Raw genomic sequence first — 72,089 nt, 5'->3', positions numbered from 1 at the left:
CACTCACCCAACCTATCCAGATCATTCTGAAGGATCTCCACACCAAGTTGGTTCACCCTCCCAGCCAACTTAGTATCACCTGCAAACTTTAAGATGTTACATTTTGCTTCCTTAGCCAAACCATTGATATATATTGTGAATAGCTGGAGTCCCAGCTATTAACCATTTTGTGATGGTGTCTGGCAGGCTGGAGCTGACGCCATTCTGAGCATAAGCTTCCCAAGAGCTGTGGTGCAGGGCTGCAGGTGGCAATCAGCGCAATACTTGGCCTGTGCTGTGCCATCAAACTTCAGCCTGTGCAAGTTCTGTAGCTCAGCCTATTAGCCTCCTGATCCCAAATTCTGGGGTGAGGCTGATGGAGACTGTGGCCTGGTTTGCAGCTTTTTTTTTGGAACCGACAGCAGTTCCAGGTGAAGTGGCACAGCACCAAGTATCAGCCTAAAATTATATGGACTCACAGTTTTCAAAAGTGGCATCGAGGTGATTTTGCACATGACACTTAAACAAGCGAAAACTTGCAATCCCGTGACCTGGAGATGTGGCACAAAAACTGACCCATATGAGCAGGTTTGTGTGGAAGTAGAAGGTGTGAACATGAAGGCTGGATCTGGAAGTGGAGATCATCTAAAAATAAGGTTGGTGCCAATGTTTTTGCTACTTCAAAAAATTGAATGACCAGAATTGGCTATAGAGTGCACAAAGTTGATTACTGACATTTGGGATAAAGGTAATCTGTTGGATGCATGCAAACAAGAGTGATGCAAGCAGAACTGTGAGGTTGTGGAGATCTGTGCCACTTTGTTGTAGTTGGTTCCTGTAGATTTTGGGTTGAGTAGGAGCTGATATCAGCTGAGGATAAGTGAAGAAGAAATGGAACTAGAATTCTACCTGAGCATGATCAGTCTTGAGGGATTTTGAAGCTGAAATTGATATCATATATGTTGAGTGGACTGCCTGATAAATCTGTGAGATCCACCATTGTTGTTTCTGCTATTTAACATGTAATCTATAATTTGTATTGACCTTGATTTGCCTGTTAATTCATGTTTCATTTATATTGATTCTGATTTGATTGCTATAGTAAAGTTTCAAAGGTGAAATCTTGTTTACTGGTCTTTTATAGGAACCATTCAGTAGATTTGCTTCTTTAGGTTTGTTGATCTTCACAGGGATCAGAACAACAGCAGACTCTGCAAGTTATTTTCAGTCCTTTTATCATCTGCAATTGATATCTGTATTCTTCTATCTGAAAATGAGGAGTTTTTTCTTGTTTCTACAATGGTGCAAGTATTTTCTCTTACGAATATTCAAATAAGGTTCAAAGATAAACAGGTAAAATAGAATTGATAGGTAACTGCAAAAAAAACTTTTAAAAAAGTCACGAAAATAAAGGATCTCAGTGAAACAAATTCGACCTTTCAATTGAAAGTGTGAATCATATGGTAATGAAAGATACAAAAGTGAGAACCTATTTGCCAGCCAGTCAGCTAGTTCAGCCAGCAAGAGTCATTTTTCAAAAATGTATGTGTCAGTTCAATTCCTGCGACAAGCTTACATTATGTTTTCAATTGTAAAATAAAGAGCTCACTGTTGAAAAATGCAAACTTTATCTATCAAAATCAGAAATTTGAACATGAAAGCAAAAAAACAAATGAATTTTAGATGGCCCAACCTTTTGTCTACGTGGGTGCATGGGCCTATTTGTATTCAAAGCCATGAATAAATAGGCTTGACTTTCATCACAGTTTTGAGGTCAGACTTTGAAGGCTGTCAAGTGAGATATGTACACTTTCAAAATCTGAGTGCCTAGTTAGAGTAGAACAAATGGAAGGAATGAATGCATGATTGTCTGAATTGATGATTGGCTATTTCCACCCAATAATTTGTATTTGTTTTTTTATTTTTTTCTGTTATCCAACAGCTTTGTTCCTGCTCCAATGCTGGATTTATGTCTGAGCATGGACAGCAATCTACAACCATCATTAAACCTTGTTTGTAGTGGTAACTAATTAAATATGTGCAACTATAGTCCAGAACCTGCAATCAGGATTGGAAACCCTGTCAGACAATAAATTGCATACTTAACTTCCTCCGATATTTCAGGGCAGTTTTCCAGTGGAAGATCCATCACATCTGACCCACACAGCTAACCTCATAGAGGACAGCACAGAGAATCTGTGCATAGACCATGTCCCCTTTTTACAGCACCAGCTGCTGTATCCCGATAAGCAAAGCGTTTAAATGTCCCAAAGCAGAGAGAAAGTAAGTGTATAAAGTAAAAGGATAAGAGGGTAGGGTAGGTAAATAAGTGGATAAGAAAGTAGGATAGGTAAGGGGGTAGGTTAGGTAAGGTAAGTAGATAAAGAGGTAGGATAGAGTAGGTAAGGAAGTAGGATGGGTAAGGACTGGTTAAGAGGGTCAAGTGGCAGGTGCATAGTGCGACAAATGGGTGAATAAGTGGGTTAGGGGGAGTCAATTCGGATTCGGGGGTAGTCGGGGAGTCAGCTGGGTTGATCATGGGAGGGTCAGTGGGAGTGATGGGGGGTTGGTGTCAGTTGTACAGTTACCCAGGTGTTAATCTAGAAGACTAGATTTTTCCTATCTAACATTTCCTGGATAACTATTCAAAGAAGTCAGATAGAGCTATCCAAGATCTCTGACTCAAACCCAGAGTTGGAGACTTTTTCAAAGGTCCCAGGGAGCAGGGAATTTGCCCACAAGAAGTTCAAACCATCTGGGCAATTCCCATGGAACTCATGCACTGAGACTTCCAAGGGGTCCTTTAGGATATCTTAGGGATACATCCAGTGTCTAACTAACTATCCAGAGATAAGAGATCGGGGCCAATACTTTTGTCCAAATTTCCATTTCTGCACACGCAATTAACCCACAACAAAGCGGAAAAAGAAGGTCAATGTGTTCAGCCTGCAGCTGCATTTGTATGAGACCATGTAGCGTGAAAACATATTTTTATATTTTTGAATTGTTAATGCATCTAATTTCATTAATAATTACTGATGATTTCTAATGGGACTCTGTTTATTCTTCCTTTAATTCCTCTGAACAGTACCTTGGTCTCTGTTCACCCAGCTTCAGACACCTTAAACGTTCTTTCTGTCCCAATTCCCTCTTCATCTGGGCAGTAACTGGTATCCTAGAAGCCTGCCTCTGTGCAGCTCCATCTTGTCAGTCTTTCTCCTGGCAGATATGAGAGATGTTTACTGTCAGTGACCTGTCTCTAACTGCCAACAAGTTCAGCTAAAACTAAAATTTAAAAGCTTTTTTTACCCTTACAATGGTCTCCAGTTGCTAAGCAACCCCTGCCTGCTCTATTTATTCATAACCTTCTCTAAGCACAATAGAATCACAGATGGAATTGAAAGCAATCCCCACACAAACACCTTTGTCCAGCATGAATCTAACTATAGGATTTACCCTACTGGGCACAGAAATATTAAATTAAATCTTAGAATTATACCTTATTTCTAATATTTACCAATACAAATATAAATCCCTTAAAACTACCTTTGTTTTCCTAACAATTGAAAAATATAAGAGAGGAGAAGTGGTGTATACATCTGGTTCTGCTGTTGAGTACAGCATGTCTTTGGCAAAAATCCCCACCACTGAGGATGTAGAACAAATATTTTTGACAGTTATTGACCAGCAACAGTACTTAAGGAATAAACGTATTTAGCATTATGTGCTGGCAACAATGGATATCTATCAATAATTGGATAACATATCAATAATTCAGTATTGAAAATAATGATTGGATGAACAGTGGTTAACAGTGCAATTAACTGTACATATAAGCTACAGTATTTATCTGTATATATCTATGGATATATAGATTTATACATAGATGTATAAATCTATACATAAATATAGATTTATGTATCTATATACATAAATTTTATTCTGTTAAACATTATAAAGGCAGAATTCAAAATTACTCTGAATTGTATCGACACAAATTCTTATTTTTCAGAGATATTGTTAAAATAATTTTATGTGAGTGCATATTTTAAAGAGCAATGATCTCTCTTTCAACAGAATTGTACTCGATGAAAATGAGAACAATGTGTTTCAGGAGGTAAGCAAATAACAATGTGCATGCAAACTTTGCCAAGATATCCTTGTCCACTGAGTTCATCTTGCCAACTGCCTCTTGAATCCTATCCTTATGTATTTACCCTAATTAAATATCTATTCTCACTCAGGAATAATTATATTATGATATTATGGGCCCAATCTTACCATTGCATTGTGCCCATTTTTGGGCATGAAAACTTGGTAAAGTCGGGCACGAGGCAAGTACTGTAATCCTCGCCTACCTCCGCACCGGTTCCCTCTTTACCAAGGCTCAAAAATGGCTGCAATTGGGATTGTGCCCAAAACAGGTGTGATGGCCATTTAAATGCATTTGCATGCATTAAAATTGACTTAATGGGCTGCGCACCCAATTTTACCATCACTTCCCCCTTTACTACCGCGTTCACCCATCCAGAATCGGCACAAAACAGATATGCTTTATATAAATCCGATTTGGGTGCTTCAGTTAGTGAGCTGGTAAGTGCATAGCATCTGACGGCTCTCTGCTTGAGATCAGTGAGCTGAATTTGTTGGCAGTTGGAGACAGGTCATTGACAGTAAACATCTCTCACATCTGCCAGAAGAAAGACTGACAAGATGGAAGCTGCACAGAGGAAGGGAGTCCGCTGCCACTCTGCCTGAGATCATTGAGGGGGAAGGGGGGTCCGCTGCCACTTGCTGGAGATCAGCGGGAAGGAAGGGAGATTCGTTGCCACTCTGCCACGGGATTGGTGGGGGGAAGGGGGAGGGGCCGCAATTGGTCTAGGTGACAAGGAGGGGGGGAGATAAGGCAATCAGTATTGTTGTGGGGGTGAGACAATGTCTGTGAGGCCAAAGGGAGGCATTATCCGGCCCGGGAGTGTGGCAGTGCTACAGCATGTTTTTTTTCTACGCGCGTGCAGTTGTAGGCTCCTATCAAAGCTGCAGGGTTTCAGGCACGTTAAACACACGCACAGGCTTCTGTAGCATGAATCGGATTTGCTGATATTTTTGCAGGCAAAGTGCACCTCAGAACGGGTCTAATTCTTGGATCTGAAACACTCCCAGTTGTCCACCCAGCACTTAGAATAAAAATAGTAAAATAGGGCCCTATGACTAGTACGGGATGCTAAAAATGGAAGAATTTATATCTTTTAGATCAGGAACTGCAATATTGAAATACTGCAATAGGATATTTATTTGATGACTGTGACTTTAAGGTATTTCTCTCAATGCATGGTATGGTGTGCCCACATATGGTGCAATCTCAAAGAACAAAGAACAAAACCAGCCCGGGAAACAGGCCCTTCGGCCCAACGAGCCTGCGCCGCCATCTCAACACCACCAGTCCCTCTCTCCACCCACGACCCCTGTCTAATGTTTTATGGCCATCCAGATTGACGAAATCTGATTTAGGGACAATTTATTCCTGCCAATCAGCCTAACAGCACATCTTTGGGGTGTGGGAGGAAACCGGAGCACCTGGAGAAAACCCACGCAAGCACGGGGAGAATGCGCAAACTCCCACAGACACCGGCCCAAATCCATGTGTCTGCACAGCAATCAGCGATAGTCACTGAGCTGTCGTCTTGCCCAGTATTTTGTCCAGTTTAGGCACACACTAACGACATGAAGCACTAGGCCAATCTCGAACAACGAAGAGCAGCCCCAGTATGACCCATCGCATGTATGCCCCTCATTGGACACGAGGCGGACCGACTTAAAACCTGTGAATGAAAAGAGAAAAAACATTATTATCATACCATATCCATTTACATTACCAGGGACGCCCCAATGCTAATGACCCTTATTTAAAACAATCTCCTATATCCACCCATCTCCAACCCAGTCATGTGCCTGTCTAAGTTATTCTTAAATGACTCTTGTGTGTTTGCCTCCACCACCTTACTTGGCAGAGCATTCCACACCCCCAATACCCTCTGTGTGAAAAACCTCCCTCTAATATCTGTGTTGTACCTGTCCCCCCTCACCTTAAGTCCATGGCCCCTTGTCCTACGTGTCCCTATCATAGGAAATAGCTTACCTCTGTTTACTCTATCTATACCCTTCATAATCTTATATACCTCTATTAGATCCCCCCTCAGTCGGCGTCTTTCAAGGGAAAAGAGCCCCAATTTCTTCAATCTTTCCTCATACCCCAGTCCTTCCATACCACATCTCATGTCATGCTTTCTCCCAACTCAGAGTGGTTTCTCCATCCCGCCCCAATCCTCCACCAATGTGTATAATCTTTTTTCATAATACATCAGTTTTGTGTTATTTCTAAATATTTGTACAATGGATTTGTCACAAGTCTCAGAATTGTATTACCCAAAGCAATTCATGAAAGTAGGAGTAGGAGTCTGACAAAGTATGACAAATATTGTTATATTGGAAAACATAGTAGTTTTAAAAAACACCTGCTCAGCATAGATGGTCTTTTGATTTATCTTCATTTATCTCTTAATTTATTTTCTAAAATTCTTCTCATATTTGTAAAACAGATGATTTTTGTGACAACACTTACTATAATTTGGATTTGAAAACATACTAATGTAACTTCTGTCAGACCAACAAAAGGATATTTGCTGTAATTCTACTGCCCTGACTGCCACAGGAATCAGAGTGGGCAAGTGGTGGACAATAGGAAGGACCTCAGGTGGGATTTTCTGGTCTTGGGTTGAGCAAGGCCATAAAATCCCACTGAAATTGTGTCTTTATGGGCAGAATTTTATGAGAACAATTCTAAGTGTCCAGCTAGCATGAAAATGGGAGAATTCCTGATCTATTTTCTGGACAAGCTTTCACGCCCAACATTATGCACATAATCATTGAAAAAGTGGTGTAGACTGTTTCTAACTGCTGCAGGCAGTGGGGTAGGCGTAATTCTCTAGAGGGAGCTACTGCACACATGCAAACCTCTGAAAAACAGCGGTAGAGGTCTGACAGACAGAGAGCTGTCACAGCCCTGCTTCTGGAGCCAGCCTAAACCAACCCCCTTGCCCCTGGCCAATTCTGAGCCCCACAATGCATGGGCATCTAGCCCCTGTCGCCCCCCCCCCCCCCCCCCCATCCCTCCACTGCCCAGACCTGTCATGCACATCCCCCCCCATTCTCATCCGGTTGCAGCATGGCACCAGCCCTACCCATTCAATCGCGTTGCAGAGTGGCAGCGGATAGGCCCCCTCCCGATCTGATCCCATTGCAGAGTGGCAGTGGGTACCCATCCCTCTGTCTGATTGGGCTGTCCCTTCATGCCACACCCCCTTCAAGCCATATCCCCCAAAGGCCCTGCCCCCATAGGCTGTACCCTGACACTGCTCTGTGGGTAGTGCCAAGGCGCCTGCTGGGCTTTGCCCTGGTACCAGGCTTATACAGCTAGGCTGGGACTGCTCAAGGGGCATTTCTCCGAGGTGCCTCAATGGCCTCTGGTTCCACCATCAAGGGCAGTACGACTCTCACGTTCATGCGCAGCTGGTATTTCTTCGCCGGAGAGAACCTCTCCTGGCCAATCCATAAAGACAAGTGAGCCCAGATGATTGGGCTCTGGGCTCACCAAACACCTGAAAATTCAACTTTAAATATATTTAAATAAATTATTCAGCCTCTCGCCTATTTCCAGCGATAGGCTGACTCCGTCGGAAATCCAGCTCTCACAAAATCGCGAGAGCCAAGAAATCGGGAGTGATCCTGATTTCTCGGTTCTTGTGCAATTTTACCAACTAGCTGCGCTCATCGATGGGTGTGTTGACCTGGTAAAATTCCACCCAATGGACCCTATTTTACCATTTTAATTCCAAGTGCTGGGCGGACTTGACTCTGGGAGTGTTTCGGATCCGACTTTTAAACCCGTCCTCAGATGCTCCCATTTGCAGTCTGCCTGCAAAAATATCAGCAGTTCCGAATCATGCTGCACAAGCCTGATTAATGTGCCCGAGATACTGCAACTCCAATCGGCATCTCCAACTGTGCATATGCAGAAAAAAATGATAGAATGCGGCTCCTCTCCAAATCGCTCACGAGCCAGATAATGCCTCCCTCTGGCCCCTGCAGACAGTGCTCCACCTCCACAACATTACTGACCTCCTTATCCCCCCCACCTCCCAGACCAATCATGGACCCATCCCCCCATCCCCCTCACTGATAACAGGCAGCGGATGCCTCCTTCCCCCGTCCAACTGATCTCCAGCAGAGTGGCAGCGAACCCCCCTTCCCCCTCACTGATCTCAGGCAGAGTGGCAGCGGACCACCCCTCCCCACCAATCTCAAGCAGAGATCTCAGCACTTACTCCTCACTGACTGGAGCGCCTGAATCGGACTTTTGAAGAGCATGTCTGTTTTGCGCTGAATCTGGATGGGTGGACATGGTGGTAATGGGGGAAGTGCCAGCAAGCTTCCGTGCAGACCATTAAGTCAGTTTAAATGCATTGAAATGCATTTAATTTGACATCCCACCTGTTTTGGGCACGGTCCCAATGGTGGACATTTTCACCCCTTGGTAAACGGGGAACCAGTGCGGAGGTGGGCCGGGTTGCGCTACTCATCTCATGCCTGACTTTACCAAGTTTTCATTCCCGAAAGTGGGTGCAACTTGATGGTAAAATTGAGCCCTTTGTGTCATAGTATTTTTAGTTCTACAACATTCCCACTCTTCCTCATAGGTTTTGATATTACCCCATTGTGAAATTATATAAAAAATGCAAGTATAATAAAATACAATATTTTGCAATCTTTAATAGATGATTTTTAAAAAATATTTGCTGTAAGTATACTTTTTGAAGTGAACAAATGTTTGGTATAATTTACAATTGTATTGGAAATTCACGCTCCAATGTGAGAACTGAGTTTGTAAAACAAAAATACTATTTATGTAGAACCTGTCAGGTATTACACATTGGGGTAATGACTGAGAATTAATCACCACGATAAAGTCATTATATGTAGGTCAGTGGGAGCTCAATTTAAATATACCAGAATACTTAATACATTTATTAATTACTGAGGTGAAGTCTCAATGTAAACTTATATTCATCTATTTAATTATCCATAATCTATTCAGTAATATATAATTTTTCCTGTTTAATTTGCAGTAATGCTGCGTAATTTTTCTACAACTACTATATGGCAGACAGATTATTCTGTATGAGTGATAATGTTAAGTAGAAATAACATGACAATTTTACACCTAGTTTCCTATTACACTTGGAATCCTATTAGTTAAGTATGTTTCCAATGCATGCCTTTCTACACAGATGCAAATATAGATGGTGTGATTCTCCCAAAAAAATTCTAAGTGTCGAATTCATGTAAAATCTGGAATAAATCCTGCTGGATTTTCAGTGGGAGTTTCAAAATGAATCTCCCGCACTGAGTACACTCAGTGCACTATTGTGAAAATCAGGGGGTTGGGCTGATTCTTGCTGGAGAGGCCGACAGCATAGTGCTGAGTGGGCCACCGTGCATGCGCCGATCTGTTAGCGCCGAGATCGGTGTATGTGCAGCAACCCTGGATTGCTGGCCAGCCCCTCAGGCCCAGCTCTCTCTGGACCTGCCCCCTTGGCACCTCCACTGCCTCTTGGGCAGTGCTGGAGGCCAGGATGGCACTGCCATGCTGGCAATGCCCAGAGGGCATCCCCTTTACCCCGACCCTCTCGGCAGCCTCAGCGGCCCCCTCACTCCAGTGGAATTGGGCCACTAGCTCCCTACTAGTGGGGTGTTATTGTAAACCCCTTTGGAGTGAAGCACTCCTGGCAGGGGCAGAGAGAATAGCGGGCCTAGAGACTTCAGTCCTGGCATGCTAATGATATGGTAATCCTTTGTATCATATATTTATACAACTCTGTGCTGGTGCAGAGCCAATGGCGCTGGAAATCCAGTGGCTGGAGATGTGGAGGCGATGGCATCCAGCAGGGCAGTAGGCTTGGAGAATCGCCCCCAGAATGATTGCCTAATCTGTCATATTTGTGTTTAATTAATTTGGAATATAATCTCCCTTCCTGTTCATTAATTTATTTGACAATGAAACCACTTAGTAATCATAGGAAGAACAGGGGTCTGCAAAGGTTGCTCTCATTCTTTCCCGGAAGTCCTGGTGCAAAGTCTGGGGGGCTGTAATAAGACAAGTAAGAAGCTCAACACCTCCTTATATTGTGCAAATAAACTTCGAGCCATTGAAAAAACAAAATCATGGTAAAATAGCTTATTATGACATCACAAATCTGTCAATTAGATGACGTTTTCCCTTCTCCCCAGCGTTGTCGCCACAGTAACACCTCTTGTGGGAGTTTGGATTTACAGCCAGGCATGCATTATGAGGAGCGGCTGAGAGCTTGGACTCTCAGGAAAGGATTGCCAACTTGAGAAATTTCCTGCCCCATTATGAAATACTGGTTTGTGGTCCCTCCAATCTAGAGACAGTGACTGAGGATTCAGAGACTTTGGAGAGCAGGATAGATGAGGGGCTTAACACTTCCAGGTGCCAAATGCCATACATTGATTTTCCCAGCATCCTACTGCACAGCACATGTCAAGTCAATACAATTGCAACTCCACTCATTTCTGACACTCCAGACATACCATCTGAACAGTTAAAACTCAAATTCGTCTTCGGACTATTGCTCTCTTACTTGGAAAAGGCAGGAGAATGGGGTTGAGAAAGTTATCAGCCGTGATTAAATGGGGAAGCAGACTTGATGGGTTGAATAGCCTAATTCTGCTCCTATATCTTATGATCTTTTGCATCCATGCTTCATAATCTCCCTCCACAAATGGTGTTCTTCCTCCTCTCCACACAGACTGTTATGACCAATCACACCTCTTTTTTCTCTCCCTTGCAGGATAAGAGTCATAAAGTCATAGAGGTTCATAGCATGGAAGCAAGCCCTTTGACACAACTTGTCCACGCTGCCCCTTTGTTCTTAGCCATAAGCTAATCCCAATTGCCTGCATTTGGCCCATATCCCTCTATAGCCATCGTACACATGCAACTGTCCAAATGCTTTTAAAAGACAAAATTGTCCCTGCCTCTACTACTATCTCTGGCAGCTTGTTCCAGATATTCACCACCCAGTGTGAAAAAGTTGTCTCTTTGGACCCTTTTGTATCTCTCCCCTCTCACCTTAAACCTATGCCCTTAAACCTACCTTTGGGAAAAGATATTGACTATTTAGCTACCCCATGCCCCTCATTATTTAACAGACCTCTATAAGATCACCCTAAGCCTCCTACGCTCAAGAGAAAAAAGTCCCAGCTTATCCAGCCTCTCCTTATAACTCAAACCATCAAGTCCCAGTAGCATCCCAGTAAATCTTTTCTGCACTATTTCTAGTTTAATAATATCCTTCCTATAATAGGGTGACCAGAACTGCACAGAGCACAAACAAATTTACACAATGCAGAAACCTGTTTCTTTTTTCACTCTTTTTTGGCAAGGCTAGTATTTTTTGCTCTCAGCCTATAATAATTGCCCTTAAAATTGGTGGTGAGTTGCCTTCTTGAATTGCTGCAGTTCATCTGAAATAAGTACGTCCATAGTACTGTTACGATTGAAGCTCTAGGTTTTTAGCAATGAAAAATAGTTCCAAGTTAGGATTGTACGGGGCTTATAGAGCTGGCAAGCAGTGATGTTCCCTTGTTCTACTGCCCATGTCCTTCTAGGGGTAGAGTTCATGGGTGTGGAGAGTGCAGCTGAGGTAGTTGTTGCAGGGCATCTCGTACATATAAACATAAAAATTAGATATAGAAGTTGGCCATTTGGCACCTTGAGCCCTCTCCATCATTCGATAAGATCATGGCTGATTGCTAGAGTTTCACTTTCCCCATTCTACCCTGATAACCATTGATTCCCTTGCCTAACAAAAATCTATCTACCTCTGCCTTGAAAATATTCCATGACCCCACTTCTACCACTTTCTGAGGCACAGAATTCCAAAGACGCACAACCCTTTGAGAGAAAGGATTTCTTCTCATCTCTGTTCTATATGGTTGATTATTAATTTAAAAACAGTGCTTCCTAATTCTGGACTCACCCGCAAGAGGGAAACATACCTTCAATATCTATCTTGTCAATACTGCTCAGGATTACCTATACTTCAATCAAAATCATCACTTAGTCTTCTAAACTCGAGTAAAAACAAGTCCAGCCTTTCCGACCTATCCAAGACAACCCACTCATTTCAGATGACAATCTTCTATGAACCACCTCCAATGCTTCCATTCTTCCTTAAATAAGGAGACCAAACCTGTGCACAATATTCAGCATAAGAACGTAAGAAATAGGAGCAGGAGTAGGCCACCTAGCCCCTCGAGCCTGCCCCGCCATTCAATAAGATCATGGCTGATCTGAAGTGGATCAGTTCCACTTTCCCGTCCTCTCCCCATAACCCCTAATTCCCCTGTCCGTCAGAAACGTATCTACCCGTGACTTAAATATATTTAGCGAGGTAGCCTCCACCACTTCAACGGGCAGAGAATTCCAGAGATTCATCACCCTTTGAGTGAAGAAATTCCTCCTCAACTCTGATCTAAACTGCCCCCCCCCTTATCTTGAGGCTGTGTCCTCTAGTCCATGCTGAACATGCGGTCTCACCATTGCTCTGTAATAACTAAAGCATAACATCCTTACATTTATGTCCAATTCCTCTTGTAATAAAAGATAATATTCCATTAGCCTTCTTGATTACATGCTGCATATACATACTAACTTTTTGTGACTCATGCATGAGAACACCTAAATCCCTCTGCACCTCAACATTCTGCAGTCATTCTCCATTTAAGTAACACTCTTCTTTTACAGTCTTCCTGCCAAGTCAACAACTTCACACTTCCCCACATTACACTCCATCTGCCAGATTTTTGCCCACTCACTGAACCTATCTATATCCATCTGCAAACTCTTTATGTCTTCTTTCCAATAGACTTTCCTACCTATCTTTTTGTGTTGTCTGTACATTTAGCTACCATGCCTTTGCTTCCCACATTTAAGGCATTAAGTTGAGGCCCCTGCACAGACCCCTGTCGGACTCTATCATCACATTCTGCCAATCAGATAAAGACCCATTTATGCATGCTGTTTGTTTTCTGCCAGCTAGTCAATCTTCAATCCATGCTAATATGTTACCCCCTACACAGTGAGTTTTTATTTGTTACAGTAAACTTTGATGTGGCACCACATCAAATTTTTCTGGAAATCCAAGTACAGTATGTCCACTGGCTCCCCTCTATCCACAACACATGTTTCTCCTGCAAATAACTCTAGTAAATTAGTTAACCGTGATTTCCCTTTCATAAAACACGCTGTCTCTTCCCAATTACCTTGAGCTTGTCTAATTGCCCATCTATAACTTATTTAATGGCCAATTCCAACACCTTCCCTACGACAGATACCAAGCTAACTGGCCTATGATTTCCTGTTTTCTGCTTCCCTCCCTTCCTGAATGAAGGGTTTATATTTGCTATAGTCTGATGGAACATTTCCACAATCTAATGAGTTTTGGAAGATTAACACCAATGCATCTACTACCTCATTAGCCACATTTTTTAAAACTTCAGGATGAAGTCCATCAGGACCCAAAAACTTCTCAGCCTGCAGCTCCTTCAGTTTGCTCAGTACTGGTTCCCAAGTGTTTGTAATGTTGTTGTGTTCTTCTTTTCCTGGTGCAGCTATTACTGCAATGTTTATTGTATCCTCTACAGTGAATACAGAAATAAAATATCCGTCTATTTCATCCACTATTTCCTTATTATCTACTATTCACTCTCCATTCTCACTCTAGAAAACCAAAGCTCACTTAACTTACCCTTTTCCTGTTTAAATATCTGTAGAAACTCTTGCTATCTATTTTTAAACTTCTCACTAGCTTCTTCTCATATTTTAATTTATTTCTCTTGATTAACCTTTCAATCATTCTCTGCTGTTCTTTATATACTGACCAATCAGAGCAGCATGATGGCACAGTGGTTAATACGGTTGCCTCACAGCACCAGGGACCCAAGTTCAATTCTGGCCTCGGGTGACTGTCTGTGATGAGTTTGTACATTCTCCCTGTGTCTGCGTGGGCTTCCTCCGGGTGCTCCAATTTCCTCCCACAGTTCAAAGATGTATGGGTTAGGTTGATTGGTCATGATAAATTTCCTCAACGTCAGCGGAATTAGGAGGGTAAATATGAGCGGTTACAGGGATAAGACAGGATCTGGGTGTGATTGTTGTCTGTGCAGGCTTGATGGACCAAATGGCCTACTTCTGCGCTGTAGATTCTATGATTCTATCTGACCTGCCACTCATTTTTTTTTCTTATGTTTGATGCTTTTCTTAACTTCAGTTAATCATGGATGGTGGCTCATTTCTTAGAACTTTTCTTTACAACAGGAATATACATATTCTGAGTATTGTGAAATATCCCCTTTAATGTCAGCAACTACTTCTCAATTGATCTTTCTGCTAGCCTAGTATTCCAGTTCATTTCACTAGCTTAACTTTCAAGTCTACATTTTTTGCCTTTAGTTAAGTTTAAAGTACTGGTGTCAGACCCATTCTTCTTCCTTTTCAAATTTACGCCTATTGTGGTTGTTGCTACCGAGGGGTGCCTTTACTCTGACGTCATTAATTAATTCAGTCGCATTACACAATACTAAGTCTAATATAACCAGCTCTCTGGTTGGTTCCAGAACATGTGGCTCTAAAAAACTATCTCAAAAACATTCTAAGAGTGTTCCCTAAGATTAGGCTACTACTGACAATCTGATTTTTGTTTAGTTTATATGTAGATTCGTCACCCATAATGATTGCTTTCTTTATCACAGGCACTTAATATTTCTTCTTACATACTTTGTTTTGCATCGTGGTTACTGTTAAGGGATATAGAGAACACTCCCACTAATGACATCTTTCCCCTACTAATCTTCATCTCCACCCAAACTGATTTCACATCGTTTTCTCCTCAACCAGTTTAGTTTAATTTTAGTTTATTTATTAGTGTCACAAGTAGGTTTACATTAACACTGCAATGAAGTTACTGTGAAAATCCCCTAGTTACCAGATTTTGTTGCCTGTTTGGGTACACTGAGGGAGAATTTATCATGGCCAATGCACCTAACTACCTAACCGACACATCTTTCAGATCATGGGAGGGAACTGGAGCACCCAGAGGACTGTGCTTCAAACTTAGTTTTATTAAAACAGTTGCAAGTTAAAGAAACAAGTCTAATAAATTAAATTAACTTTTCCCCAAATTAGGCTGACTTCCTGAAAAGGACACATATGACTCACTATAGTGAACTGGACCAGGCTATTGGATTCAATTTACGGAGCTTGCATCAATGGATTAACTCAGGATCTTCTTAGTACAAAAGTATATCTCACCTGTCCTCTTCTGTCGTCACAAGTCATAGGTCGTAGCAGGCCAGTTGAGTCTTCGCTGGGGGTTGTTTCCATATGTCCATCTTTATCCCTCTCTGAGTCTTTCCGGAATGTTCTCTGGCTTTTAGCCAATGGGGCACAGGACAGGGGTCACAGCACCCAATGAGGTTTAAGCTAGGTCATCCTAAGTGTCCATTTTTTGGATGTCATAAGTGCGCATATTTCCTCTCAAGGTAAGTTTCCAGGAAGTCTACCTAACACTCGGAAATATGCCAACATAATGAACTTTTCTATTGTTCTGACTAAGTACTTCTTGGTGGGTTTTGGGTCATAACAACTTTCCCATTATTAAGGTCTGGGCTGGTCCCAATGACGTTTGACCTGTGGTGTCCTTGTTCACAATCCATCAAGCCTTGCTTGTATAAGTGGTTTGGCTGTGTATGAATTTAAAGTGTCCAATTTTATGTTAGGCCTAGTTGTTTAGGCTGTTGGCCACTTGGCTACAACTTCTATGATCTCACTAGTGGCCATTGATATCAGTTGTCTAACTCCCAATAGTCTAAATAGAATTCGATGGTGATGAGATAGTCAGATCCAAAGAGAGTGAAGAAGTCTAATCCAAGATTCACCTATGGTATGTTTGGATGTCATGAATCATGAACAGTTCTTTAGTTTGCTTAGCTTGATGATCATTACAAGCACTGCACCGATATGGTCCTTGAGCCCATTGCTCATATTTAGCCAGTATATTACTTCTCTTTGCTCTCAGCTCTGACAAAGGGTCATCTAGACTTGAAACATTGGCTCTATTCTTGCCCCACAGATACTGTCAGACCTGCTGAGATTTTCTAGCATTTTCTGTTTTTGTTTCAGATTCTAGCATCCGCAGTATTTTGCTCTTAGATTACTTCTCTTACCTTCCTCAGAGTAGACTCAATTCCTTAATGGCTCACATGGATGCTCTTCAGCAACTCTTTGTTCATCACCTTAGGGATGATGACTCTAGTTCCTTTGTTAAAGATGCCATCTTGGACAATCACTTCATCCACATTTACCCAATACACTCTTACAGGTACAGTTGTACCCTTGATGGTTTCAGACCATCACTACTTCCTGCAGCACTTTGACAGTTGCATCTTGTTGTGTAGTTTGCCTGATCTGAGCAAGACATTTGTCTGTCAGATTCGATATCTCTGCCAGGATGATGATTTCCAGAGCTCATCATGCTGTTGCTTACCATTGAGTCTGGAAGATTTACTAGCATTATCAACTTTCTTCAAAGAGAGTGCAGTTCTTAACATCATGTCAGCAATGTGCATCTGCTTTCCCTGCTTGTATTTCACCTCCAAATGATATCTCTGAAAATTAAGTAACATCCTTTACAGACACTTTGGAGCAGATAAAAGTGGTTTGACAAAGATGCTTTGAAGTGGCTTGTGATCAGACCCTGCTGTCACTTTTGCTTTCTATAAAAAAGGAACTGTTCAAGATGTTCAAAAGTGAATACTACAGCCAGGCACTTTTGTATAGCATTGTTCAGTTGGTGTTAATGCTCTGGATAAAAACACAAGTAGTTGTGCTTGCTGCATGAGGGTTGCTCTAAGTTCTGTTTTACTGGCATCACACTATAGAGTAACTTCATCATTAACATCATAATACCTCAGCATTGGAATTGTCACCATTAGTTGTTTGATGCAAGTGAAAGCTGCTTCTTTTTCCATACCCCAACACCACTAATTATCCTTCGCAGCGACTTTGCATAAGAACATAAGAAATAGGAGCAGGAGTAGGCCATCTAGCCCTTCGAGCCTGCCCCGCCAATCAATAAGATCTTGGCTGATCTGTCGTGGCTCAGTTCCACATTCCCGCCCTCTCCCCATAACCCTTAATCCCCTCGCTTATCAAAAACCCATCAACCCGCATCTTAAAAATATTTAGCGAGGCAGCCTCCACCACTCCAATGGGCAGAGAATTCCAGAGATTCACCACCCTTTGAGCGAAGAAGTTCCTCCTCATGTATGATGGATTCTGTGCCTAGAAGATTATTGCTATCTGCTATGATCCTTTTCGGGAGCATTAGACATGCTAGGCGATATCTGCAACTGTCTGTACTCCCAAATGGCATCCAATGTAGTCAGAAAACTGCTGCTTTCACCCAACTTCACTTGTCAGCATCCATCCTTCACATCCAGGATAGTAAAGATTTCTGCTGTGGCACATTGCACCAAACTTCAATGGGTGGCATGGGGTAGTGAAATAATTTCAAAGCTTTATGAGATCATTTGGATATATGCACACTCTCAGCTTTCCAAGCTTTTTCACTGCCATCATGCTGCTAACCCAGTCTGCAGCAGTTGCCATTTTCTTGATTACTTCATTTTTTTCAGGTGCCTCTATCATCTCTTTCAGGCTGGTCTTGAGAACAGCTGGAACTCTCCTGGAAAGATGTTAGATCTCTCCTACTTCAAAACGGAAGTGTTTAAATATGGGGGGAAGGTGGGATCAGGTATTGAATTTGATCATCAGCTATGATCATAATGAATGGCGGAACAGGTTCAAAGAATCATATGGCCTTCTCCTGCTTCTAGTTTACATATATGTTTCTATGCATGTTTCTATGATATTCACCAGGTAGACATACGGGATCCATGAAAATATCTTTGTAATTCTTTGGGGTTAGATCAGAATTCAATGACTTTGTGTCTGACTAAATACCACAAATCTGGTAGTTGGAGGGTTACCAGACCAGTCCTGTGACTTGTTTTAGCTGAGATGAGTGGATTTTGATAGTGTCTACCATTTGCAACTGCAAATCATCCTTCTTCCCATCATCATACTGGGCTCTCAGCTTAAAGTGTCCTCTTGGGGTGAGTCTTGATTCATCATATAGCCTCAACATTACCTTTGGTCATTTCATTTTCACAACACCATCATGAATGATGTCACACAAGCCTGTGAAGCTCATGATGTTGCATGCAGCACCACTGTCTAGCCAATATTTCACATTGACTTGATGCTCTCCTTCTGCAGTCATCCTTCCAACAGCAACCAATCATTTTTCCCTGAGCTTTGTGGGTGTAGAGTTATTCATCAGGATCATCATTAGACATCTTTTCAGCAACCTTCTTTATAAGCTTACTTTTCTTCTTTCCAGTGAAATATTTGCGTGCAACGTGATTCAGTTTCTTGCAGTTACAGCACTGTTTTCCCCACATCAGACATGTTTCCTTTTCTTTTGTATAATGCCCTCTGCAAAATTTATATCTTGTAATCCGACCTTGATCTTTTTGCTGACTCTTCTGTAAACAGGTCTTTCTCTTCTCCATAACCCTATGCTTGGAAGACCTGAATTGCCTCTCCACCCAGTGTAAAGCCTCTTCAGTTCTCCCATCCATATTGTTTAGTTGATGATTAATCATTTCAGAGTTTCTGCACATCAATAGCTTTCATGGGAGGAAGCTTCTCTCTTTTAAGCAGACATGCTCTCATAATGAGATCTTTTGTTTGTAAGACAATCCTATCTTTGATCAGATCACGTTTTAGTTGCTCAAACTCACAAGATTCAGCTAGAATTCTCAATGCAGCTACATATTAATCAATGTTCTCCCCACTCTTCCTGAGTTCTGATGTTGAACACAGCTTTCATAAATAACATTAATAGAGAGCTGAAAGTGAGTCTTCAAGGCCTCCAAAATTTCACAAGACAGGCTTTTCTGCTCCTCAGTAAGATCTAGGGTGTAATACAGCTTTGCAGCTTGCTTTCCCCGGTGCTGATAACAAGGTTACTGCTCTTATTTGTCCATGTTTCTTGTTAACTCTGTGGCAATTATATAGTTCTGTCACTGACCGGAAGAATTTCGAACTTATTTTCAAATTTCCCTACATCTCCATAGGAGCTGGTGCTGGAATATTCAAAGCTATACTGATTCACCCAACAGTCAATGTCCTGTAGAAAGCAACAGACTGAAGTTTTAATTATTCTCTGCCATTTCTTATACTAGCAGGTTCCCTTGCAGCCATCAAAATGCAGTCAAGTTCGGCTGAACATGATGTTTCAAATGGCAGAAATGGCTCCTGCCCTAAAGTCTTTACAAACAAAATATCAGATGTCAAAAAAACTATGGCAAGCCACAGTGCACAAAGGTATTTCTCCAAACAGGCACTGCCTCGCACTTTGTATGGTGTCAATATTACTTGCCACTTATCAACTAAATCTTAAATGGAGTGCATGTTTTGCTTCTGTTTCTGAGGAATTAAAAGCAGTACTGAACACTATGCAATCCTCACCAAACATCCTCATTTGTAACCATATGATGAATGAAGGTAATTGATGAAGCAAAGATGTTTGACTCAGGACATTACACTGAGGAACATCTGCAGTGATGTCCTGAGGGCGAGATGTTTGGCCTACAACATTTCACAATCACCTTCCAAATTGTCTGTCAGCTGCCAGTATTATAGCTGTACTGGAACAGCTTGGCTAGCAGTTTGGCTAATTCCGGAGCACAAGTCTTCAGCACTACTGCCAGAATGTAGTCAGGGCCTACAACCTTTGCTGTACCTTCAGCTATTTCTTGGTATCATATGGAGTGAATTGAATTTGAAGACTGGCACCTGTGAGGGAGCCTCGGGAGAAGGCCTATCATCCATTCAACATCCTGGCTGGAAATGATTGCTTCTTGCTAAGTCTATTGTTCTCTCATCGTTCATGATGAGGATATTTGTGGAACTTCCTCCTCCGGTAAGTTATTTAATTGTCCTTCACCACCTGGATATGAGACAATTTTAGAGCTTTGGTCTGATTTGTAAATTGTAGGATCACCAAGTTCTGGCTATTACATGCTATTTTCATTGTTTACCACGCATATGGTCCTGTGTTGCCTCTTCCCCAGAATGGCACCTCATTTTTAGGTATGCCTAATGCTACTCCTGGCATGCTTTCCTGGACTCCTCACTGAAGAAAGGTTGATCCTCTAGCTTGATGATAATGGTAGAGTGAGGGATATGCTGGGCCATGAGGTTATAGATTGTCATTGTATACAATTTTGCTGCTGCTGAGGGCCCACAGAGCCTTATGGATGCTGTTTTTTAGCTGCTTGCCCTGTTCTGAATCTATCCATTGAGCACAGTGATAACATAGTGGTAACAGTAAATGTTTGTGTCAATTCGTAAGGGGAGAGATGAAAGGAAACTACAGAATGTCCATTATTTTAATCAGGAAATGATTGGAATCAGAAGCCATGAGAGCTACACTTTGTTTAGAGCTATGCATAATTAACTTATCCACTGTGATATCAAGAGGAAACCAGATTCTCATCCTATCTGCATGATACTTTGACATCTGATGATGTTTTGAAGTGACTTCAGGACTTAGTTGGCTTGATAAATGTTGCTATCAAACCACTCTGGTGATTGACATTGACACCCCCATCCAGAGTACATTCTGTGCACTCGTTACCCTCAGTGTTTCATCCAAGCATTGTTCAACATAGAGGAGCATTGATTCATCTGCTGTGGATGGCAGATGGTAATCAGCAGTAGATTTCCATGTCCATGTTTGATCTGATACCATGAAATTTCATAGGGTCTTGAGTCAACATTGATGAGTCCCAGGACAACTTCCTCCAACTGTGCTTCCACATCTGGCAGGCCCATCCTGCCAATGGCACAAGACCTAAATGGCGAGACAGAAGTGTCTACGACATTGTTATAAGGTATGATTTGGTGAGTATGACTATGTCAGGCAGCTCTCCCAATTTTGGCATAAGTCCCCAGATGTTAATAAGGAGGACTTTGCAAGGTTGACAGGCCTGGGTTTGCTGCTGTCATTTTCGTTGCCTAGCTTGATGTCAAGAGGTCCATACAGTTTTATTTTCTAACTTTTCTGTGTTATGATCCTTGGGCAGTTCCCCATACCACTTGTTGGTAGGATCTGGTAAGGGACCAATAACATTTTGTTTAAAGCAGTCAGAGTTTGAGATTCAAGACACCTGCTTTTAGAATAAAGCCAAACAACTCTATGGGTTTTAAACAAACAAAAATAAACTTAACTATACAACTTCAGAAAGATAAAACAGTTTACAAGAACTATCCTATACTCTAACATTCAGGGTAAGTATGAGGTACATGTGACCTAACAGATGATCAGAAACGCCAAGCTCCAGAGTAAATGACAGATGCAACCAAAAAATAACAATCTCTCAACAACCCACCCGGACATTTGTCCATTGACAGTTAACCAATCTCATTGAAACTTCATCTTTTTCACAAGCGTTTCCAATCTTCACATTTGAAGACCTCCCTCAGAATTCTTTCTCAAAGTCCCACTCAGATGGCTTCAACAGTGGCCCATTTTACAGAGTTCCAATCTCACTTTCTGAGATTCCTTTTTCCTTGGATCTCCAAGAAAACTTTCAGATCATTGACTGTGCCAAGTGGAACAGCACTGCTCCAATGGTACCTTTGTCCCAATGACTCTGTTTAATTAAAGTCTGCTTCCCATAGTTCTTTCATTAACTTAACTGAATCTTTGCCTATTCCTGTCTCTGTTAGCTAACTTCCTACAACTGACTGCCTCTGAACTGTGGTTCACTGACCCTTGAATTGATCTGGTGATCTATCACAAGACTCTAAGAGGATCCCATCCTTGTTACTAGGTGGGAAACAACGTAACAAGCGTGAGAACATCCTGAAACTTAAATGTTACATCCTCCACACGACCAATTTAGCACTCAGAGACACAGGTAAAAATAGATTTTCGTTACACTCTAGATCATTTCAGAGGACTGTTAAGAGTCAATCACGTTATTGTGGGTCTGGAGTGATATGTAAGCCAGGCTGGGTAAATGACAATAGATTTCTTCCTTTAAAGGGCCCTCATGTAGAAGTAATAGTAGAGGTGGGTACAATTTTATCTTTTAAGAAGCATTTACATAGTTACATGGGTACGATGGGTATAGAGGGATATGGGCCAAATGCAGGCAATTGGGATTCATTTAGGGGTTTCAAAAAAAAGGGCAGCTTGGATACGTTGGGCCAAAGGGCCTGTTTTCATGCTGTAAACCTCTATGACTTTATGTACAACAAAGGCTCTTCCGACAGTAGTTTTAAGGTCACCACTGTTAGACTAGCTTTCAGTTTCAGATTTATTTATTAACTGAATTCAAATTCCACCAGCTGCTGTGATTTAAAATCATGTCCCCAGAGTAATACTCGGGGCTTTCAGATTATTAATCCAGTAACATTACCACTATGCCACCATTGAGGGTGGGTGGTGATCTTCCTTATTGGCCATTGCTACCATGTGTCCACTTGCTCCACTGGGAAGGAGGCCTTTCTCCAGGAATCTGAAAACGTCAGCAGCAACCTGCCATGAGAACCTGAGCCTTCTGAAGCACCAATGCTTAGACATGTCAAGAGCTGATCTTTCTCTGCCAACGTTGTATTTCTTGTTCCCTTCCAGTGGATCTTTGCATCCATCCCACTTGCTATGTGAAGGGTTATGTGGCTAAGGAGAGGCAGCTCATGATACAGTTATTACTCCTGCTGCTGCTGGATCAGTTGGCCATGCTATGTTTCTGCTCTTGACCGAGTTGGAAGGTGGAGCTCCATAACCTCGCCATGGTGAAAGCTGGCAGCAGCATAGTGTTGCAATAAGTCAATAAAGTGCAAGACAGCTGAAATACCTTCCAACAAATTAGCACTGCTGCCTCATCCCACACAGTCACCCAAGGCTGGCTTCAAACCCTGGTCCAGGGTTTGAATCCAGCCTTTGGTTACTGTCTGTGTGGAGTTTGCACATTCTCTCTGTGTCTGCGTGCGTTTCCTCTGGATGCTTTGGTTTCCTCCCATAGTCCAAAGATTAGATGGATTGGCCATGCTAAATTGCTCTTTAGTGTCCCAAGATGTGTAGGTTAGGTGGATTAGCCATGGTAAATGTGTGGGGTAATGGAATGGGGTGGGGGGGGCCTGGGTAAGATGCCTTCAGAGAGTAAATGCAGACTTGATGGGCCGAATGGCCTACTTCAACACTGTAGCGATTCTAAATTGGCAATCACCTGTGTAAAAGGCTATCCAAGAGAAGTGCTGTGAACAGCCTTGCGAAGGCCATGGTTGGGTGTCTTCAGTGTCAATGATCAATTTGTCAATTTTATTGAAGAAGCTGTTCCCACTGTGCACTCATCTGGTGAAATGCTGTCATGTCAGGGAACCATTCCATGGGCAGAAAATCCAGGATTTAGGGACAAAGCAGTGCTTAGTTACCCGCTTAAAAATCTCAACTTATTTACCTGACAGATCCAAGCAGCTTGGCTTCTCTCATTCAATCCCACCCAGAGAAAGCCGGAAGAGGCCAGTATCCCAACTCACCATCAATTTCAGTCATTTTTCCAGCCTCCTGGGTTATAAATTCATCTCCAATAGGTTGGGAAAATTCTGTCCAAATTATATCAAGAACAAAGATTTGCAAACGTTTTTCTTTAAATGATCATTGAAGCTTCATTGCAAGCTTAAAAATTGAAAAGTAAATAAAGATGCAATTCAGAAACACTTTATTAAAAAGCTCAGAAACTCCCCTTTGTGAATTACATGTGGTGAAATATGGATAGTGTGAGAGTTACTTACTGTGACTCAGAGGGCGGGGCGGGTTGTCTCCGGCTCCTCCCTCAGTGCGCGCGGCGCGGCCATTGCTGAATCATGTCGGAGAAGAAGGCGCCGGTGGACCTGGGCTTGTTGGAGGAGGACGATGAGTTCGAGGAGTTTCCCGCAGAAGGTGAGCGCCGACCGCTCCCTGTGACCGCGATGGACGGACTTCTCCCGCCGGGTCTCAGCCGCCCTTCAGCCCGCACTGCGGCCTAGTCCAACTGACAGGCGGCCCATGGCCCCAGTGTGGCGGGGGGCCCGGGGGGGGGGGGAGGGAGAGAGTGAGGGGAGTGGGGACCGGGGGGGGGAAGAGAGTGAGGGGCGGGGAGTGGGGACCGGGGGGGGGGGGGGGTTGGAGAGTGAGGGGAACACCAGGGGGAATGCGGGGTTGGTGGAGGGGAACCGGAGGAATGTGGGGGGAGCAGGGGGAGTGTAGGTGGCCTGTGGGAGAAAGGGGTGTGCAGGGGGTGGGACTGGCCAGGGGGAGTGCGGAGGTGAGAGATGCCGGGTGGAGTGCAGGGGAAGGGGGTGTGGGGCGGAGGGGGCCATGGGGGAGTGCAAGAGGCTGAGGGGAGGATGTGGGAGTGCTGCCTGGGGGGGGTGGGGGGGTGGGGGGGGCAGCAAGAGGAGTGCTGTGCAGGGGAGCCTGGTAGGAAGAGTGCTGCGTGGGGGGGCGCGGTAGGGGGAGTGTGGAGGAGGGGGTGGTGGGGGGAGTGTGGAGGAGGGGGTGGTGGGGGGAGTGTGGAGGAGGGGGTGGTGGGGGGAGTGTGGAGGAGGGGGTGGTGGGGGGAGTGTGGAGGAGGGGGTGGTGGGGGGAGTGTGGAGGAGGGGGTGGTGGGGGAAATTGGGTGGTGAGTGCAAGGGAGGACCTGGGGTGGGGAAGGTGACAGGGGTCTGGTGTGGGGGTACGGGGTGTGCAGAGGGGATCTGGGGTGGGGAGTGCAGGAATGGAATTTGGGGTTGTGAGGGTGAGGGGGGAGTGGAAAAATTAATCTTTGTGGAGTTTGTATATTCTGCCCATGTTTGCTCTGTTTCCTCCCACAGTCCAGAAATATGCAAATTAGGTGGATTGGCCATGATGATTTGTTGTTCAGTGCCCCGGGATGCGTAGATGGATTATTGGGGTAAATATTTGGGTTACATGAATAAGTTAGTGGGTGGCCTGGATAAGATGCTCAGTTGGAGGGTTGGTGCAGATTCGATGGGCCAAATAGCCTCCTCCTGCATGGTAGAGATTCTAGGATTCTAACAGGGGATGTGACCTGGGGGAGTGATTGGGATGTGTGATGGGATATAGGGAGACTGCTCGGGGAATGGAGGAGAGTGGGGATATTTGGGGAATGGAGAGAGTGGGGATAGTGTGGGCAGCACGGTGGCACATTGGTTAGCACTGCTGCTCCACAGCACAAGTTGGGAATGGTGCAGTTCAGGTGGGCTTCAGCTGGAAGAGCAGTGGAGAGAGTGTGAACTGGCAGTGTGAAGAGGAGGGCCCCAGCCAGGATCTCTGTGTTATTAATAATGCCTGTATTGAAAAATGATAGTTCAGCTAATGTTTCATGACTCATTAAATAAAGAAACTAGGAGCAGGAGTCGGCCATTCAGTCCTTCAGGCCTGCTGCATCATTCAATATAGTCATGGCTGATCCTCTTAATGCATATTTGTCTTTCCTCCCCACATTCCTTGATGCCATTAAGAGCTAAAAAATTACCTAGCTCCAACATAGAAGGCTGTGAAGGTCGAGTTACTGACTGTAATAGAGAATTCCACAGGTTTGCTATCCTTTGAACAATTCTTTTGCCTTAATATTTACCATGGAGATTAATAAGGTAGGCATACTATTTGAAGAGATCAAGAAATTGAAGATGGCCTATCAATTATCATTCGTTTTTTTTTTGGCGGATGAAAGACCTGAACCAGATGGATTGCATCTGCATAGATTGCAGCTATGGAAGAGCAAGCAGAAGTAATATTGACTATATATCTATAAAATTATCAGAAAAGAAAATGTCAGAGTACTGGAGGATAGTTAATACTTCCAATCTTTTAAAAAAGAACGCACCTAGGGAAGTACAGACTAGTTCAATCTTGGTGATTGGAAAGTTTATGGAATCTTTACTCAATAACATCATTGAAAATAATTTAGAAACCAGAAATGTAATAAATTGGATTTCAAAGAGAAGGCCATGGTTGGTCAACGTTATTGAATTTTATTTTGAGGTAAGAGAAGGGCAACATGGGTAGCACATTTGGATTTTCAAAAGGGATTCATTATGCACTGCATAGTAGAAGCCTAGAACCATATAATTCCTTCAGTGCAGAAGTAGATAATTTGGCCCAACCAGCCTGCACTGAATCTCCAAAACAGCATCTTGCCCAGGCCCACCACCCACTCTACCCCCGTGACCCTGCATGTACACCATGGTTAATTCACCTAACCTACGCATTAGGGGACAATTTTGCATGACCAATCTAGTTAGCCTGCAGATCTTTGAACTGTGGGTGGAAACTGGAGCATCCACAGGAAACCTGCTCAGACACAGGGCGAACTTGCAAACTCCACACAATCACCCAAGACCAGGATCAGACTGTGAGGCATTGAAAGGCACTATGTAAATGCAAGTTTGCCTTTAACCTTATTCCATTTAATAGAAACATAGAAGGTAGGAGCAGGAGGAGGCCACTTGGCCCTTCAAGCCTGCTTTGCCATTCATTATGATCATGGCTGATCATCTGACTCAATAGTCTAATCCTGCTTTTTTCCCCATAACCTTTGATCCCCTTCGCCCCTACTGTTATATCCAGCCATCTCTTGAATACATTCGATGTTTGGCATGAATAATTCCTGTGGTAATGAATTCCACAGGCTCACCACTCTGAGTGAAGAAATGTCTCCTCGGCACCATCCTAAATGGTCTACTCTGAATCCGCAGACTGTGACACCTGGTTCTGGACTCCCCCACTATCGGGAACATCCTCCCACATCCACCCTGTCTAGTCGTGTTAGATACATCGGTCCCACCATCCTGAGAATGAGCCTGGTAAACCTTCGCTGCACTCCCTTGAGAACATGAATATCCTTCCTGAGAAAAGGAGACCAAAAACTTCACACAGTACTCCAGGTGTGGCCTCATCAAGGCCCTGAGTAATTACAACAACACGTCCCTGCTCCTGTACTCAACCTTTCGCAATGAAGGCCAACGTGCCATTTGCCTTCTTTACCACCTGCTGCATCTGCAAACTCACCTTCAATGACTGGTGCATAAGGACACCCAGGTCCTGCTGTACGCTCCCCTCTCCCAATTTACGGACATTCAGACAGTAATCTGCTGCCTTGTTTTTGCTTCCAAAGTGAATAACCTCACACTTATACAAATTACGCTGCATCTGCCATTGATTAGCCCACTCGCCCAACCTGTCCAGATCATTCTGAAGGATCTCTGCATCCTTGTCACAGTTCACCTTCCCACCAACTTGGTATCATCTGCAAACTTAGATGTTACATTTTGTTCCCGCATCCAAATCATTAATATATATTGAGAAAAGCTGGGATCCCAGCACTGATCCCTGTGGCACCCCACTAATTACTGCCTGCCAATTTGAAAAGCACCCATTAATTCCTACTCTTTGTCTCCTCTCTGCCAATCAATTCTCCATCCATCTCAATACACTTTCCCCAATCCCATGTGCTTTAATTTTGCTTGATAATCTCTTGTGCGGGACTTTGTCAAATGCTTTCTGAAAATGCAAATATCCCACATCTACTGGTTTCCCTTTGTAAACTCTACTGGTTACGTCTTCAAAGAATTCCAGCAGATTTGTCAAGCATGATTTTCACCTTCATAAATCCTTGCTGACTCTGTCTGATCCTTTCACTGCTTTCTAAATGCTGCACTTTAAAGTCCTTAATAATGGATTTGAGAATTTTCCCCACTACCAATGTTAAGCTTACTGGTCTATAATTCCCTGCTTTTCTCTCTACCTCCCTTTTTGAATATTGGAGTGACATTCATTACCCTCCAATCTGCAGTGACTGTTCCAGAGTCTATAGGATCCTGGAAGATGACCACCAATGCATCCACTATTTCTAGAGCCATTCCCTTAAGTATTCTGGGATTTATCCCATTTTAATCCTTTCCATTTTCTCAGCGCCATTTCTCTACTAATTTTGATCTCCCTCAGTTCTTCCCTCTCACTAAACCTTGCCTTCTCCAACATTTCTGATATTTGATTTGTATCCTCTTTTGTGAAGACAGAACCAAAGTATGTATTCAGTTGCTCGGCCATTTCTGTCCACTATTATATATTCCCCTGTTTCCATCTGTAAGGGAGACCTACATTTGTCTTTAACCTCTTTCTCTTCACGTATCTATAAAATCTCTTAGTATCTGTCTTTATTTTCCCTGCAAGCTTATTTTCGTACTGTATTATCCCCTTAATCCCTTGGTCCTTTGCTGAATTCTAAACTGCTCCCAATCCTCAGACCTATTGTTTTTCTTGGCCAATCTGTATGCTACTTCCTTGAATCGGATACTCTCTCTAATTTCCTTTGTAAGCCATATATTGACTCTCTTTCTTACCCATTTTGCTTTTTTGTCAGACAGGAATAAACGACTGTTGCAGTTCCCCGATGCATTCTTTGATGTTTGCCATTGCCTATTCACTGATCCATTTAAGTAACTCTCCCCAATCTATCAACTCACACTTCATATCCTCATAGTTTTCTTCATTAAGATTCAGTATCCTAATCTCCAAATCAACTACTACACTTTACATCCTGATTACATGGTAGAATTTTTTAATGGTCAGTAAACCCCAAAGGGTCTTGTACACCTAAATTGGCAATGATTCCCTTCTCGTTACACAGTACCCAGTTTAAGATGGTCTGCTCTCTAGTTGGTTCCTCCATGTATTGGTCAAGAAGACAATCCTGTATACCTTCCAGGAATTCCTTCTGTATGGTATTGTGGCTAATTTGATTTGCCCAATCTATGTGCAGATTAAAATCACCCATGATCAACGGTATTCCCTTATCACATGCATCTCTAATTTTGTGTTTAATGCCATTCCCAACATCATCACTGCAGTTTGCAAGTCTGTAAATGACACCCACTAATATTTTTTGCCCCTTGATATTTCTCAACTCTACCCATACAGGCTCGACGTTGTTAGAGCGAATATCCTTTCACATTAGTGTTAATTTCCTCTTTAATCAGCAGTGCCACTCCACCACCTTTTCCTTTATGCCTGTCCTTTCTAAATATTGAATACCCTGGGACATTCAATTCCCACCCCTGATTTATATTACTGTGCTATTTGCATTTAATAACATAGGCAGAATAAAAGCTCTTTTGATTCTGCTGTTGGTTAAAAATTACAAGTATTGCTGAAAATGCATTTTGTCGAATCTTTTCATCTTGCACTCATCAGGATAATCGCAAGAATATCAATGTCAGGGAAACAAATTTGTTGTATGAGAAGAGGGTGCTGATTGGATGATAAGTGGACTCTGGTAGAGGCATTGTCAAGGGAAATGTACCAATTAATGGTGACTGACCGTTAACTGCCAAGCATTGTTTGAAAATTTAAACCAGGCAGCTTGACTCTGATCAGGTATAAGCAAATGCACCACACAGGGCTCTGTTCTTTGCAGATGGAAAGAACATGTAATGCTTTGCACCTCTTTCAGCTAAATAAAATAAGTGATATCCATTCACTGGTTCATTCCTCAAGGCAGAGGCAAGTTACCTGGTTTAAAATTTTAAACAATGCTTGGTAGTTAACTGTCAGTCACAACTAACTGGCATATTCTTCAGCGCAGCACTTCTACCAATCAGCGCTCTCTTCTCATATAATAAAGTTGTTGTTTTCGTGATAGTATTCTTGCGAATATCCTGATGAGAGCAAGATGAAAAGCTTTGACAAAATATCTTTTTTCAGCAGTACCGAATTCTGTACTACCAAAAATGACTAACTTGATCCTGCAAACTTTGCTGTTCTGAGCTGAGTTAGCAAGGGGGAAAAGTTGACCAAAATAGATACTCTTGATCATTATCCAGCAACTCTTGCTGAAATTGCATCCGTGTACTAATAGTTAAGGTTGACAATAACTTGCATATCAAATCTGAACCTGATTACAAAGTCATCTGTGCAGAAGTTGAATTATCAAAATTTGCATTAAGTAACTTTGGATTAAAAGGATTTTGAACATTGAAAAGGATTTTTAACATTGAAAAGATTCCCAAAGTACTTTGGAATAAAAGGGAAAGAGAGGTCAACGTTTAATGGAGGAACTGAGACGTGATGGAAGACTTTATCAAAGAGATAATTATTCAGCAGTGTTTTAAAGACGGGGGGAATCTAAGCAGGAGGATCTAAGGAGGCAGGTTGAGAGTGGTGCTAAGGGGGTCGTAAATTGAAATATGGGAACTGGAGAATGTTCTTAGTTTGACCAGGTGCTTGTAATTGTGATTTGCGTGAGAATGGATGCTCATCAACCCCTCTATTATACCTGTCTCATTAACCATCTGGCAAAATATGCTGCTTCACTCTTTGAAATACAAACTGTCACAAATGGAGACCCAGGAAGAGAGAGATTTCTCAAAACTCAGTTTTTTTTTTCTGTTAGGTTGTGTGCACTTTATGTATCTAGGCAGATGTAAAGTATTTTCACCCCATAGCAACATAAGCTATATCTGTATTTTTTTGCTTCATCCTACCTAAATCCAGTTACAAAATATGATTTAAACCAATAAGGTAAAACATGATGGCAATACCAATTTGTAGAAATGACAAATCTTGCAGAATGACTTTTGTATTTTGATTTGAAATGGCTAAAGATCTTTAAAAGTAGCTTTTTTCTTGTTTTGTATTTTTTCCTGTTTTTCTGAGATAAAAATATATTTTTCTTTCATATTTAATTTGCAAGTGATTTATTTAAACAAGCAAAATTAACTTTGTTCTTATCAATTTATTTTGTTTATAGGCTGGACTGGGTTAGATGAAGATGAAGATGCCCATGTGTGGGAAGACAACTGGGATGACGACAATGTAGAAGATGATTTTTCTAACCAGTTAAGGTGAAGCTTGTTATTTAGTTTCTTGGCAATAACTCCATGTTGGGGACACGGGCCGAGGAAATTACTGGATCAGTCAAGAATGAAGGACCTCCGTATATTGCAAACATTAACGGAACTTACAGTTTTGAATAATGCAAGAGAAATAATTCAGGTAGCATCTCAAATAGTGTCCATAATATGAAACAAAAATAACTTTCCTCCATATAAAAGGCTGTGCACAGCCTAAAAGACTTGGATGAATTTGGGAATCTGATTAGGGAGACTGAGAAACTGGTCAAATGAGCCAAAACAAATGACCATAGCATGATTGTTAAGAAAATGAGCACAATATAAAAAGCTTTTATAAGTTAATTCAAAGTAACTGGACAGGTAAGATTTCACTGGGGAGGTTATATTAAGTAACCAAGGAATGGCAGAAAATGAGTGGATTTTTTTTAAATTAATTATTTGCTTCTATTCATCAAAATCCCCAGAAGTCTTATGACATAGAATTTCTTAGGATGGAAATGCTTGAAAGAAATAGATATAACTGGCAGAAGTGGTAACCCAGGGAACTATTGGTTGGTTAGCTTGACATCATATGGAATATTAAATGCTATCCTATGTGCATGTGATATTGAATCAACTGCTGATTTACTTTTCCATTGCAGTCAAAGAAAAAGAAAGTCAGACAGGCCACAAAACAGGCAGTCGATTCAAAATTGGCAGTTAATCGCCCAATAATATGTAGTTAAATTAACTCCCCTATTCTTTTTGCAAGGCACAGTTAGAACTGAATTTTTAAGCAAGTAACTCTGGATTGGAATCTCTTGCCAATAATGATTGAGTGAATGTTTCCTGAGCTTCATCCACAACTCCTGGAGAGTAATCACTGAGTCTGAAGTAATGAAATAACTCCAGCTGAATTGGAGAATTCTTTGCCTATTTTAATAAGCGGAAGGAGACTTTACACTTAAAATATTGTTTCCTAGAATAATGTTGCTATATAGATGCTATGGATTTCAGCCTGTTGCCTTTTTCCTAAAATATCAAATTTGCAACTTCTATTCTTTACTTTATCTTGTATAATTTCTAATGGCAGTTAGAAAGCATTAGTTTTACAAAGCTGTCTTGAATGTTACATTCTAGATGCTTAAAATTAATCAAACCTGTGTTGAAAATTCCATGCTGTTGATGTTTTGGAAGTGAATTGTTCATGATTGCAAAGTTAGGCCAGGCCCTTCCTCTATCCCATTGACTTTGTGCTTTTTAAAAAAACTAAATATTATGAATCAAAACTTAATCTGTAACATTGGATAAAATATCTGTTTCAAATAAAATTCTGAATAATTCTTGAGCCAAAAGTTAGTGATCTGGCAATATTTGAAATTTCAGTTAAGAAACTAATAAATTTTTGGTTGAGTTTCTATAAAATAATTTTGACTAGTGTTTTAATGTAGTGGCACCAAAATTATACTGTGGATTATTAACAGTCTTTAAATACTGAATACATTCATCTAATGCTCCCTGATATTTAATTAATTTACATTATTAATTTAATAACAATGTGCAGCGGTACAGGGGAATGGCATTAAGTCATGATGCTTATTTGGAGAGCTTGCACCATAATGATTCTGTGATTGTGAGATGGAACATGTATCCACAAGATGTTTGACTGTTAGAATGAGCACATACAGATCAGATTTTGGCCTATCCTGTTGAATGTAAGAGGGAGTCTTCAAAATTGCACATGCAGCATAGTATGCCTCTTTCAAGCTGGCTTTATTTATAAAGTAGGTTTAATTGAACAGACCAGCTATTGGACATACAAGTGACGGGAGTATATTAGTCCATACCATTATTGGCATAATGTTTTGGGAAATTGTAGTTCAAAAAATGTCAAATAATATCACTGCTTAAAATCAGGAAACCCATCAACTCAAAACTAAGAAATATTGACCAAAAGACTGATCTAGTTGTTTTTTAAAAAACATAGGTCAATAATGGAACCCTATTTGGATTCTCAGAATGCATTTTGGTAATATTTCACAGGGGGAATGTTGGACTAAAGCTCAGTGAGAAACCTGAATTATGGGATGTAGTTTCAGGTTAGAGACAGTATTAACTGAAATGCCGCATGAATCAGACCTTATAGCAATCAATAGGTAATTTGGATTTTGGAGAAAAATAAGTTTGTCAGAGCAAGAAGAAAGGAGTATGTGGCTAAAGAATTGCTAAAGGATTTGGAACAGTTCTACAATCTGAGCCAAATGGCAAATTCAATTTGGCACTGTTCAATGCAAAGCAATTTGTGTAGGCCAGAATGTAGTGACTGGAACTAAATAAACATAAACAAGGCTTGATGATTTCGGTTAACCAGAATAGTTGAATATACAATTTATATTTAAGATTTTATGATTTGCTGGTCAGCGCACAGTTGAGTTCAGTGAACAGAGTTGTCACCTATGTTACAAAGGTGTACTTGCATTGTAGAAATAGTACAGCAAAGAGCACTGAGAAAGCTGGCAAATTTAAGAGGAGTATTAAGGCTTTATAACTGAGAATGCTTCAATGGAGATTTCATTAAAGTTTATAAATTATTAAATAGTGTAAATTAACTTTAAATATCAGTTCAAAGCACACCAGCAAAATAGAACTAGAGGATGGAATGGGAATTGGTGGAAGGTAAATTTAAAATGGAATAATCCTCCAGACAGAAATTTGAGACACTAGATGGATGGATTTTAGCTGCCCTTTTCATTCCTTGCATGTTAAAATCTAAACAGTTCCTCAGAATATAAATGCTGCTATTAAGGCTACAATTTAGAAGTCAGAAATTGATACAGGAGAGAAATTTACCTCGGGTAATCATGGTACAGGAGACATGTATTGGCAATTTTGTTGTTCATCCATTGTCGATGAGGACCTCAACACCATTAGTTATTTTGAGGCTGGATGCGATGTGTCCAAAGATGACTGATCGGGCCAATTCACAGAATGTCCTGGCACATATTGGACAGACTTGTGTAGACACTGTAGTTGTTGTGCTGGTAGCTCTGGACTTGCACAGCTCGCGCTTAAGTAGTGTTTCAGCAATTCACCTTGCCTGGTAAGCTTGACAGCCTTTGTGGATGAGGCAGCGCCAAGAGGACGATTTTGTGCCAACATTTCCCAGGTGGTCGTGTCTATGTCAAGCGACTTCAGGGAAGCCTTGAGTGTGTCTTTGTAATGTTTCTTCTGCCCTCCATGCAAGCGTCTTCCAGCAGAGTGTTCCCAAAAAGGAGCTGCTTGGGTATGTGCCCATTTAGCATACGGATGCCATGACCTGCCCAGCGGGCCTGTGCTCTCATCGGCAGTGTGTGGACTGTTGGTAGACTTGCTCTAGAGGGAACTTCAGTGTCTGGTGCTTTGTTTTGCCATCTGATGCATAATATTCTGCAAAGACAAGTCATGTGGAAATGACTGAACTGTCCCGTATGCCTTCGATACACAGTCCACGTTTCACAGGCATACAGGAGGGTAGCGAGTACCACAGCACTGTAGGCCTTCAGTTTTGTTGCTGGGTGATTCTTCGATGTTCCCATACAGTGGAGCGCAGTCTACCAAAAGCAGAACTTGCCTTTGCTTTTCTGCAGTTAACTTCTGTATCAATAGTCACTGCTTGGGAGAGGGTGCTGCCAAGATAAGTGAACTTATCTGCCTGTACTGTACTTCCATCTGCCTACCTGTAGCAAGACCTCCTGGCTGCACCCCTGATCAAAGCATTGGCATCTTATCGACTATGTCATTGTCAGGAGAAAAGACAGGCAGGATGTCACAGTAACCAAGGCCATGTGTGGTGCTGACTGCTGAACAGATCACAGGCTTATTGTCTCCAAAATGAGGCCTCGCATCAGACCCAAGAGGCGACCACAAGGAAGCAAGGTTATGAAAAGAATCAATGTGGCCAAGCTAAAGAAGTGAACTTATCTGAAAGTACTGCCTGTACTTTCTGCCCTTTGATTGTGATTATGGGTTCTGTGTATGGTGCATGAAGAGCAGGCTGGTGCATGACGTCGGTCTTTTTAATGTTAATGATGAGTCCAAAGTTGTCATAAGCCGTGGAAAATTTGTCCATACTGACTTGCATCTCTGGCTGTGAGCCAGTATACACGGTGCAGTCATCAGCAAAGAAGAAGTGTTCAGAACAGTCTCCTTCACTTTGGTAATAGCTTGAAGTCTCTTCAGGTTGAAGATCTTCCAATCCACTCTGTATTTGAGACTGATTCCAACAACAACTGTTCTGGAAGGTATCATTCAGTATGCAGTAAACATGCTGAACAGTGTGGGTGTGAGCGCACAGCCCTGTTTGATGCCATTGGTGACTAGGAATGCCTCAGATGATTCTCCGCCATCCAGTACTCTGGTCATCATGCCATCATGGAACTGGCATACCATCTGAATGAATTTGGGGGGGCATCCTAACTTTGACATGACTCTCCACAGGCCTTGTCGGCTTACGGTATTGAACGCTTTCGCGAGGTCAACAAATGTTGTGTAGAGCTTGCGATTCAGCTCTTGACACTTCTCCTGAAGTTGGCGTGCAGCAAAAATCATGTCAATAGTCCTGCGACCTTTGCGGAAGCCACACTGACTCTGGAAGCGGGCCCAACTCCAGATGAGTGACCAGACAATTTAGCAGGACTCTTGCGAGGGTTTTTCCTGTGATGGAGAGCAGCGAGATTCCTTGGCAGATGTCGCATACTTGCCAATTGCCCTTCCTCTTGTAGAAATGTACGATGGAAGCATCTTTAAGTTCCTGAGGAATGGATCCTTGCTTCCAAAAGGTCTGGAACAACTCAGTGAGCTTCTCTAAGTACAGGACCAGCAGCTCTGTAGATCTCCACGGGTTTGGCATTTGCCCCTGGGGCATTGCCACTGGATAGCTGGCTGACAGCTTTCGTGACTTCGGCTACTACGGGTGGGTCATCCATGGCACTGTTGATATCGACTTGGGGAATCCTATCTTGTTGCCTCATCGTTAATAGATGATGGTCGGTTGAGGATGGCTTCAAAGTGTCCAGCCCATCTCTGCAGGATCTGAGCCCTCTCTGTAATGAGAGTTGTACCATCTGTACTCAGGAGGGGGGAGCTCCTGAGAGATTGAGGTCCATAGAGTGTTGAGGGCTCCATATAACCATTTAAAATCATTTCTGTCAGCGTATTCCTGTATTTCATCTGCCTTGGCACTCAGCCAGGCATCCTGCATTTTATGCAGTTTATTCTGGACTGTCCTGTGATCACTGGTAAAAGCAATTTTCTTGGCAGCTGATGATGGGTTGTTCTGACAGGCCCGATGAAGACAGTGCTTTTCAACAAATAGAGCCTGTATCTCCTCATCATCCTCATCAAACCAGTCATGCTGCTTGCAGGTAGAGGGCTCGAGCATCTTCAATGCAGATGAATGGACAGCATTCCTGAAGCGTTCCCAGTCGACCTCAGCTTTGCCTGCAAGGTGTAGGTCAGCAAGTTTGATTTCTAAGTCTTCAGCCAGTGCTGAAGCTGTGCTGTGGTTCTTTAGCTTGGCCACATTGATTCTTTTCATAACCTTGCTTCCTTGTGGTCGCCTCTTGGGTCTGATGCGAGGTCTCATTTTGGAGACAATGAGCCTGTGATCTGTTCAGCAGTCAGCACCACACATGGCCTTGGTTACTGTGACATCCTGCCTGTCTTTTCTCCTGACAATGACATAGTCGATAAGATGCCAATGCTTTGATCAGGGGTGCAGCCAGGAGGTCGTGCTACAGGTAGGCAGACGGAAGGTTGTGTTGGTGATGAGGTCATGAGCAGGTCTTCATTAAGAGCAGGCTGTTACTGTTACACTTGCCCACTCTATACCTCCCAATGACTCCCTGCCAGATTGCAGAGTCGCACCCTACTCTTGCATTGAAATCACCAAGCAAGGTCAGCTTGTCAGTTCTGCTCACTGCTGATAGTAGGGCACCTAGTTCTTCATAGAACTTGTCTTTCATCTCGTCTGGGTGTTCATTTGGGGACGTAGGTGCTGATCAGGGTGACTTGACTTCTGTTCTGTAGCAGAAGCTGTAATGTCATAAGCCGGTCGTTCACACTAGCAAGTAGACTAGCAAGTTTCCAACCAAGGTGACTCCTGATGGCGATGGCACATCCAACTCCAGCATCACAATGCTCATCGCTGCCATGACCACTCCAGAAAAAAGCGTATCCACCTCCAGTTTCAGTCAACTGACCTACGTTGGCAAGACGAGTTTCACTCGGCTGCAATGTCAATGTTGTACCTTGCAAGCTCTCTGGTAAGTAGGCTATTTTTCTCTCTGGTCTGTTTGCTGTAGGGTTGACCAAAAGCGTGCGCATATTCCAAGTGTCAATGGTGAGCGGTGTCACCTTGTGATTTATTTTGTTTGTTTGACGCAGGATGGGATCCCCGCCAGCTGGCCAGGGTGTAGTGAAGCAGGCAATATTTTGAGCACCTTTTCTAGCCCCTTCCTCATTCTACAGAGGTGAGCAGTACTCTGTATGGAAAAGTTGTCCCTCTGGATCCAGGTTGTAAGGGAACTAACTGCAAAGCAGTTGGCACTGTTGCTGCATTTTCGGAGGTGATGTCCTTCTGATGTGTTGTCGTGGTTTCTGTAGAATAAAAATTACTGATGATGACTTGACATGGTAACAAAGTGGTCAGCACTGCTGCATCACAGCGCCAGGGATCCATGTTCAATTCCAGTTTTGGGTGACTATGGAATTCTCCCTGTATCTGTATGCATTTCCTCCGGGTGTTCGTGTTTCGTCCCACAGTTGAAAGATGTGCAGGTTAGGTGCATTAGCCATGGTAAGTGTACCAGGATATGTAAATATGTGGGGTTGCGGGAATGGATGGGGTGTTCTTGAAGAGCTAGTGCAGATTCAATGAGCCAAATAGTCTCCTTCTGCACTGTAGAGATTCTGCGATTCATTACTGTCTTTGCACTAGGCTACACTAGTTTAACACATTAAAAATATTGGGTTTCAATGTAAACCATGTGCAGAGCAGACATAACATTATATAACAGAAAACCTAAGTTGCATTTTGTAGGATATATGATGGTCTGAAAACTGCATACTACTGACTGACTCCATTATTGTAAATTATATACTACAGATCCCATTTTCTAAAATTACAGCATTGATAAAATAAATATTGTGAAGATCTGAACCAGTGTTTGTATTTCTTAAAAAGTGGAATTGCTGGTATTAGTGAATTGACCTGTTCTTTCAGGTTTTTGTTTCCTCAAATGTTAATGATGACTGTTGAACTAGTTTAATCTTGCCATGGACAAAGCAGAATTGGCCAAATTCAGAGTATCTAAAAGTGGATTGCACTTAAGTATATATTTTGTTCAGAATCCTGATTGTTTTGGCCATGCCTGTGTTAAAAGGTGCTATTCTTTTTACATTTGGCCTGAGTGAATTAGCTATAAGTATGGAACACTTCAGATAGCAAGTTTTTGGACTAAATTCCACATTTGCAGTGCCAACGCTAGCTAACTTGCACTACTGACAGATTTAGTAGACTTACCTTTTGTGTGCCTGCAATTTTGTACGGATCCCTCACAACTAAGCTGATGTTTGTAACTGACTGCTGCAGCAATCAAATTGACAAGGGTGGTATAGATTTCTTTTGATTTCTTTTCGTGATAGTTCTCTGGAGCAGAAAGTTGTGAAACCAACAGCTGATAGAATCTATTTAAGATCTTGTATTGAGTAGTGAAGTAGAGGTTAAAATTAATGCACCTATAGTGAAAGATATTGGAACTAAGGAACATAATATGATTGAATTCCATGTTAATTCGGAAAGCAACATACACCAATCAGAAACAAATTCTTAAACTTGAACCAAACCAGTTATGTAGGTATATGGGGAGAACCAGCCATGGTTGATTAGGTAGACTAAAAAGTACAGCCATAAATAAACTGGAAACATTTAAAGAAATAATTCAAAATGTTCAACAAAAGGGGTCCTTCCTGCTGTAAATTGCATTAGCTGCTCTCATGTGATTCTCAGGTCATAACGCGATTTGCACCTGGATGCACACACCAGATAACTGTCCTCTTATAGTGCTGGATCTGAGGATTGGTGGTGTTTTAGAAGCCAACAAATATAGGGAAAGAATAAAATGAGAGTACACAGGCCAAGAATATAAAAGCAGGTGTCGGAGTTTTTGCAAGTATATGTTAAGGCAGAGAAGTTGGTGCCTTAGAAGCAGAGATAGAATAAATTATTATGGGTAATGAGGAAATAGCATAGATGCTGAACAGTATTTTGCATCTATATTCACTGTACCAGACACAAAGTTGCATTGCAGAAATAGTGGGTAGCCTAAGTACTTAAGAGGTGAAGAAATTAAGCTAATTAATATCAGCAGAGAAAAAGTGCTGTAAAAACTTAATGGGCTAAAATCCAATAATTTTCCAGGATCTGATTGCCAACATTGTAGTGTTCCAAAAGAGCTACAGAATTGGTGGGTGCGTTGCGTATAATTTTTTTCAAAATTCCCTGGATTCAGGAACAGCTCCAGCAGATTGGAAGTTAGCAAATGTAATGCTGCTATTCACAAATGGAAGGATAAAGAAACCAGAACTATAAACGAGTTAGCCTGGCATCAGTCATAGGAAAAGTACTGGAATCTGTAATTTTTTCTTTACGAAGTACCTTGACAGTCATAGTACAATCAGACAAAATCAACATGGTATTGTTACCAAAGGGAAATAATGTTTGATGCATCTGTTTTTGTTTTGACTTTGTAACTAGTAGGTCAGATAAAGGGGAACTAGTAGATGTGTTATACTCGGATTTCCAAAAGACATTCAATTAAGTGCCATACAAAAGGTTAATCCAAAATAAGGGCTCATGAAGTTGGGCATGATATATTAGCATTAGAGGATTGGTCAACAGATGAGAAGCAAAGAGTAGGCATAAATGGTACATTTTCAATTTAGTTGGCTGTGACTAGTGATGTGCCACAAGGGTCAGTGCTAGGGTGTCAACCATTTGTAACCTCTAACATGTCTCTTCATCTAAATCATTCATAATGTATCTAAGTTTGCTGACAATATGAAAGTGGACGGAAATGTAAGTTATGATGAGTACATAGAGGTTGCAAAGAAATAGCGACAATTTAAATGGGTAACCAGATGTCAGATGGGATAGCTTAGGAAGAAATGAGGTTATTCACTTTGGTTGTAAGAATAGAAAATGTCAGAATATTTTTTAAAAGGTATGAAAGTTGTAAATAATGAAGCTCAGAGAGACTTGTGTGTACTTGTAGTGAAACACAAAGTTAACATGCAGGTACGGAAAGCAAATGGCACATTTGTTATAAGGGAATTTGAGTCCGGGGGGGAAAAATAGTCTTACAATTGTCCAGGGCTTTGATGAGATCCCACCTAAAATACTGTGTGCAATTTTGGTATGCATTCTTGAATGGATATACTTGCATTGGAGGCAGTATAATGAAGGTGCACCAGATTGCTCTGGGATGAGAGGCATGCTTCTTAAGAGGTTGAATAAATTGGGCTTGTACTTATCTTCTGGAATTTGGCAGAATAGCAAGTGATTGTAATTGTGTTATGATCTCAGATGATGTTATAACTGGACAGAAGATGCCAGAATGGAACCTTGGCTGGAAAGTCTTACTTTGTTCCTGAATCACAGGACTGCAAATATTTTTTAACAATAAAAAATAACATTTATTAAACATGAAAAATGAATTATAATACAACACTTCTTTAATCCTCCTGTAGCTTAGCCAATATACATAGTTTTAATAACACAAATTAGACAGTCCATTTGAAGCTAGTGGTCTCAGAAGTGCATACAGTTAGTGTTTAATGATTTCTCCTCGAATTCCCTCCAGATCATTGTCACATGACAGTTTCCAAACTCCACTCCCAAAATGCGTTTTAAAATTTTCTCTCATATCAATACATTCACTTAGCAATCCTCATTCCAAAATTCCGTTCACCTGTTTGACCAGAGCTTCTGTTCAATTTTTAGGAGCATGTCTGTGCCAGGATTTCAGATTAACGTTTTCAAGGTTTTACATTTACCCTAATTCTGGTATCCAGTCAATGCTTTATAATTTATAGATGATGGTAAGACATTTCAAACTTTAGGATTACTTAAAACCTTTCTCTAGTATCCTCACCAGTCGATTTCTTCTCAGCTTTGTCTAGTGCCTCTGGACGGAATCCTGATCTATTTCCCAGTTTTTGATTTGTTCCTTTTAACTCCAGAACTTTTGGAAACTTTTCTTAATTTCTCTAGCTTCTTAACTCATTGCTCTTTAGATCTTTGGCACTAGCTGTCTGAAGCATTACTCCATTGTAGAGCTTTTCTTACAGCAAAGGTGAAAGAGCAGTTCCTCTTTAGCTTCCTTGAATGGATCTGCGAGATAATTGTTTACTGTTTCATTGTCTGTCTGTAGCTTTCAACTAAAACCAAAGAACAAAGAAAGCTTCTGGTCCCTTGCAGAATCCCTGTATGCGCTAAGCAACTTATCTTTTTTCATGCCATAGCATTCTAAACACAATAGAATCTCAGTTTGGAAGAAGGAACTGAAGGCACTGTTGTTAAATTTGCCGGTGATACAAAGATATATAGAGGGACAGGTAGTATTGAGGAAGCAGGGGGGCTGCAGAAGGACTTGGACAGGTTAGGAGATTGGGCAAAGAAGTGCCAGATGAAATACAGTGTGGAAAAGTGAGGTTACGCACTTTGGAAGGAGGAATGGAGGTCTAGCCCATTTTCTAAATGGGGAAATGTTTAGGAAATCAGAAGCACAAAGGGAGTCCTTGTTCAAGATTCAATTCAGGTTAATGTGCAGGTTCAGTTGACATTTAGGAAGGCAAATGCAATGTTAGCATTCTTGTCGAGGGCTAGAATACAAGAGCGGGGATGTACTTCTGAAGCTGCATATGGCTCTGGTCAGACCCCATTTGGAGTATTGTGAGCCGTTTTGAGATCTAGCTAAGGAAGGAGGTGCTGGCCTTGGAAAGGGTTCAGAGGAGGTTCACAAGAATGATCCCAGGAATAAAGAGCTTGTCATATGAGGAACAGTTGAGGACTCTGGGTCTGTACTCATTGGAGTCTAGAAGGGTGAGGGGGGAAGGCAGGAAAATAGGGATGAGAAGAATATTAGCCATGCTTGAATGGCAGAGCAGACTCAATGGGCCAAGTGACCTAATTCTGCTCCTGTGTCTTGTCTTAGCTGGGCAGAGACTAACCCTCACACAGATAAACACTTTTGTTCAGCATGAAATCTAATTGCCAGTCTCTTCCAAATGCAGCAACATTAAATTAAACCTACCTAAAACTATATATTTCCAGTGTTTATCCATACAAATATAAATAAATCCCTTAAAATTACCTTTGGTTTCCTAATAATTGAAACATGTAAAAAGGCTTGACAGCGTAGATCCTGAAAGGCTGAAGCTAAAGTTTCTACAAATATATAAAACAAAAAAAGAGTGGCTAAAGTAAATATTGGTCCTTCAGAGGATGAGAAGGGGGATGTAATAACTGAAAATGAGAAAATGGCTGAGGCATTGAACAGGTATTGTCGGTCTTCACAGTGGAAGACACAAATAACATGCCAAAAATCGATGACAGGAAGGCTATGGCAGGTGAGGATTTAGAAACTATCATTATCACGAAAGAGGTAGAACCAGGCAAGTTAATGGGGCTAAAGGTAGACAAGTCTCTTGGTCCTGATGGAATGCATCCCAGGGTGCTAAAAGAGATGATGGGAGAATAGCAAATGCACTAGTGGTAATTTACCGAAAATGGCTGGATTCTGGGGTGGTTTGCACAGATTGAAAAATAGCAAATGTGATGCCACTGTTTAAAAAAGGAGGTAGACAAAAGGTGGGTAACTATAGGCCGGTTAGCTTAACTTCAGTAGGGAAATTGATTGAATCTATCATCAAGGAAGAAATAGCGAAATATCTGGGTATAAATTGTCCCATTGATAAGACGCAGCATGGGTTCATGAAGGGAAGGACATGTTTGACTAATTTGGTGGAATTCTTTGAGAACATTACATGTGCAGTGGACAGTGGGGAACTTGTGGATGTGGTGTGTCTAGATTTCCAAAAGGCATTTGACAAGATGCCGCACCAAAGACTGCTACATAAGATGAAGGTGCACAGTGTTACAAACAATGTATTAGCATGGATAGAGGATTGGTTAACTAACAGAAAACAAAGATTTGGGGTAAATGGGTGTTTTTCTGGTTAGCGATCAATGACTAGTGGTGTGCCTCAGAGATCAGTGTTAGGACCACAATTGTTTACAATTTACATAGATGATTTGGAATCGAGGACCAAGTGTAATGTGTCAAAATTTGCAGATGACAGAGTGGCGGAGCAAAATATGCAGAGGATGCTAAAAGTGTGCAAAGGGGAATAGAATCTCGGTGAGTGGACAAGGGTGTGGCAGATGGAGCACAATGTTGGTAAATGTGAGGTCATCCATTTTGGTAGGAATAGCAGCAAAATGGACTATTATTTAAATGGTAAAACATTGCAGCATGCTGCTGTGCAGAGGGACCTGGGTGTCCCTGTGCAAGAATCACAAGGAGTTGGTTTGCAGGTGCACTAAATAATTAAGGCTAATGGAATTTTGTCCTTCATTGCTAAAGGGATGGAGTTTAAAAACAGCAAGGTTATGTTGCAGCTCTTTAAGATGCTGGTGAGGCCTCACCTGGAGTACTGTGTATAGTTTTGGTCTCCTTACTTGAGAAAGGATGTTGCTCGTCCATCATCGTCTATGAGGACCTCAACACCATTAGTCATTTTGAGGCTGGATGCGGTGTGTCCAAAAATGACTGATCAGGCCAGTTTGGGCGCAGAATGTCCTGGCACGTATTGGACAGACTTGTGTAGGCACTGTAGTTGTTGCACTGGTGGCTCTGGACTTGTGCAGCTCGCACTTAAGTTGTGCTTCAGCAATGCACCTTGCTTCGTAAGCTCCACAGCCTTTGTGGATGAGACAGCACCAAGTAGGGAGGTTTTGTGCCGGCATTTCCCAGGTGATCATGCCTTTGTCACGTGACTTCAGGGACATCTTGACGGTGTCTTTGTAACATTTCTTCTGCCCTCCATGCGAGTGTCTTCCAGCAGAGAGTTCCCCAAAAACGAGCTACTTGAGTATGCGCTCATCTGGCATATGGATAACACGACCTACCCACCAGGTCTGTGCTCTCATCAGCAGTGTGTGGATTGATAGTAGACTTGCTCTAGAGAGACCTTCAGTGTCTGGTACTTTGTCTTGCCATCTAATACGTAATGTTCTGCAAAGACAAATTATGTGGAAATGATTGAGCTGTCTTGCATGCCTTCGATACACAGTCCACGTTTCACAGGCGTACAGGAGGGTAATGAGTACCATGGCACTGTAGACCTTCAGTTTTGTTGGCACGCAGCAAAAACCATGTCAATAGTCCTGGGACCTTTGCGGAAGCCACGCTGTGACCCTGGAATCAGGCCCAGCTCCAGATGAGTGGGCTGATTCTTCGATGTTCCCATACAGTGGAATGCAGTTTACCAAAAGCAGAACTTGCCTTTGCTATTCTGCAGTTAACTTCTGTATCAATAGTCACTGCTTGGGAGAGGGTGCTGCCAAGATAAGTGAACTGGTCCACTGCCTGTACTTTCTGCCCTTTGATTGTGATTATGGGTTCTGTGTACAGTGCATGAAGAGCAGGCTGGTGCATGACTTTGGTCTTTTTAATATTGATGATGAGTCCAAAGTTGTCATGCCATGGAAAATTTGTCCGTGCTGACTTGCATCTCTGGCTCTGAGCCAGTATGCAGGGCACAGTCATCAGCAAAGAGGAAGTTTCTCAGAACAGTCTCCTTCACTTTGGTAATAGCTTGAAGATTCCTCAGGTTGAAGAGCTTCCCATCCAGTCTGTATTTGAGACTGATTCCAACAACACTGTTCTGGAAGGCATCATTCAGCATGGCAGTAAACATCACGCTGAACAGTGTGGGTGCGAGCAAACAGCCCTGTTTGATGCCATTGGTGACTGGGAATGCCTCAGATGATTCTCTGCTATCCAGTGCTCTGGCCATCATGGAACTGGTGTACCATCTGAATGAATTTGGGGGGGCAGCTGAACTTCAACATCATCCTTCACAGGCCTTGTCAGTTGCCAGTGATGAAAGCTTTCATGAGGTCAACAAATGTTGAGTAGAGCTTGCGATTCTGCTCCTGACACTTCTCCTGAAGTTGGCATGCAGCAAAAATCATGTCAATAGTCCTGTGACCTTCGCGAAAGCCACACTATGACTCTGGAATCAGGCCCAGCTCCAGATGAGTGACCAGACGATTTAGTAGGACTCTTGTGACGGTTTTTGCTGTGATGGAGAGCAGCGAGATTCCTTGGTGGTTGTCACATACTTGCCAATTGCCCTTCCTCTTGTAGAAATGTACAATGGAAGCATCTTTTAAGTTCCTGAGGAATGGATCCTTGCTTCCAAAAGGACTGGAACAACTCAGTGAGCTTCTCTAAGTACAGGACCAGCAGCTTTGTAGATCTCTGCGGGTATGGCATCTGCCCCTGGGGCTTTGCCACTGGATAGCTGGCTGACAGCTTTTGTCACTTCGGCTACAACTGGTGGGTCATCCATGGCGCTGTTGATATCAACGTGGGGAATCCTGTCTTTTGCCTCATCGTTAATAGAGGACGGCTTCAAAGCGTTCAGCCCATCTCTGTAGGATCTGAGCCCTCTCTGTAATGAGAGATGTACCATCTGTGCTCAGGAGGGGGGAGCTCCCAAGAGATTGAGGTACATAGATAATATTGAGGGCTTCATATAACCGTTTCAAGTCATTTCTGTCAATGTATCCCTGTATTTCATCTGCCTTGGCGCTCAGCCAGGCATCCTGCATTTTACGCCGTTTATTCTGGACTGTTCTGCGAGCACTGATAAAAGCATTTTTCTTGGCAGCTTATGATGGGTCGTTCTGACAGGCCTGATGAAGACGGTGCTTTTCAACAAGTAGAGCCTGTATTTCCTCATTGTCATTGAACCAGTCATGCTGCTTGCAGGTAGAGAACCCGAGCATCTTCAGTGCAGATGAATGAACAGCATCCCTGAAGCGTTCCTAGTTATCCTCAGCGCTGCCTGCGAGGTGTAGGTCAGCAGGCTTGATTTCTATGTCTTCAGCCAGTGCTGAAGCTATGCTGCAGTTCTTTAGCCTGGCCGCATTGATTCTTTCCATAATCTTGCTTCCTTGTGGTTGCCCCTTGGATCTGATATAGAGCCTCAATTTGGAGACTGAGCCTGTGATCTGTCTGACAGTCAGCACTACACATGGCTTTGGTCACTCAGACATCCTGCCTGTCTTTTCTCCTGACAATGACATAGTCGATAAGATGCCAACGCTTAAAGTGGGGGTGCATCCAGGAGGTCTTGTTACGGGTAGGCAGACCAAAGATTGTCTTGGTGATGAGAAGGTCATTTTCTGCACAGGTCTTCATTTAAGAGCAGGCTGTTACTGTTACACTTGCCCACTCCATGCCTCCCAATGACTCCCTACAAGAATGCAGAGTCACACCCTACTCTTGCATTGAAATCACCAAGCTTGTCGGTACTGCTCACTGCTGATCTTAGGGCATCTGATTCTTCATAGAAATTGTTTTTCATCTTGCCTGGGTTGTTCATTGAGGGGGCATAGGTGCCGATCAGGGTGGCTTGACTTCTGTTCTATAGCGTAAGCTGTAATGTCATAAGCTGGTCGTTCACACTGTTGGGTAGACTAGCAAGTTTCCGAACAAGGTGACTCCTGACAGTGAATCCAACTCCAGCATCACGACGCTCATCGCTGCCGCGACCACTCCAGGAAAAAAGTGTATCCACCTCCAGTTTCAGTCAGCTGACCTACATTGGCAAGACAAGTTTCACTCCAGGGCTGCAATGTCAGTTGCATCTTGTAAGCTCTCTGGCAACTAAGGCTGTTCTTCTCTCTCTGGTCTGTTTGCTGTAGGGTTGTCCAAAAGTGTGCATGTTCCAAGTGTCAGTAGTGAGCAGTGTTACCTTGTGTTTTATTTTGTTTGTTCAACCACAAGATGGGATCCCCGCCAGCCACAGTAAACTGGCCAGGGTGTAGTGAAACAGGCAATGTTTAAGGCACCTTTCTCATTCTAACAGAGGTGAGCAGTGTGTTCCTGAAGAGGACTGCTCTGTTGCCCAGGTGGACGCCAAGTTTCACCACTGCTTTGGTCAGCAGAAAACAACCATTAGACCTGAGCCGCCTGTGTGCAGGCCTGTGACCACAGCTTCCAGTGTATCCGCACCTGCTGCTTCGCTTGCCCATCGCCACAGGACTTCAAAGGTTGAACAGGATGATGATGATGGTGTTGAGACTGGTGCTTGATTTGGATTAAATTGAGGGAGACTTGCATAGCGTCAGCCTCACTCTCTCTTCCCAATTCCCATCTGGATCCAGTGGCCGGACAAGAGTCAAGATGGTTTGAGATGGGACTAGGTGCAGTGAATGACCAGGATGTCTTCAGTATCTTGTCCTGCTCTTCGCGTTCCACAATGTCTTCTTGACCGTTGGTCTTGTCCACTCAACCGCTGGAGTCTGTCTTTACATGCTGGGATAGACATCTCCCTATCTCACCGAGGGCTGAGACCCGTCGGCTACCCTCGCCTGGTTTAGCCGGCTTGTCAAAGCTGTTGCCCGGGGTGTAACTGCTGTCGAATGCAAGCAGCTACGGGGAGCCACAGGTGAGAGCTGAGTGCCAGGTGGGGACAAAGGGTGGGCAAACTGTCCTGAAAAGGACGTGACTTATTCTCCCACCAGAGTTAATACCCCTCCCTGACACCCTATACATGCCTTGAGAAAGGATATACTGGCAGTGGACGGGGTGCAGGGGAGATTCACCAGGTTGATTCCGGAGTTGAGAGGGTTGGCATATGAGGAGAGACTGAGTAGTCTGGGGCTATAGTCATTGGAATTCAGAAGAATGAGGGGAGATCTTGTAGAAACATAAGATTATGAAGGGAATGGATGAGATAGAAGTAGGGAAGTTGTTTCCACTGGCAAGTAAAACTAGAACTAGGGGACATGGCCTCAAACTAAGGTGAAGCAGAATTAGGACAGAGTTGAGGAGAAACTTCATCACACCCAAGGTTGTAAATCTGTAGAATTCCCTTCCCAATGAACCAGTTGAGGCTACCTCATTGAATGTTTTTAAGGCAAAGATAAATACATTTTTGAACAGTAAAGGTATTGAGTTATGGTGAGCGGGCGGGTAAGTGGAGCTGAATCCACGAAAAGATCAGCCATATCTTATTGAAGATGGCCTACTCCTGCTCCTAGTTTTTATGAAGCACAAGATCAATGATATTGAATGGTGCGGTAGGCTGGACGGGTGGCCACCTATTTATTGTGTGTGAAATGAGGAAACTGGGCTTGTTTTAAACTATTCAGTCACAGATTTATGAAAAACTTGGCAAAGTAATATTTAACGATGGGGATAGTGAAATGGGCAAAAGTTTGATAGACTTCAATGCAATGATGTGTTGCACCAAGTGAGAACTGATGGAATGAGATTATTTGTAAGCTAGCAAAGAAGACCCATTCAGAGAAAACACTGGAAAATCTCAGCAGGTCTGGCAACTTCTGTAAGGAGAGAAGGGCTGAATTTCAAGCTGACTCAATACGTCAGCGTTTTTCTCCTTACAGATGTTGTCAGACCTGCTGAGATTTTCCAGCATTTTCTCTTTTGGTTTCAGATTCTAGTGTCCGCAGTAATTTGCTTTTATAAAGAAGACCCTTTAGTGTTCATGTACACAAATCCTTAAATTTGGCACAAAAAGTTAATAAGATAGTTAAGAGTGTATGTGAGTTACTTAAATTTATAAAAAGAAGGGTAGAATATAAAAGAGAGATTTGACCAGAACCTTAAGTCACTGGTTAGGCCTCAGCTGGAATGTCGTGGACAATTCTGGGCGCCACATTTTCAGGAAAGATGTAAAAAAAAACAAGGTCCAAAGCAGGTTTACCAGAATGTTAACAGGGATGAGAGTTACGAGGAAAGGCTTGGAAAATTAAGACTATTCTCCTTGGAACAGTGAAAGCTAGGATGTTTTCATGATAGGCTTTGATTGAGTTGACTGAGGAAAGCTTATTCCCTCTAGTGAGTGGGTTAATAACCAGAGATCATAGATTTGTTTTGCAAATTCTTTTGAATCAAAAGTGAAGTTGAGACTTTTAGCCGTCAGGATCTAGAACGTTCTACCTGAAGAGATAATGGAAACTAATTCCATAATTAAATTCAAAAGAGGATTGGACAAGTACTTGAAAAAGCAGGGATGTGAGAATAAGCACAACAGCACGTTCATTGAGATGGCACAAATGGGTCAAATGGTCTCCCTCTGTGCTGTAAGTTTCTATAATTTTTTTTGTACTTCAATTTGCCAGACACAAACTCCCACAACGTAAGTGGATTGTATTTAACCAGAAGCGTGGTGGATGCATCACAGTATATTGAGCATAATCTTGACTGTTTATGGTGCATTCGGTCATAAGCACTTTAAAGATCATGGAATACTGTTGCACGGAGACCACAACATAAATATTTCCGTATGATATGTTTCAATTTTTAAAACAGTTAAAATGTAAGTTTACCATGCATGTTTGTCAAAAATGCAATGTTGTCCAGATACAAAGTCATAATTTAAATATTTGTTTTTTTAAAAAAAGCCTATTAATTTTATTTAAATAACACAAAATATTAACTTTTTGAACCATGAAATTCTCATTGTACAGCGTAGAAGGATGCCGTTCAGGCCACTCTGTGCCTGCCCAGCTTTGAAAGCGCTATCCTCTTCACTTTCCCTGTAGCCATGCAATATTTTCTCCTTCAAATAATTATTAAATTCTCTTCTGAAGATTACTGTTTAATTTTCTTCCACTGTTCTTTCAGGCAGTTCTTTCCAGATTATCATTAAACCTTGAATGTTAGCCAAATAAATTTCCATTTTATAAATGTATTACAAAAAAGCATAAACATTAATGTGGTGAATAGCATAGAATATATTTTTGTTTGTATTGATTAAGGGAGGAACATTGATAGAATTCCTGAATCTTCATATAGTCACAGTTCTTTTAAAAATGACATCCTGCAGAGCAGACATACAAGGCTTCTGTTTAATGTCCCAACTGTTTGGCCTGAAGGTGCAACCCTTTAATACTGTACTGAAATGTCAGCCAAGATTTTGTTCAACTGAATTGTGCGTTTGGGAGTCGAATGCATGTGTACTCCAACATTTTTTAGCAAAATGAAAAGTAGAGGGTAAGTGCTTTTCTTTGTGTGCCCTACTTCCTTGGTTATTGAATGATTGTAGATATTTGTAAAGTACATTTCTTTGCATTGCATTTCATCTGGCATATCAGCCCATTTTATCAGTCACTGTCCTCCTGAAGTCTATTAATCCTCTTCACTGTTTACTATATTTCCCACATTATTGGCAAATTTTAAAAATGTCCCCCCATAGAGCCATGGTGCTAATACCAATATCTGGAGGAACCCATTGTATGAATCTCTCCAGTCTGAAAAATAACTTTAAATCATGCGCTTTTTATCTTGGATGATTTGTGTATTCGTGATCACTGCCCTTTGATTTAACTTTGCATAAATATGTGGCACTTCTATTCAAAAGGATAACAATGTCATTATATATAATTCCTGATAAACTTTGCTATCTCTTAACCCTCTTAATTTCTCTATCTCTTGGCTCATCTGCTACTGTTTAATTCCCTGCCATCCCAAATATAATTGGAATGTCACATGACATCCTGATTTCCAATTTAAGTTCTTGGCACCTTTATATAATTTTTGACATAATCAACATGCAAAAATGTTCAAATTATGCATCAGTGTAGAATGCTAACACCAAATTCAAAATCAAATTAGGAATAATCCATTGATCCATTGCTATTTGCCAAGTTACGTTACATGCATGAAAGCTGCTCAACTCAATAAATATTATAATATTCTGGCATATTTTGTGTTAATGCTTCCTTGCTCAGTATCCAATTATTTTCAGGTCTCCCTGTCACCATTATTGGCACTAAAACCATTCATTGCTGTGTTCAGAAATTTGTCATATTGCTGGCATCCTTTTTTGTCTTCTGTCCACCCTTGACACCAAATCCCCTGTGTCCAAATGATGTTCATTAATCCTCAGTATTTTGCCAAGTATTGAATACTATTCTTACATCTTTAAGTATTTTATAAACCTCACTTTGTGCCATGGTTGCATTTTTCGCTTCCACTTCATTCGATTCAACCTGTAAGTTTCATAGATTCCTAGCTGTTTACAGCCCAGAAGGAGGCCCATCGTGTTTACGAAGATCTGTCAACACCATTTTCATTTTCCAGGGCTTGGCCCATAATCCTGGATGTTCTGGTAGCATAAGTTCAGTCAATATCCCTAAAAGTCCTTCTAATCCTTTATTTCTTTGGGTTAAATGTATTTCAGACTCCCTTAAAATATACTGGATTGGCAAAAACAAAACACTCGTTGGGGAATTTTCTCTTGCTGCTTTTACACTCATTCCCAAAATTGGTCAGTTGAACAAGAAATGCCACTGAATGTGAATGGACATGGAGTGGCTGAGATTTATTAACTTGCTACAGGAACATTTGTAGCTTTGAAAAGTATAACACATTACACACTCATTCAACTATGATCTTCAGTAGTTGTCATTGATGTAACTAAGTTGATCATTTTATTGGTTTAAACCTTTAAGCACTTAGCTAAATAAATTAAGTCCTATACAACTCCAAAGCCTGTGAAAATTATGCCACAAAGTGAATTTTATAATTATTTTAAGATGCAAAAATAGTATTCAAATCTTGGAAAAGTGCCATGGAGTTTGAACATTATTTGGGCGAAGGGGCTTGGAAGCTAAGAGTGGATTAATGACAAAATACAAGGACCTGAGCAATTTGACAAATTTCCGAACACAGCAAAGAAAGATTTTAGTGCCAGTAGTGACAGGGTGACCTGAAAATACTTGGATACTGAGCGAGGAAGCATTAGTGCGAAATATCATAGTATTTATTGAAAAAAGTAAAGATTGAGCGTTCGTGCATGTAACCTGACTTGGCAAATAGCAATGGATCATTCCAAATTTGATTTTTGATTTGGTATTAATGTCATATACTGATGTTTAATGTGAACATTACTGCATGTTGATTTACAACAAAAATGGTTCCTACCTAAGAGAGAAGGTTAGAGAAATACTTTTCTTTAGTGTGGGTATTGCCTTGTATGGGTTACTAATGAAAAGATGAGTGTCCTTAGAGCTGTGATTGTCTTTATTTTTCAAGGAAGGGAAGAAAATTAGAGGATTCTGAATTTATTGTTTACTCTGGATCATGAGTTCTCCTGTCCAAAGGTAACGATGAAGTATTTCAACTCTCTTTCCAGAGCTGAATTAGAAAAATTTGGATACAAGATGGAGACTTCGTAGCTGGCAAGATACTGCATGATATGAATGGCCAGAAGATGTAAATTGAAGAATTCTGCAAAAAAGTTTAAGTTGCTGTTGTGGTGCATTAACACTGGAAGCAAGATGCTCTGGCAAATGAAATGTAATTCAGAATTCCATTGCAAAGGAGGACACAAAATTTTGTGAATTTTCCTTTTTTATTTTCATAATAAATTGTTTTGAAAGGTAATTTGGTCTGTATTAAAGTTTCCTTTATTCTCATTCTATAATGGCTACATTCACTGCAGAACATTACGCTGAGTGGAGCTGTGGACAAACATCCTCTGCTCCAAGGACCTTACCAGTTTCATTTGTACTTAAATTTTTTGAGTAGATACAAAAGATCGCAAGTTCACGTTCAACACTTCGGTTTTGAGGTCACATTGGTAGAATTTGAGCTTTTTTATGTATATTTCTAAATTGCCCAAATGAATAAAATTGCATTGCAAAATAAATTCTGAAGTTCGCATGTTGTCACTTTTTTTTTATTGTCTTTAAATAGTTCAACTTAATACTATGTTTTGTGTGAATTAAAAACTGCAGCCCACTCCTATGTGACATCACTTAATTTGAACAGGAGCTTATATTTTGTGCTAATTGTGTGATATTAGTACTTCAAAATTAAATGCTTTTTATGTCAACACATATCATCAAACACAAAGATCAATTATAGCAACCGACAATAGCACAAGGATCCTGCTATGTTTCACTGCACCAATGCACCTTTCACATTTTTGACATTTAGCAATTTAGTTGGGTTTCAGAAACAGTTTTCCATTTTGACCCACACCCACCAAATTAAGACTATCTGGACTAACTAGGGAAATAACTTGGGGAGAATGTGCAAATGCACAGTTACCCGAGACTGGAATTCATCCAGGGTCCCTGGTGCAGTGAGGCTGCAGTGCTAGCCATTGTGCTGCCGCCCCAACTCCCTGCCTGAAACTCTGCTTGGTGGGGGGGGTGGGGACAGAGTAAAATTCAGACTTTGGGATGATACAGTGGTTAGCACGGCTGTCTCATGGTACCTGGGACCAGGATTCAGTTCTAGCTGTGCGTAGTTTGCATGTTCTCCTGTTTGTGTGGGTTTCTGCTGGGTGATGCAATTTCTTCCCACATGCCAATTATGTGCAGGTTAACTGGATTGGCTGTGCTAAATTGCCCCTTGGTGTCCAAAGATTAGGGGGAATTAGTGGAGTAAAATAAATGGGTTACGGGGATAGGGCCTGGGCAAGAGTGGGTGCAGACTCGATGGGCCAAATGCCCTCTTCTGCAATGTAGGGATTCTATGATGCTAACACTTGTTAAGGTTAAAACCCACCTTTATGTCCAAGCTTTTGATCACCATACCTTGTATTTTCTCCTTTGGCAGGACATTCATTTGTGTCTGAAAACACTTGTCACCTTGCTCAGTCACATAACCATTTTGTATCTCTTCACAACTTCTCTGCATCCTCCTTCCACCTTATTTTCCTATCTACCTTTATGTTGTCAACAAACTTGCATATATTAGATTAACTGACTCATTATTATAAATTATTAATAGCTAAGAGCCAAGCACATCCTTGAAGCACTTCACTAGTTTCATCATTCAAAAAATAATAATTTATTCCTATTGTTTTCTGTCCATTAACCAATCTTTAATACATTCTAAAATATTTTTCCAAATCCCATGAGCCTTTATTCTGTGTAACAACCTTATCAAATGGCTTCTGAAAGTCAAAATATGCTTTCCCCTTTATTCACCCAACTAGTTACACCTCAAACATTTTTGTCAAAAAGGATTTCCCAATTCATTAAACTGTGTTGATTCAGCCTCATCATGTTGTGATTTTCCAATTATGCTGTCACCACATCCTTAATAATAGATTCCAGAATTTTCCCAATGGCTGATGCTGGAGCAATTAACTTCCCTTTTTTTCTTTTTCTGGAGTAGTATGGTTGCATTTGCTCCCTTTAAGTCCATGGGAACCATTCTGAAATCTAAGGAATTCAGTAAAGTCAAAATCAATATATGCATTATTTCTGCAACCATTTCATTTAAAATCCATGGGATTGGCCATCTAGTCCAATATTTGTTAGCTTTTAATCTCAATTTCTCAAATACTCGGTTTGCTAATATTTATTACTTTAAATTCCTCATCCTTATTAGACTTTTGGTTCCCCACAATTTCCCATGTGTTCTACTGTGAAGCAGGTATCTCCTTATTCCCCATTATAATTTCTCCTATTTCTACCTCTAGAAGACCCACATTTTCTTTCACTAATTTTTTTTTACATACTTATGAAAACGCTAATATATTTCTTGTTTGTTTGTTCTCAGTTTCTATTTTCCCCTCTTTATCTCTTGACTATCTTTTGCTGATGTTGAAAACCCAGCCAATTCTCAGGATTATTATGTTTTTGGCAATATTATAACACCTTTTTAAATCTAATACTGACCTTAACTTTTCTAGTTAGCTGCAGTTGTGCTAATTTTCCAGTGAAATTTATTCCATAAAAAATTATATCCATTATAATTAGAAATTATTTCTTTAAATGTTTTAACTAATTATTGACTCATATCTTTAAATCAAATCTCCCTATCTACCTTAAACCAACTTCTCCACAATTTAAAAAAATAAGATCTCAATTTCAAACAAATGATTCAAGGAAGGCGAATGGGATGCTGGCCTTCATAGCGAGGGGGATTGAATATAAAAGTAGGGAGGTCTTGCTGCAGCTGTATAGGGCATTGGTGAGGCCGCAGCTGGAGTACTGTGTGCAGTTTTGGGCGCTGCACCTGCGCAAGGATATTTTGGCCCTGGAGGGAGTGCAGAGGAGGTTTATTAGGCTGATACCGGAGTTGAGGGGATTGAGCTATGAGGAGAGGCTGAATAAACTAGGCTTGTACTCGTTAGAGTTTAGAAGAATGAGGGGAGATCTCATTGAGACGTATAAGATGATGAATGGGATGGATAGGATAGAGGTGGAGAGACTCTTCCCGCTCAAAAAAGACAGTAGGACTAGGGGGCACAGCCTCAAGATAAGGGGGAGGCGGTTTAGAACGGAGTTGAGGAGGAACTTCTTCACTCAAAGGGTGGTGAATCTCTGGAATTCTCTGCCCGTTGAAGTGGTGGAGGCTACCTCGCTAAATATTTTTAAGAAGCGGGTTGATGGGTTCTTGATAAGAGAGGGGATTAAGGGTTATGGGGAGAGGGCGGGAAAGTGGAACTGAGCCATGACAGATCAGCCATGATCTTATTGAATGGCGGGGCAGGCTCGAAGGGCTAGATGGCCTACTCCTGCTCCTATTTCTTATGTTCTTATGTTCAAACTTAATATGGAATTCCATCATATTATGATCACTCTTTCACAAATAATCCTTTACTAAAACGTTAGTATATCATTCTGTCTCATAACACAAGATCTAAAATAGCCTGTTGATTCATGATTCCATGACATATTGTTCTAGAAAACTGTCAGTGCATGCTATGAATTCATCCTAGTTTTACCAATTTGGTTTCTCAATCTAAATGAATCATAAAATCCATACAGTGCAGAAAGAAAGCACTGCGTCTGCACTGTTTGAAAAGCATCTTGCCCAGGCTAACCCCATCCCTGTAACCCCACGTGTAAGCTACAACTCTCGTAGCCCATTAATTCCCCTAGTCTACATATCTTTGGACGCTAAAGGGCCATTTAGCAAAGTCAACCCATCTAAACTGCACACCTTTGGACTGTGGGAGGAAAGACACAGAGAACATGCAAACTCCACAGACAGTCACCCAAGGCTGAGTCTCTGGCGCTGTGAAGCAGCAGTGCTAACCACTGTGCCACAATAATGTCCCTCATTATTGCATTACAACATTACATGATACTCAAATTTATACTCTGAACAAAACTAGATAATTAAGGGGGCCTGTACACTACTTGGAACCTTTTTTATTTTGTAATTCCATCTGTACTGAATCAACATCTTGGGTTTTATGGGCTAAGACACTTCCTCATCAGTGCATTTATCCCATCCTTTATTATCAATGTAATCCCACATCCTTTTCCACTTTTTCTAAAAGTCAAGTACCCTGGAACATATAGTTCCTAAGCTTGGTCACTTTCAATCATTCTCAGTAATAACTCATGGATTAAACCCATTCACTTCAATTTGTGTCAGTATTATCTTGTTTTGAATGTTTTGTGCATTCAGATGTAGCACCTAAAATTTTAACTATACTGTTTTTCCCTGATGTGTCCTTAGCCGATGGTGACCTAACATCACTGTTGAACTCTCTGAATGCTTCCTAACACAATCCTTTTAATTTTATCCACATCAGTTTTCTACTGAACAGCCTTAATATTTGATTTGATTTATTATGGTCATGTGTATTAGTATACAGTGAAAAGTTTTGTTTCTCATGCACTATACAGGCAAAATACATAATTCATAGAGAAGGAAATGAGAGAGTGCGGAATGTAGTGTCACAGTCATAGCTAGGATGTAGAGAAAGATCAACTTAATGCAAGGTAAGTCCATTCAAAAATCTGACAGCAGCAGGGAAGGAATTGTTCTTGAGTCAGTTGGTACGTGACCTCAGATTCCCAAAGGAAAAAGGTGGACGAGAAAATGTCCAGGGTGCTTGGGATCCTTAGTTAAGCAGCCTCAAGATAAAGGGGAGGCGGTTTAGAACGGAGTTGAGGAGGAACTTCTTCACTCAAAGGGTGGTGAATCTCTGGAATTCTCTGCCCGTTGAAGTGGTGGAGGCTGCCTCGCTAAATATTTTTAAGAAGCGGGTTGATGGGTTCTTGATAAGAGAGGGGATTAAGGGTTATGGGGAGAGGGCGGGAAAGTGGAACTGAGCCACAACAGATCAGCCATGATCTTATTGAATGGCGGGGCAGGCTCGAAGGGCTAGATGGCCTACTCCTGCTCCTATTTCTTATGTTCTTATGTTCTTTGCGAGGCAGCAGGAAGTGTAGCCAGAGTCAATGGATGGGAGACTGGTTTGTGTGATGAATTGAGCTACAGTCACAACCTTTTTTTCATTCCTTTCAGTCTTGGGCAGAGTAGGAGCCATACCAAGCTGTGATACAACCAGAAAGAATGCTTTCTCTGGTGCATCTGTAAAATTTGGATGAGAGTCGTAGCTCACATGCCAAATTTCCTTACTCTTCTGAGAAAGTAGAGGCATTGGTGGGCTTTCTTAATAATGTCAGCATGGGAGAACCAGGACAGGTTGTTAGTGATCTGGACATCTAAAAACTTGAAGCGCTTGACCCTTTCTACTTTGTCCCCATTGATGTAGACAGCGACATGTTCTCCTTTACACTTCCTGATTTCTCTTCTGCCTTAAAAATATACTCTTACTTGAATGCTTCCTACCCTTATTATGTTAAAGCCCATTTACCATCTTATCAACTACACTAGTGATTTGAATTGTTAGGACATTGGTTTAAGTGGAATCCACCTCAGCAGCAGAATTGTCTTTCCCAGTAGTGCCCAATGAATTGTCTCTTGTCTTTCACACTACTCTTTCAGCCACACTTTTCAACATCTCATCTAATCTGTTTGCTCCTGTGCCAACTTCAAAAGAACAAAGAACAACCCAGCACGGGAAACAGGCCCTTCGGCCCAACAAGCCCGCGCCGCCATCTTAACAAAGCATTTTCCTACACCTACCTTGCCCCGTGTGTATGCGAATGGTACCCCTATTGTAACCAGATTCAGGGGAGAATAGTGTAGGGTCAATTTGGTACACCAATCAGCCTAAGAGCACATCTTTGGGGTGTGGAAGGAAACTGGAGCACCCGGAGGAAACCCACGCAACCACTGGGAGAATGCGCAAACTCCCACAGACACTGGCCCAAATCCATGTATCTGCACAGCTAGCAGTGATAGTCACTGAGCTGTTGTGGTGCCCATCTGCTGGTCCAGGTTTAAGCACACACCACGACGCGAAGTACTAGACCACTCTCGAAACATCCAAGAGCAGCCCACGCACGACCCACCGTGTGCATCTCCCTCATTTGACAACAAGGTGGACCGACACACCTGCGGATTAAAAGAGACAAAACATTAACGTGTAGTATTACATTTCCAGTATTGGCCCGAGGTTCTGACCCTTTTTAAAACTGTCTCCTATAATCCTCCATCCCTGTTTCACTCATGTGCCTATCTAAGTAAACCTTAAACAAGTCCAGCGTACCTGCCTCCACCACCTTATTTGGTAGCGCTTTCCATACCCCCACAACCCTCTGTGTGAAAAACCTCCCTCTAGTATCCAAATTATACTTCTCCCCCCTCACCCTTAGCTCGTGACCCCTCGTGATATTTGTCTCCAATCTAGGAAAAAGCCTGCCACTGTTGACTCTATCTATACCCTTCATTATTTTATACACCTCTATCAGATCCCCCCTTAATCTCCGTCTTTCTAAGGAGAAGAGCCCCAGTTTACCCAATCTTTCCTCATAACCCAGTCCTTCCATACCAGGCAGCATCCTGGTAAACCTCCTCTGCACTCTGTCCAGGGTCTCCATGTCCTTCCGGTAGTAAGGTGACCAGAACTGGACGCAGTACTCCAAATGCAGCCTAACCAACGTTCTGTACAATTGAAACATTAGACGCCAGCTCTTATACTCTATACCCCTTCCTATAAAGGCTAGCATTCCATAAGCTTCCTTCGCAACCTTCTCTACCTGGGTTGCCACCTTCAGAGACTTGTGCACTTGTACTCCCAGGTCCCTCTGCATTTCTATACTGTTAATTGGTCTACCTTTTATCATGTAACTCCTCCCTGCATTATTCCTTCCAAAATGCATCACCTTGCATTTGTCAGGATTAAATTCCATCTGCCATCTATCTGCCCAGTATACCAGCCTATCTATATCCTGCTGTGTCACCTGACAATCTTCCTCACTATCCGCCAATCCTGCCATCTTGGTGTCATCTGCAAACTTGCTGATCACACCACGTATGCCCTCTTCCAAGTCGTTTATATATATTACGAAGAGAAGAGGTCCCAGTACTGAGCCCTGCGGCACATCACTGGTGACAGACCTCCAGCTAGAAAAGGACCCTTCCACTGCTACTCTCTGTCTCCTGTTGCCCAGCCAGTTTTCAATCTATCTAGCTACCTGTCCCTGTATCCCATGTGCCTTAACCTTTTCTATCAGCCTACCGTGAGGGACTTTGTCAAACGCCTTACTGAAATCCATATAGACGACATCAACGGCTCGCCCATCGTCAACCGTTTTTGTCACCTCCTCAAAAAATTCTACCAGATTCGTAAGGCAAGACTCCCCTGAACAAAGCCATGTTGCGTATCCCTAATCAGATTGCAACGCTCCAAATACTTATACATCCTATCCCTAACAATTTTCTCCAACAATTTTCCTACCACCGATGTCAAACTCACTGGCCTATAATTACCAGGGTTATCCCTACTGCCCTTTTTAAACAGAGGTACCACATTAGCTACCCTCCAGTCCTCTGGGATCTCACCTGTGTCCAAAGAAGAGACAAAGATTTGTGTCAGAGGCCCAGCAATTTCATCTTTCACTTCCCTAAGCAGCCTAGGATAAATGGCATCAGGCCCCGGAGCTTTATCAGTTTTTATGCTACCTAAAAACCCTAACACTTCCTCCCTCATAATGGATATTTCCTTCAACTGATCTACAGCTCCCTCCAAGACGTTACAAGACACCAAGCCCCTCTCCTTTGTGAATACCGACGCAAAGTATTCATTCAGGATCGCCCCCATTCCCTCAGACTCAATGCATAGTTCCCCTCCTTCGTCCCTAAGAGGTCCTATTTTCCCTCTAACCACCCTCTTGTTCCTAATATAAGAGTAAAATGCCTTTGGATTTTCCTTAATCTTATCAGCCAAAGCCATTTCATGCCCCCTTTTCGCCCTTTTAACTCGCCTTTTAAGCTCAGGTAGTAATCCAATAATTATTGATTTCGGCTGCATAATTATATGTTTTCTTTGTCATGTAAGTTCCCAAATGATACATTTTGGCTGAATCCTATGAACCTATCACACTTCACTTGGAAAGTTCATATAGAACAAGGTATTGTTTTACTCATAATTCCGTCAGCACCATTGAGTGGGCAGCATGGTGGCACAGTGGTTAGCATGGTTGCCTCAGTGCTAGGGATCCAGATTCGATTCCCAGTTTGAGTCACTGTGTGGAGTTTGCACGTTCTACCTGTGTCTGTGTGGGTTTCCTCCGGGTGCTCCGGTTTCCTCCCACAGTCCAAAAGATGTTCTGGTTAGGTGGATTAGCCATGGTAAATTTTCCCTCAGTGTACCTGAACAGACATCAGAGTGTGGCAACTAGGGGATTTTCGCAGTAACTTCATTGCAGTATTAATGTAAGCCTACTTGTGACATTAATAAATGAAAGCTTTAAAAAAAATCATTGTTAAGTCGTTTACAGAAACCAGGCATTAAAAATACTACACAGATTCATAGGTATCAACAGCTGTTTGATTCACATTTATCCAAACAGCAACAACTTGCATTTAAAGAGTCTCTTCAGTCTGTTGAAATGCACCAAGGTGCTTCAGAAGTGTCATCAAAATTTCACACTGAGCCTGGTAAAGGAATGGACAGAGAACCAAAACTCCAGTCAAAACATAATACTTTATAAAGCACCTTAAAGGAGGGAAGAGAGGCTTAAGGAGGAAATTGCAGAGTCCAAGGTTCAGGAGTCTGAATGCATAGCTGACAATGGTGAAGTGATTAAACTCTCAGATATATAAAAGGCCAGAATTAAAAGGTTGCAGAGATCTCAGAGAGTTGAAGGGCTGGAGAAGGTTACAGAGATTGGCAGATGCAAACCCATGAAGGAATTTGAAATCTAGGTTGATAACTTTAAAATTCAAGTCCCCAGACTGGGAAACAATCTAGATTAATGAGAACAATGATGATGAATGAACAGGATGTGCTGCAAGTTAGGATAAATAGAGACATCAGAGTTTTGGAGGAGTTCAAATTTATGTAGGAGACCAGACAGGAGCACATTAGAATAATCAAATTTACAACTAAATAAGGCATGGATGAGGGTTTCAGCAACAGATCAATTGAGGCAAGGCAGGGATGGGCACTATGTGGAAGTGCTGATGGAGTAGCTGTGTGGCTGGAATTTCACAGTCTTTTGGACTGTAGAAGGAAACCAGAGCACCCGGAGGAAACCTACGCAGACACGGGGAGAATGTGCAAACTCCACACACAGTGACCCAAGCTGGGAATTGAATCTGGATCCCTGGTGCTGTGAGGCAGCCATGCTAACCATTGTGCCAACTTGCTGCCCACTCAATGGCGCTGATGGAATTATGAGCAAAACAATACCTTGTTCTGTATGAACTTTCCAAGTAAATTGTGATACGTTTTGGATGAATCCTATGGACCTATCATTTGGGAACTTACATGATAAAAGAAACATATAATTATGCAGCCAAAATCTGAGTAAAGTTGGCACAGGAGCAAACAAATAAGATTAGATGTTTAAAAGTGTGGCTGAAAGAGTGGTGTGAGAGGCAAGAGCTTCAATTCATGGGGCATGACTGGGAAAGACATAATTGTGCTGCTGAGATGGATTCCATTTAAACCAGGCTGGAACCAATGTCCTAACAATTCAAATCACTAGTGTAGTTGTGCTCATTCAGTCAGGCAAGTGTGAAAAATCAGAGATAGCAGAGACACCTAGGGAGATGGTAGTTCTTGAGAACTGGTTGACATCAGCATACATATGGAACCTGATGTGTTTATGGATGGTATCACCCAAGGGTCAGCATATAAATACGAAATAAGCTGTTAAGGATAGATTGTTGGCATATTTTAGAGGAACCGATGGGGAGATGAGAAGAACCATTGGAGATGATTCTTTGGCTACAATTGGATAAATAAGAATAGAGCCTTGAATCAATGGTTCCAAATAGCTGGACAATGGTGGAGAAGTGTTGGAGGAGGACATAATGGTCAACCGTGTCAAAGACAGTGGACAAGTCGAGAAGGATGAGAAAGGATAGTTCCTCTTTGTCACAGTTATAGAGGATGTTATTTGTAACTTTGATGAGTGCCATTTCAGTTCTGTTCCAAGAAAGGAGACCTAATTAGAGGGATTCAAACAATCACTTGGCAGTACAAACCTTGAACATTGCTGAAACGAGAGATATGTTGCCAAACCTTTCTGTTTTGCACTCATCAGGCAAATGCAAGAAAGCTGAATTTCACATGATCACAGTATTTTATACCACAGGAGTAAAGGATGCTGATTTGTTGGCAAATTGATTCTGGTTGGCCGAGACATTGTCATGGAGAAAGCATCAAAGAGATGTCAACTTTCCAAGTTCCCAGATAATTCAAAAACAGTGCAAGGCCTGAACATGTTCCTATTGTTTACAAAGAACTGGTCTCTGTGTATGAATGTATATCATTTCTAGCAAACACAAACAAGCCACGTTATGAGCGTCACTGATTGACTTAAACTGATGGTTAGTGTAGCTATCAGCACACATGGGATTGTTTGGCAAGTGCTGCCCAATTGCAGAATCACTTGGCACGAGTAGACGCTTTAATTTGGGTTTTACAAGTGCAGGCTGGTTGAGTACAGTTGGTATTCACCTATTATGAACCACTGATGGAACAAGCTATTTGATTTGATCAGCCCATCACTGGGATTTATGACCTACATACCTGGTATTGCGTCAGCAATGAAATTCATAAACTACATTGGTCATTGGGAAGTAAACAGTACATATTTTTGGACTGACAGCAGCATCTGGAATGTAAGATGAAATGTTTGCAATCTTTGGACCTGCAGCCGTCTCCTACTCAAATTCAATTTTAAGATGGGAGCAGACCCTTTCTTCTGCGTGCTATTTGAGGAATTGACTAATAAGATCTCCACAAGCCTACTTCCATTGATCACTGTACACCTTGGGGTTCATATAGACCCCACACGCTGTAAGCAATCAGCAATTTTGTTAATAGGGTTGTCGCCATTTGCTCACCTTGCAAGATTGACTCAGAAATAAGGTACAGCAAAGCTGTCCTACAGGTCAATGGCTACCCTGATCAGATTTGCTTGGTATTACTCAAATTCATAAATAGGCCAAACATAAATGTGCCACATGCGGAACAATCCGGATTGCGCTAATGGTTACATTAACAACCAATTTAAGATAATCATTCAACTTGTAACATGGCTCATTTATGCTTGCTATAAAAACATAATTCATATGCAGGTACCCTTTCTCAGCAAAAAACAACATGTTCAAGCTTTGTATCTTTTTTTAAATTATCAGGGAGCTTGGTGAGCATATCGTTGGTTCCTCATTGCTTCCTCCATTGCAATATCTCAGCAAATCAGAATGGATTTGCCAATAAGTCAACACCTTTTTTATCCTGTAATATAAATTTGGCATTTTTGCATTTGGCCTGAGGTATACATAATGAAAAGGCTTGGCAACATGTCTCACTGTTTATCAAGATCTAAACAAAGTTCTGCAAAAACTGGGCATGAATTTGCCCATTCAAATACTTTGGAGAAGGAGTAGAGGTTGAAAGTGAGGTGGTTGCTTGCATAGACAAGGGGGTCAAGGATGACTTTTTGTTGGAAGAGGTAATGACAGCAGACTTGAACGGGACAGAGTCAGACCTGAAGAAAAAGAATTGCTAGCAACATCAACTAAATTGAGAACCAGAAAGTGAAGTTGGGTGGTCAGAAACTTATTGGGAATTAGAAGTAGGTATCAGAGAGGACATTAAAAGAGAGTGGAAAGAAACTGAAGAAAGAGAATGGAGAAAGATAAGAATGGGGAGCTTTGAAGAAAATTGGTCCAGTGAGCTAGGGGAAGGGAGTGTCAAATTCCTGGATAAGAACATAAGAAATAGGAGCAGGAATAGGCCATCTAGCCCTTGGACCCTGCCCCGCCATTCAGTAAGATCATGGCTGATCTGAAAGTGGTTCCATTCCACTTACCCGCCTGCTCCCCATAACCCTTAATTCCCTTATCAATCAGAAAATATATCGATCACCGGAATATACTTCAAGTGGTATTAGGAACTTCCTAATATCATTTGAACAAATGACCTCAATCTTAGTGACCAAGAAGTTCTTGAACTCTTATGTTCACTGGAGATGAAATTGAAAGACTCAGGAAAAAAGGATTTAAGGAAATGTTTCCTATTTGTGGGAACTTGTTGTGCACAAATTAGCTTTTGCTTTTCCTAACTTATACAGAGACTTTGGGGGGCATTCTGCTACCTCGCTCGCCACGGGAATCATAGCGGGCGGGTGCAGACCACACAAAGATCCATTGACCTCGGGCGGGATTCTCTGGTTTTGGGGCGAGCGTGGCTGGAGAATCCCTACAGAAGATACTTAACTGGCTATAAAATTCTGAGTGACCCTGAGGACTGTGAAATGGTTATTAGTCAGTGAAATGTGCTGTGCTGTTTGTTATTTGCATCCACATATTTAATGCTCTCAGTCACACAGTGCTTCTACACAAATTATCCCATAGGATAATTGGCGACCAAGTCACTCAATAATAATTTTCGTCCACCATTTGTTTTATATATAATATTTAAATTTGGCTAAAACTAATTGTACTTATTGGCAATAAAGAAGAGAATACAATTCAAAGCGCATAGATGAAAGGTCATGTCCAATATAAAAGATGTTCTCTGGTGTGAACTGGACTTCCTGATTCCTGATTGAATCGACCACACTTTACTCTCTCCACTCAGCACACTTGCTACGGGATATTTATACAGAAGCTTGACACCACAAATGCTGTGTCATTTGCTAATATTTTGAAGCGTTTGCATACTTTATTTGTTAAATTTTGAAATAAGCCTTGATCAGTAATGTTCCTTGGTGTTTTATAACTGATTAGTTCACCAAAATATATAAAATGGTTTCTTGTAAAAGCATGTGCTAGCATCAGCTTTTGAGGGCTAGTACATCAGATGCGGCCATGATTGCATCTCTGAACTGAGCATTTATAGTCCGATTAGGGGTCTCAGGTGGACCTGTATTAAATTACATTCCTATTTGGCATGCTAGACACTTTGAAGTCTCATTCTCTTTAGTGCCATCTGTCAACACACCTGATGCCAGTGGCTGAGAATAATATTAAAAATGCTGTACCGCTGCGGAAAGCTGTGTCTGACATCGTGATCACTTTTGGACTTCATTGTTTTAGCACTCCCAGCTAACCTAATTCAGTACACAATTGAGCGGAGGTTCATTTCCTCCCTTTCAAAAGGTTTAAGAAGATCATTGCTTGGTAAGTGGCATGCTGCGGATGTTGGTTTTTGTCACAATGATTTCACTGAGTCCTTTGGAAACAAAGGTATTCTCAGCATGTGGTTTCTGTTTGCTGTTGCTCTTCCATCCTGCCTGGACCTGCCCACTCCCCAGTGGAGCAAGTGCATTCTCAGGCCACACAGCAGGTGCCAATTCATTGCTCATGAAAAGGTGTTTTGTGGAGTGGGGAGCTGCACTATTTAAAACGAGTATTGTGAATATCAGCTTTGCCACCCTCCTATTTAATGAACTGCGGTTGATGTCACTAAAGAATTTTCGGCGGAGCACCTTGCGTGACTTTGCTAATACTTCCTCCTCCTTAGAACTTGGGAAAAGACCGTTCTGATCCATAAGCTTTTAGGATTTGGTGCTTTCCTTCAGTACTGAAAGTGTAGCGAACAAGTGTCAAGTTTCATTCTTAATTCTTTGCAGCCTTCCCCCCACCCCCACTTCATCCCAAATCATGGCAAAAAGCCAGGAGGGAAAAGGTAATAGTTAAGCAGAGGAATCTGTTATGGCATTGTGTAGTTCTTATCTGCCATCAGCTTGCTAATAATTATACGTCACATCAGTAACTTAAAACATGTTAAACTTTGTAAGTGATTTGTCTTATTTTAATTCCATTTAAAATAGACAGATTGCAGTTATAAATAATTAATTGTACACACGATAGAACTTGACTGAACACTAAACAAAGACTAGCTGACTCCCTCTTATTTGTCACGTCAACATTAAATCCAACTCTGCAAAATAACATTGAAAGGAGAAAGTGAACAGGTGAAGGAAAGCAGGCCACCTACCAGCAGTTAAAAGAAAAATGGCAAATGATAGAAATCTCAAATCAAAACAGGAAATGCGCAGCAGGCCTGGCTGATGAATCTCCTGGGAATTTGTTAAGGAGAAAAAAAATCCTGTGAACTGAGGGAACTTAGGGAAGTCGTTCCTAGATTTTAGCAAAGCTTTTTGTAAAATGTCACCTAGGAAACTGGTGGGTAACATTGAAGAACAAGTTGAAAACGAGCTCACACAGGAAGCAATGGGTGATTGCATTTAGGAATAGATCAGGATTGAAGGGAATAATCAGCAGGAATCTGTTCTCGGGCCTTTGCTTTAAAATGTGCATAAATGACTTGGAGTAGGGACAGAAATAAACCACTCTTAAGTTTTGCAGATGGTATTAACCAGGTAGCCTCTCAATCCAGGGAACAAAGCTGATCAAATATAAAAGGACCCAGATGGTGATGGCTTCAAGCCCTACTCCAGAGATTTAAGAACATAATTCAAGCTAACTCTTCAGTATAGTACTGAGAGATTGCTGTTCTGCTGGAGTTGCCATCTGTGGCTTGAAACATTTAACCAGGGTCCTTCTCCAATGAACACAAAGGCTCCCACAGCATTTTTGAAGAAGGACAGAGGGGTCTTTCCTACTCAATATTTATCCCTGAACCAACACCACCAAAAGAAGATTTCCGATTCTTTATCTCATTGCTGTTTGTAGGAACTAGCTGTGTGCAAATTTGTTACCACATTTTCTGCATTACAATAGTAACTACATTTCAAAAGTATTTAATTGACCAAACATTCTGGAGGGTTGTGAAAAGGCAAAATATAAGTCTCTATTTTCTTTCAGATCAGGATTCAGACTGGCAAGTGGAGTACATCTGTTGATGAGGATGAATGCAAAGCCATGTAATTCAGAAAGGAAAATAAACAGGAGTTAAATAATTAAATGATACTGGGTGGGACTTTATAGCCTCACTTGATATGAGACTGGAAAATCCCACCTAAGGTCAACAGATCTTCCCATTGTCCGCCTCTTGCCTGCTCTGATTCCCTTGATGCGTGGGGCGGTAGAATTCCAGCAATTATTTCACCTGGTATCTGAATAACATATGACTTTATTATCTAAAGTTAGGCCCTTATTCCTTTGAGGAAGTTGGGCATTCTTCCCATGCCTGATTCAAGATTAGGAAAGTGGTGGAGACAAGGCATGAACACACCTTGACACCTTCATTTATTATTTGCTGTGGCAGCTGTACTAAAGTATAAATAGAGGGTGGTGAATGCATGAAACAGACAACCAGTGGAGGCAATGAGGCTGATTGTATCAGCAAATCTGAAAGAATTAGACATGTATCTGCAAAGAAAAACTTTAATTAAGGCTTAAGAGAGGTATTGTGTGATAAATTTTACCTACATGCTGTACCAAAACAGTCTTTTCTGATCCTGAATAATCCTATGTTACTTTGCAATTAGAATAATGTTACCTACACATAGTTTATGACTAACATGAACATCAGCATACCTAGAACAGACCCTGTAGAACATCTGTCATCAGACAAGCAGTGGGAGGTGGCTGGCTGAGATCAGAAGGAGGCCTAGGTGATTTTAAATTTCCAGGCCTCACGTGCATGTTGCTGGTTAGCTGCTAGCTGATATAATGGTTGGGAAGTTGCTGCTAACCAGGGCAGGAAGTGAGCATCAAGAGACCGCTAACCACCAACTTATTTTAAAGGTCCCAATGGGAGGTTTGCAGTATTCAGATACAGGAGTTTGGGGATACAGGAGGGCCTCACGAGATAGAAGTAGGTGGTCTGGTGGGGCAGGGGTGGGGGTGGGGGGACAATATAAAGTACTCTTGCATCCCCTAGCCCAATTTTTTTTAGATCCCTGTTGCTCTTCCAATCCTGGATCCTCTTCTTGCTTTGTTCACCTGGTGGGTTACCCACTTCAGCTTTTCCAATATTCAGGTCTGGGCCCTATTACATTCTCCGACTCTGAGTTCTGTATTTAAAAATGGACCTCACCAGCTGCAGGATGATGCCCTTGTCCCCTGCTCAATAGAACGGGTTCAAAATGGAGGCTGCCAGATCTGCGATGTCAATGGATAGTCATGCAGCTGATTTTTTACTGACCAGCTTTTACCAGGAGGGTAAGGTTTAAATTGTCCTTTATATTTTAAATGCACTGGATAATCCTCATCAATAACCTGATCTCTTCACAAAGAAATTCCTTAAATTCATGAGGCGCAACTTTTTCTTCTAAAAACAATATTATTACCAATTATGGAGCTGCATGATTTTTAAACAAATACATCCAAGAGCCCAATGGATTTCTACACCATTTATGTTCAAATCAACTGATCTGTTTTATTTTTTGCATGGAGTTATTATATATGCTATCTTTGAGTATTCAATTCACCCTTATATCTATGGGACTCATAAAAATATTAATCAGCAGCCTACGTTTTCCTCTAACTAATTTCCCTAAAGATTCAAAAGCGAATCCCATCTGGCCCTTGTGCCCTGCAGACATTCTTTAAGTTTCTTCACAACACATGTTTTACTGACCTCCACATATGTTATAGTTTCCCAAACCAGTTTGACTGAATCTGGAATTTGTCCAGTTTTCATTTGCCAAGACTGATATAAATAATTAATTTGACACATCTGCCATTTCCTGATTTCCTATTCCTATTCTAAATTATTGAACTCAGCTCTATTTAACATCCTATTTATGGGACCTAGCTGAGCTTTGACATTCTGCCTATTTTGTAATTAACTGCAAAAAAGTTCTGCAGATGAGTCTTGCTGCCTTTCATTTTCCTTGCATTTTCCAAAATTAATTTTAATGATCATAAACTTATTTTCATAGGATTTCCTATCATGGAAACTTTTTGATGTTGTTACTCTTTTAAAATGGCTCTTAACTTTGCTTCTTGACTTCCTTTATTTGTCCACACTCTTTCTATTGTTGTTTTATTCTTCTTACATATTTCCAGAAGTTAGTCCTAAACTTTTTTCTCCCCCAAAATGTCATGGTGTTTCTAATGCTCAAAAACCTGTGTTCATTTGCTTCCAGGCTACTAGTAATTTTTGGTGGACTGTTAAATACATAATTCAGTATAGCAGCCACCCTAACAACCCATTTTATTTGTTATGTTAAAAAGCAGTCACGTAATCTCCATGAAACTGCTTATCCCTTCATCCTTCCCTTCCTGATCTGTTTAACTTCACCTCTGGAATATTGTATTTCCTGAGACTATTATATTACAATGTCCAAGAAACCTGTCTAAGTAACTGATTATATATTGACTGTGAGAATTGCAGGCTATTAACAATTGCCAATTGGTATATTTTTGCATATAATTAAAAGTCTTATGTAGAGGATATGAAACAAATATGTGCATTATACTAACTGTGACACATCCAACACTAAAAATCATCTTTTACAATTTTCTGAGTGGTTTAGCAAGTACTATCTAGTGACTTGATCATGCCAATTTGTTCAATTCACCTTTAACATTATAGGTAAATATTTCGATAGGCACCAAGTATCTGACAGATATGAAAACCAATCTCAAACGAGGAACTCTCACAAACCCAACTCTCATTTTAAAAACTGGTATCAGAATAAAGAACTGTGACAAAACATCAACAGATATTCTTTATATTCTTAGAGATATTTCTAGATCATTGTGGGCTGGAACAAATTACTTTTCACAGAGAAATTACATCTCTTTACTTTTGTACAAAAAAAAAGTTCCACAAAGGTAATTATACTGATGGAAATGGAACTTTAATCTGTGTGGGTTTAGCACATCCTTGCAGTTGCCTTTTGGAAGAAATTCTACCGTACCACTCAAGTTTCCACTTAAATGAAGAAGAAAGCACACAAAAAGAACAACAACAAAAATCAACCATCAGGCCTCTCCGTTTTCTCATCTACATGCTGTCTTTTTGTGACATGGAATTAGCTTCTCCATATGTTGATCATGTACAGCTCTTCTTCCTTTGATCCCATATCGATCTCTACATTTAGATGGTACTTTTTATGTCCTTGGGATATCCCAAAGTGTTTGGTAGCTAATAAATTACTTTCAAAGTGCAATTGTTTTTAGCTGGTGAAATATGGCAGCTGGTTTACAAATAGCAGGATCCTGTGGACAGCAACAAGACAAATTGCCAGTTATTCTGTTGGTTCAGGGATAAATGCAACAAATGTCTTGTTTTAACATATTACTTGAATGGTGGCGGTTCTGACAATGCAGCACAACGACAGTACTGCATTGTTTGCTTGCTCAAGTCCTGGAGTGGGTCAGTGAACCCAGGCATTTCTGACTCAGTGTATGATCACAGAGCCATTCACTAAATCCGGAATGATTTACAGATATTCCAACTGAACACCGGGGAGACAAACATCATCATTTTTGATCCAAGGCATTAACTCTTCTTTCTTGCTACTGGTTCTGTCTTCTCCCTCGATAATTCAATCAAGCTGTTTGAGATTGTATGAAACCTTGGCATCCTATTTGTCTCACAGCTCAGCTTCAAACCTATCCAACAGCAAGATCATTTACTTCCAGCTCCAAAACCTTCTGTACGTTTTACTCGAGCACACGTGGACCACTAATTCTTATCAATACTTCCATAAGGTCGGAACTCAATTCCTCCAAGGCCTCTTTGCTGGCTTCTCATCTTCCAATCTCCATAAATCATAACATATCCAAAGTTCAGCCAACTGCGTCCCATGTCAAGTTCAATCCCACTGGCCATCCTTGATGATCCAACTCCCAATTAACTTAAACTAAAACTCTCATCTTTGTTTTCAAATCTCTCCATGACTCAACTCCATCCTACTTTTGCAACCTTCTCTAGACTTACATTTCCTCCATACCATCTCATCTTTAACTCTGCTCTTTTGTATATGACCCTTTTCAGTTATTTCACTCTTAGTGGGTAAACTGACTAATGCCTTGACCGTACACTTTGGAATTCCCTCCCTACATCCCTCTTCTTTCTTTCCTTTTTCCATTATAACAATTTATCTTAAAATGTACGGTCTTGTCTCTTTCCAACAACTCTTCTGATCATGTCTGCACAGTTGAATAATAGCGTTTGTTCCTATATATTTTTATTTATTTTTCTTTTGTTGAGGACAGATCAGTAAACCTTTCCCAAACATAGTCATTGATGTGTGGCTGATGTGAAATCCCCTTGCCTTCAGTTGAATTTACTGACCATGGCGGCGGCCCTATCCACTGGAAGGTTGGTTGCAAGCCCTCCACAGCCATTTCCAGGATTAAATGTCAATCAGGTA

General features: G+C 41.5%; 1 protein-coding gene across 1 annotated transcript; it reads left to right on the top strand.

The window, feature by feature from the left end:
- The first annotated feature begins 24,076 nt into the window (after positions 1 to 24,076).
- sem1 (SEM1 26S proteasome subunit) lies at positions 24,077 to 53,149 on the top strand. Its single transcript, XM_080216689.1, has 3 exons — positions 24,077 to 24,200; positions 31,054 to 31,147; positions 52,634 to 53,149. Exons 1-3 carry the CDS (start codon positions 24,125 to 24,127, stop codon positions 52,674 to 52,676), a joined length of 213 nt encoding a protein of 70 aa, XP_080072815.1. The 5' UTR covers positions 24,077 to 24,124; the 3' UTR covers positions 52,677 to 53,149.
- The last annotated feature ends 18,940 nt before the right edge of the window (positions 53,150 to 72,089 follow it).

Source organism: Carcharhinus amblyrhynchos, chromosome 2 (genome assembly GCF_965287045.1).
Source record: "Carcharhinus amblyrhynchos chromosome 2, sCarAmb.v2.hapA, whole genome shotgun sequence".
NCBI lineage: Eukaryota > Metazoa > Chordata > Chondrichthyes > Carcharhiniformes > Carcharhinidae > Carcharhinus > Carcharhinus amblyrhynchos.
This window is presented reverse-complemented; position numbering and strand designations above follow the sequence as displayed.

Coding starts and splice junctions, on each gene's coding strand:
- sem1 (XM_080216689.1), top strand. CDS start 24,125: ATGTCGGAGAAGAAGGCGCCGGTGGACCTGGGCTTGTTGGAGGAGGAC. Junction 24,201..31,053: donor CGAGGAGTTTCCCGCAGAAG/GTGAGCGCCGAC, acceptor TTTTGTTTATAG/GCTGGACTGGGTTAGATGAA. Junction 31,148..52,633: donor GATTTTTCTAACCAGTTAAG/GTGAAGCTTGTT, acceptor CTCTCTTTCCAG/AGCTGAATTAGAAAAATTTG.